The sequence below is a fragment of the Brassica rapa genome, chromosome A05 (assembly GCF_000309985.2).
Source record: "Brassica rapa cultivar Chiifu-401-42 chromosome A05, CAAS_Brap_v3.01, whole genome shotgun sequence".
NCBI classification, from domain to species: Eukaryota; Viridiplantae; Streptophyta; class Magnoliopsida; order Brassicales; family Brassicaceae; genus Brassica; species Brassica rapa.
Genome location: NC_024799.2, coordinates 11,377,592 through 11,449,680, shown reverse-complemented (window position 1 = coordinate 11,449,680; position 72,089 = coordinate 11,377,592). Strand labels below are relative to the sequence as shown.

At 34.6% G+C, this 72,089-nt stretch overlaps 3 protein-coding genes and 2 long non-coding RNA genes across 10 annotated transcripts; 4 read left to right on the top strand and 1 right to left on the bottom strand.

The window, feature by feature from the left end:
- The first annotated feature begins 12,730 nt into the window (after positions 1-12,730).
- On the top strand, positions 12,731-13,470 carry LOC108871931. The gene is made up of 2 exons (XR_004458261.1): positions 12,731-13,035; positions 13,176-13,470. It is a non-coding gene; the product is annotated as an uncharacterized LOC108871931 (long non-coding RNA).
- A 4,027-nt stretch (positions 13,471-17,497) lies between these two features.
- Positions 17,498-21,266, top strand: LOC103868577 (protein DETOXIFICATION 42). 6 transcript variants are annotated; one of them, XM_009146663.3, is made up of 14 exons: positions 17,504-17,864; positions 18,221-18,312; positions 18,457-18,619; positions 18,703-18,824; positions 18,934-19,149; positions 19,255-19,439; positions 19,530-19,665; positions 19,746-19,842; positions 19,924-20,024; positions 20,186-20,286; positions 20,366-20,437; positions 20,518-20,634; positions 20,710-20,927; positions 21,021-21,266. In XM_009146663.3, the coding sequence occupies exons 3-14, from the start codon at positions 18,537-18,539 to the stop codon at positions 21,061-21,063; spliced, it is 1,491 nt and encodes a 496-aa protein (XP_009144911.1). In that variant the 5' UTR covers positions 17,504-17,864; positions 18,221-18,312; positions 18,457-18,536; the 3' UTR covers positions 21,064-21,266. The 6 variants fall into 6 exon arrangements, with proteins under 6 accessions (XP_033147756.1, XP_009144911.1, XP_009144910.1 ...); XM_009146662.3 differs by having other exon boundaries at positions 17,505-17,864; positions 18,275-18,312; positions 20,123-20,286; XM_033291864.1 differs by having other exon boundaries at positions 17,505-17,864; positions 18,262-18,312; positions 20,123-20,286.
- Positions 21,267-42,236: 20,970 nt separating this feature from the next.
- LOC103868576 (cyclin-dependent protein kinase inhibitor SMR9-like) lies at positions 42,237-46,745 on the top strand. The gene has a single exon (XM_009146658.3). The coding sequence runs from the start codon at positions 45,985-45,987 to the stop codon at positions 46,342-46,344; it is 360 nt and encodes a 119-aa protein (XP_009144906.1). The 5' UTR covers positions 42,237-45,984; the 3' UTR covers positions 46,345-46,745.
- An 11,800-nt stretch (positions 46,746-58,545) lies between these two features.
- On the top strand, positions 58,546-61,104 carry LOC117134234. The gene is made up of 2 exons (XR_004458436.1): positions 58,546-60,477; positions 60,594-61,104. It is a non-coding gene; the product is annotated as an uncharacterized LOC117134234 (long non-coding RNA).
- A 1,548-nt stretch (positions 61,105-62,652) lies between these two features.
- LOC117134233 lies at positions 62,653-70,103 on the bottom strand. The gene has a single exon (XM_033292335.1). It carries the CDS (start codon positions 67,968-67,970, stop codon positions 65,922-65,924), a length of 2,049 nt encoding a protein of 682 aa, XP_033148226.1. The 5' UTR covers positions 67,971-70,103; the 3' UTR covers positions 62,653-65,921.
- Between the last annotated feature and the right edge of the window lie 1,986 nt (positions 70,104-72,089).

The window sequence follows — 72,089 nt, the reverse complement described above, 5'->3', positions numbered from 1 at the left end:
CAGTACATGCGGCTTGACATGTCGGAGCACGATGCAACTGAAGCATGATGATCGACATGTGTGTGCTGGTGTAGTGTCTTGCATGCACTCCAGGCATGAATCCTGACATGTGGGAGGAGATGTGTCGTCCTGCATGAAACCCAGGTCATGCAGTAAGCCATGTATGCGCCGTTTGTGGCCGAGCATGTGACCGAAAACATGCGGGCGAACACAAAGTTGCTCGTGTGGCCTCTCCTTACTACCCGCATGTTTTTATTAATACCCAACCCTCTCTTCAGCTTACAGACATCCAGTTTAAGAGTGACGTCATTTCTGAAGACCGATACTCCACCGACAAGACAAGTTTTGTCCAATCAATGATTTTCTGCGATTGTGATGCGAAAACTCTGTCCAAATCAATCCGTCCAAGCCAATCAGTTTTTCTTATGATCAAGTAGAGGTGCTGTCCAGGATTAGTTCAGTTCCACGGGTACTGTTCAGTTAAGGTCATTTTTGGGTTTTGGCGATGTCCTTTCTGATCAACCAGCTACTTATCAGCATAGAACAATGTGATTTGGTTTTGTTTGAATTCCGCTTGGAATTTAGGGCAGTTCTATGAGTTGGTTTTGTTTGATCACGTTATTGCATGATAGAATCCTTAGTACGGGCTAAGCTGAGATGAATGGAATTAAGACTGAGTTAATAACCTTACTAGGACTATGGCTATGATGCATCATGTTTTCTATTCCTGCATGTGGACATGATTGAGTGTAGGTTTCCGTTATCTTTAAAGATAGTTTCGTAGCAGGAGGCTCAACTAACTGGGTAACTGTTTGATTGAGTATATTGCTTGTTAGATATGATTAAATGCTTGCTCATTTAATTAATCTTGTTGATTAAGGTTAGTCATCTCTTTGTAAGGGAGTGATTAACTGGTTGATTTATTTGGTTATGTGTTGTTTTTTATTTGGATAGTAGTACTGAGGGTCCTAAGCCATATAGGCCGGATTACTGGTACTAGTGGTTAGTGTAGTAGAGTCGAGGTCTAGATATGTATTCTAGAATCTAAGTTTTTATACTAGGTTTCAGAATTAGGTTGTGTTTTGTGAGTGAATTCCATATAGCATTGTCGTAACCCGCCTATGCTATGCATGTTTAGGTTAGAGTGTCGAGTTTATTAAAGGGTTATGGAACCCTAGAGTAATTGTAACACCAAAATACGTTGTTACGAGTTAGATTGAGTCGTACTTAATTAAAGTCTTAATATTGTGATTGTGATTGTCGATTGGTTGTTGAGTTGTTTTCATGCAGGTTCCCGTCACTTGAGGTTAGATCATGGCATGAGGTTGGGTCTAACTTAGTAACGGTTTGATTAGATTTTTATTCGGATTATTGAATTGTGATTAATTTCTTAGCTTTAGGTTTGATTGCATGCTAGGGATAGATTAATTGTTATTTTGGATTGTCTGGGTTAGTTTCTAGGTTGTGGGTAGAGGTCGCCAACTCACCGAGTAACATTAGGTTACTCACCCAACTTTGTTGTCCTTTTTGAAGGTAACTTTAGTCTAGGATGACCGGGTAGCTTGGAGCTGGGTTTTCATGCTTTTTGTAAACGGTATTTTAATTTGTGATAGTTTGACTCGATTTGGCATTAGGCCGGATCCAGTCTTGAATTATTTCTTGTATGAATGTTTCTTGAATCAATAAAGTAATTATTTTATATGTGCATTATGAGTACTCTAATAATTGACTAGTCCAGTCTATCACAACCTTAGGTCTTGGTACGGGTTGAAAAGTCTTAGGCCTCGATCTAACATAACCGTTATTTCTTGGTACGGCTTGCAAATCCTTAAGACTTGAGATAGCAGGACGAGTTAGTGGATGAACTGGTCTAAGTCGTGGAGTAAATTTTGTGACTCTGACCGGATCGTCCCTAGCCCGTCATGTAGCGCTTCCGGACCATGGTGTTGGATTGGACGGTCAGTCATGTTATTGGTTGATTGTTGGCTGGCCGGTTGGCTCATTTCATTTATAACCATGGTTGTTTGTTAGACTATTGGTCATGTTCTTGTTTGATTGTTGGCTGGTGGCTCGACCATATGTCTAGGACGGTCCGAGGGTGTTACAGAGGTGGTATCAGACCCATGTGTCATCCTGCATGAGACCCCAGGTCATGCAGTACGCCATGTGTGTGTCATGTGTCGTCACACATGCGACCGGAGGCATGCAGGCAGACATACAGTAGCTCGTGTGGCTTCTCCTTACTGGCCACATATTTCTATAAATACCCAACCCTCCATTCAGTTTTCAGACATCTATTACACACCAAAAGCCACTCCAAAAACATGCCGAGAGAGAGAGAGAGAGAGAGAGAGAGAGATCGTTTTACGAGTGACGTCATTTATGAACATCGATACTCCACCGAGAAGACAAGTTTTTTTTCCAATCGACGTTTCTATACTATTGTGACGCGGAAGATTTGCCCATATTAATCTGTCCAAGACAGTCAGTTTCTATGATGATCAAGCAGAGGTGTTGTCCAGGATTAGTTCAGTTCCACGGGTTCTGTTCAGTTGAGGTAACAGTTGGTTTTTGCCAAATTTTCTCCGATCATCCAGCTGCTTATCAGCATAGAACACTGTGAGTTGGTTATGTTTGAATTCCACTTGAAATTTAAGATAGTTTTCTGAGTTGGTTTTATTTGGTTATAATAGAAAGATCGCGTTATTGCATAATAGAGTCCTTAGAGTTATTTTAATTATGGAACCGGACTCAACTTAGTACGGGTTAAGCTGAGATGAATGGAATTAAAACTGAATTAATAACCTCACTAGGAATAGGGCTAGGATGCATCATTTTTTCAATTATTGTGTGTTGATATGGATGAGCGTAGGTTCCCGCCGTTATCTTTAAAAATAGTTTTGTAGTAGGAGGTCGAACTACCTGGGTAATGGTTTGATTGATTATATTGCTTGTTAGATTTGATTAAATGCTTGCTCGTTTAACTAATCTTGTTTATTGAGGTTAGTCAGCTCTTGGTAAGGGAGTGACTAACTGGTTGATTTATTTTGTTATGTGTTGTTGTTTATTTGGATAGTAGTACTAAGGGTCCTAAGCCATATATACCATATTACTGGTACTAGTGGTTAGTGTAGTAGAGTCGAGAGTCTACATAGGTATTCTGGAATCTAAGTGTTTTGGCTAGGTTCTGGAATTAGGTGTGTTGTGTGAGTGAATGCAATGTAGCATGTTCACAACCCGCCCATTCTAGACATGTTTTGGGGGATTATTGTTTCTTCGACCTCCAGCAGGTTCAGGGAAACCCCTTATGTAGGAATTCATACCGGTTTATAACGATTTATAAATCAACCTATGAATTCATATGCCTAGAATCTCATGCAAATACTGAAATAAATCGAGATCTTAAGATTTTAAATATACCTGGTTATTCGCAGCGGAAAAATGAATGAACCAATTCATGATTTTAAGCACTCCAAACGTCGTGCCTCTACCGGTATCCACACGCACACAAACTAGATCAGATCGGGATGCTAGTGCCGTGGAGATCATATCTCAAATTAGACAAACACTTTCGTCTCTATTGGATTTCTCCATTGCTTGTTTAAGAAGAAACACTTTTCTTCTTTTGATTATGAGAACGTTCTCTGTCTCGTGCGGAGACGTAATGCGGCCAACATCATTATCTCACTTTCAAGCAATATATATATATATATATATATATATATATATATATATATATATATATGTATGTGTGTGTTATGTGACCTAATCTCATTAAACATGATAATGGCTCAAGTCCATTATGTTAATTGACTTAATCATATTAAGACAATTCACATTCAACATATATACTGTAATTATATATATCAAATATATATAATATCTAAACATGAAACTCCAGTTTATGTATTAATCCAATTTTCTTAGGTGTGCGACCCTGTAGGATCATATAAAATTAGTAATGGATTCTCAATCCATAGACTATAAGCGGTTTCTACCAAAACATTATAACCACCCAATTTTATACGATTGTCGAACCTCGACTTACGACTTTAACAAGAGTAAGTACAAATGATTTTAGGACATTCCCAACACCTTATTCACTGGATCAAGAAGACTCATAGGAATGGGTCATGGCCCATGGCTGAGTATTACACGACGGTGTAATGTTGGCAGTGACCTGAATGACTGTGGGTTGTCGTGCGGTGGCCAAAATGACTATGGGCTGCAGTCAGTTGAAATTTCCTTCTTCTGGCATTTGTGGTAAAGAGATAAGATATTACTGATGTTGAGGAGGAACACGACGTCACAAGGGCTCAGGTTAGAGTGTCGAGTTTAGTAAAAGGTAATGAAACTTTAGAGTAAGTGTAACACTGAAATACATTGTTACAAGTTAGATTGAGATGTAGTTAATTAGAGTCTTAATATTGTGATTGTGATTGTCAATTGGTTGTTGACTTGTTTTCATGCAGGTTTTCGTTACTTGAAGTTAAATCCTGGTAGGAGGTCGGGTCTAACTTAGTAACGGTTTGATTAGATGTTTATCAAAGTTATTGAATTGTGATTGATTGCTTAGGTTTAACTTTGATTGCATGCTAAAGCTAAATTGATTGTTATTTTGGGGTTGTATGGGTTAGTTTCTAGGTTGCGGGTAGAGGCCGCCAACTCATTGAATAACATTAGGTTACTCACACACTCCATTGTCCTTTTTGTAGGTAGCTTTAGTCTAGGATAACCGGGTAGCTTAGAGTTGGACGTTAGGACCGCCGGAGTAGATTTTCATGCCTTTTGTAAATGGTATTATAATTTGTGTTGATTTGACTCGATTTGTCATTAGGCCATGCCAGCCTTGAATTATTTAATGTATGAATATTTCTTTAATCAATAACTTAATTATTTTATATGTGCATCATGAATACTCTGTAATTGACTAGTCTGGTCTAACATAACGTTAGGTCTTGGTATGGGTTGAAAAGCCTTAGGTCCTGATCTCTCGGAACCGGTAACTCGTTGTACGGGTTGCAAAGCCTTAAACCTTGAGATAGTGGGGCGATATAGTGGATGAACTGATCAAAGTCGTGGAGTAAGTTTTGTGACTTTGACCAGATCTTCCCTAGCCTGTCACGTAGCGTTTCCAAACCATGATGTTGGGTTGGACAGTCAGTCATATTCTTGTTTGATTATTAGCTGGCCGGTTGGCTCATTTCATCTATAACCATGGGTGTTGGTCGGACTATTGATCGTATTCTTGTTTGATTGTTGGCCGGTGACTCGACCATATGTCTAGGACGGTCTTGGGGTGTTACAAATGGTATCCATCAAAACAATAGGAGCAGCGACTATGGACCATGTACAACTAAGTTCTTGGAGATGCACATTATTGGTCTTGGCAAGGAGGAAATGGGTCAGATTACAAACAAAGTTGTAGAAAGATTCCAAGAACAATATGCCATGAATTGTTATGAAGAATTGGTTGGCAATGTCAAAGTTGCTAACAAGGGCTGAACAAAGTTTCAGTTAGTTTGTGGTCAAATTGTTAACTTAATGTTCTAAGGATTTAGTTATGGTGTTTTATTCTATATATGTAATATAAACTCAATCAGGTTTGTTAACTGTATTATTTTATTATGATTTGTGAACATAATGATACGACATTGTCAATTTCTATGTAAAAGTGCAAGGTGTACTACTATGTAAATGTACTAGGTGTTGAAAACCTTCCATATTATATTACGGTTTGCAAACTTAATGCTACATTATTGTCATTTTCCATGGAAATGTATCACATACAGACGTGTACACCACAAGCATGAATCGACTAACTCATTAATTTGCATTTTGGATATAATTACAAGTTCAAGTTTAATCTTGTTATGGTATAATTTTCATTTTTTTGTTTCTAATATTCGGTGTTTATTGTAGGCATGAGACTTATTATCCGAGATCCGGATTCGATCTGAGATCCGCTCCGGATATGCTCCGAAAATAGGATATCTGGGATGCCCGGATCCGAATCCGGATAGTAAAATTTTGGATCCATCCAAACTGAATCTGGATCTGGATATCTTAATTTTTAGGTCGAATATCTTGATCTGCATTTTAAAACATATTAATTTTTAAATTTCATTAATATTTATATTTGATATATTAATATTTATACATGAATTAATCTTATAATATTATATTTTAGTTTTTACAATATTATAGACATATATAAATATATTTATAAATCTTATATAAATATTTAATTGATGTATTATGTTAAAATATAGTTTTTCTTTAAAAAACATATTATTTTGAATTATTTTTTACGGATCCGAATATCCGCGGATAATAGAATATCGAGACGGATATCTGAAATCCGGATATCTAAAAACCACGAATCCGGATATTAAATCCACGGATCCGACGGATCCGGATCCGGGCACCTTAAATTTCTCGGATATCCGGATCCGTAATTGTATACCAAGTATCTTTTAATAAAATTTCCCATTAAAGAAACAACAATACACCGTACACCGTGTAAAGGAGTACAAAAAGTTATTTTCACAGCTAGATGGATATAGAAAAACAAACTAATGAAAAACATTGGAATCACGAATTTCAAGAAACTCTTTTAAGATAGCAACCTCTTCTGCATTTATTTTTGCCTCTCGGTCAATTCGATTCATCTGATGTTCGAGGACAATTAATCTTTGAATCTAGCGGTCGTGTTCATCAACTTATGTCCTTAGCCTTGTGGTTTCCTGCTCAATAGTTTCAACCCATTCTTTTTATGTTGAGGTTGTCATCCTGCAAATGAGATTGGGCTACAAATGAGATTGGGCTACAAATGAGATTGGGATACAAAAACAACAGATTTTGATTCCGAGTAGAATCCGTCAAATATGAAAATAATCAAACATTTTATCTTCTTACCTCAAAATCTTTGCACATGAAGTCTTTTTTTTCTAAGGTGTGTTTCTACTCTAGAGATCTCTATGATAATGCAGCGATCACATGGAAAACGTGTCGGAATGCTATAGTCAGAGTCGGCTATGGCATATAGCATGTCCATCCACATTTTCCCTTTTTATCGTCTTTGTAGTTGGGATATGTCATAGTAAATAATTCGAAGGAACTTGAGCTTTTAAATAAGAGTTTTTTACATAAATAGACACTTTATGAGTTTTTATTTCACTATAGGACACTTATAACTACTAAGGTAGTTTTTGGTTGTTGTTTTACAGTTATACCCCTAACTAAATTTAACTATACATCATGCCTTCTTTAGTTACCTATCGTTTCCTTATGTCCTATTTTATTTTAAAAATATTTAATTTTTGCAACTGAAGAAAACAACGAACCACATATATTTTAATTTGATCCACTACTTTCTTTCCTTTTTTACTTGAGAAATTTTTTAATTTGGTCAAACCCAAAAAACCGGAGCCGGCTTACAAATCCGGGATGGCAAGCCAGTGTAAATGATGGGAGAAAGACAGAGTTGACAGTAAAACGGGCCTCAGTGACCAAAAAAGCGACGGATAAATGCTTGGCCGAGAAGAGCCATGTCATTTAGTTTTTGACTTTAATCTGATATTTTACACAATATTAGTAAGTTCTAGAGTCAAAAACACAAAAAAGTTGAAGATGGAATGAAGAAAATCAATGGCGGCTCCGATATGTAGTTGCAGAATTCGTTAAAAACCCTAATATGAAGATGACGAGTTTATTACAAAAATGCCACTCATCATTAAAAAATATAAAAATTAAACACACGCTAGGTGGTTGTAAACGCCGATTCGAACCTCTGACTTGTCAGACTGAAGCTAGGCTCAGTACCACTAAACCACACGCACTATATCGCATAAACATAATTATAATTATATCATTTCAAAAATAAAGTCAACACGTTGATATGTACATGTGGATACTTGTGGATATCATATATAAATTAAAGTGTACACGTTGATTTGTACATGTGGATATAATAAAAAGGTATACATATGTACACAGTACATTGAGAATCCCTCTAATTTTTGATTAGGCATCCATATTTATTTGTCTAGATATCTATATTTTATCATGTATGTAAGTATTGAAAAGAGTTTTTAAAACAAGTGCCGGCTCTAGAGGTGCCTTGCACAAGGTCCCTCATTTTTTAGTGTTTTTTTATATTTTAGGACCTTAAAGTTTCGATTTATGAAAAATGGTCTTGGATTTTTTTGGATTGTGCATAGAGTACAATTTGAACTTGAGCCAGACCTGTTTAAACCAATACTTAACATTTAAAGAAGTAAATGAAATGAACAAACACAAATGAGATGTGTAAAACCTGCACACTACTGTACACAACAAGAAGAAAAAAACGTGAAAGAGAAATATGATCATAATCTAAATCGGAGAATCATTTTTCAAGACCGTTTAGGGCATAAAGTGATGAAGTATTTAAATTCAAAACAAACGAAGTGCTTGTTGTGTCGTCATTAGGTATAATGGTATTGTGTTAACCCAAAACATCTCAAGTGTACATGTTGGTAAGTGTACGTGTTGGTAAGTGTACATCTGGTTTAAGTGTACATGTTGGTATAGTGTACATATGGACAAGCGGATAAGCGTACATATGGATACATGTATATCTGGAATAAAATGTTAACAAATTTCTGGAAAATAAGTAGTTACTCTGGATTAGATTAATTTTATAATTAATTGTTTAGGTTTACTTTCTCTAATAGACATGGTCATGGACCTACTAAGTTAAAGAAACTTCGTAGTTTAGTGGAGTATGCTTCGTGTTCTATTAAATATGGCGTTAATTCGAACCCGGGTAAGTGCTTTTTCGCTTATTTTTTTGTTTTTATTTTCATTAATGAACTTGTAATATATTTGTCTTCCTTCACTTAGGATTTTAACTTTGTCTGTGATTTTTAATGGTCGGCGCAGCAGAATTTTGATATAAGTTATCAATTTCTTACAGTTTTTTGTATCATCTATGCATCAAACATATAGATGTGTTACTTAGCAGTCAATTTCTAACATCTAAAATAACCAAAACTATGCGGTAAAAAAAAAAAACAACCAAAACTATATTTTTTTTTACGAATTCGATTTTTTTCACCGACTATGATGAAATCACAACAGTTGGTCACCACCGAACATTCCATTGCCGTTTAATTTTCCGCCTTTAACGCCTTTTAAAACATGGTTTCGTACTCTACTGTCTCCACACAACACTCAGATTCATCTTCTCTAACAAATATGATTGTCTGTTCCCTAATCCAACCTCCAGGAGGTTCAATTTAATTTATGAAAGTCTCGTACTCTAGCACAACCTCAGGTCCATCATGTTCTCATGTATCATACACTCTCGAAGACATTCCACAACAATGGCGGAAGAGGGAGAGAGATGTGAAAAATAAAGTTTTTAATTAAAATAAAGTTTTTAATTAAAAAATAGTTTTACTTAATAACCACATGATTTATCCAACAAATTTTTTAAATAGTTCAGTTAGCTACTAGTTAGATATTAGTTAGATTACAAAGAACAAAATAATAAAAGAGGGGGTAAGGTTGGTTTTTTAGTGGATCCACAAAGGGAAAGGTGTGTTGGAACAAGTGAAAAAGTGTGTTGGTAGCTTAAACTGACATGTGTTGTAAATAATAAGTGTGAAAGTGTCCTATTATGTAAATCTATCTTTAAATAAGGTATTGTCAATGTGACTTTCAATGTTTGAACTAACATTCCAACAAACAAACATTTATTCCGCACCTACCAAATTTTAGATTTTCCCATTATTACTCGAACAACATTCATTTATTTCTCACTTACCATTCTAAAGGTTCTTTTATAAAAAAAAACTAAAGATTTAAAACCTTCATTACTCCTCACAAACCTGCGTTCTTCCTAACCAACCATCATAGTGGTTTCTTTATGAAAATATAGACGTTAGAAAAATATAACCGTTGAACTAAGAGCATCAATATGGCGGTCTCCTAAGTGGAGTTTTTAAGATAATTAGTAATTACAAAAAAAAAGAAAAATTGATGTAAATTGAAGAGGCGTATCCTGATTAAGAGAATTAAGGAACGGTCTCTTAGACGGCTGATCGTGAGACGGTGAGGAATCGAGGGGAGGGGAGATCGGATTGGGATTCGATCGGGGTTATTCAGAGGGAATAAGAGGATGCGACTTGTTCCTTGTAAAGCCTACATGCCCACCTGCTAATGAAATCCTTATGGAACTGCTCGTTATGATTGACGCCTGCCTGTCGTAGAGCATCTCCCAAGACCATCACGGCTGTGATTCCTTTGGCTATGCTCGAGCTGATAGAAAGGCAAGTCCTTTATGCTTGTACTATTAGAATTTGCCTTGGAATCAATCTTCTTCCTACATTGGTAGCTTAGTTATCTGCTTCAAGCTGATTTGAATTTGTCTATTAGTTTCTAGTTGATGGCTAACAGAGTTTTTCATATGACCCTTCTGTTCTGCATTTGCCAAGAAGCTCTCCGATGCTCCTTTAGCGATACTGGACAAAAGACGTCATGGCACTACAAGAAAACAGCGGCATACTGAGGAAAAAAATTGTCGGTATGTCGTCGGAATAACGCTATTTCGACGACATACCGACGAAAAAAATCCTCGAAAATAACTCCTCGGAAATTCATTTTTCCTCGGAAATCCCTCGAAAATTTCCGACGGAATTCCGAGAAAATGAATTTCCGAGGAAATTCCGAGGACCACAAGTTCGTCGGAAAGTCCTCGGAATATTCCGAGGAAGATGTCGTCGGAATATCTCGAGGGATACACTTCCTCGGAATATTTCCAAAATTAAAAAAAATTATATTTTTATTTTTTTTAAATTGAAATTCGAAAATATAAAATTAAAATTGAAATAGAAAACATATTTAAAATATAAAAAAAATAATAAAATAGTTTTTATAAATAAAAAAAATGTTTTATAAATACAAAATTAGTTTTAATAAATATAAATATTTTTATAAATATGAAATCATCTTTTTATAAATACAAAATAGTTTTTATAAATACAAAAAATAATATAATAGTGTTTATAAATCAAAAAAATGTTTTATAAATACAAAATTAGTTTTAATAAATATAAATATTTTTATAGATATGAAATCATATTTTTATAAATACAAAATAGTTTTTATAAATACAAAAAATAATAAAATAGTGTTTATAAATCAAAAAAATGTTTTATAAATACAAAATTAGTTTTAAAGTATGAAATCATCTTTTATAAATCCAAAAATCGAATTTATATACAAAAAACGTTTTGTATATTTAAAAATAGTTTTTATAAATACAAAAATAAAAAATAGTGTTTATAAATCAAAATGTTTTATAAATACAAAATTAGTTTTAATAAAAATAAATATTTTTATAAATATGAAATCATCTTTTATAAATCCAAAAATCAAATTTATATACAAAAAATGTTTTGTAAAATCGAATTTATATAGAAAAAACGTTTTGTAAATACAAAAATAATAAACAATTTATAAAAAAATTCTAAATCAATTCAACACAACCAAATCACAATTCTAAACCTATTACACAACAAATCACAATCCTACCCAATCACCCTAACAAAAATCTATCAAAAAACTTCTAAAATCATCAAATCAACTTAAAAACCTAACAAATAGGACCTAAGAGAGTGGGATAGGGTCCTTACATGATTTGTAAGAGAATGGAGAGGATTCGCCGGAGAGATCGTCGCGAGAGAAGGTGGAGAACGCCGGAAGGAGAGAGAGATCGCCGGAGAGGAAGAAGAGAGAAATGGGGAAGAAGATGCGTTTCGAGTTTATAAAACCTAGGGTCCGACGGATATTTTCCGTCGGAATTCCCTCAGTATTTTCAATTTCAATTTTCGCGAAATATTTGGCGGCTTGTTTGCCCGGTTAAATGAAAATATTCCGAGGAAATTCCGACGGCCACTTAAATATCCGTCGGAATTTCCTCGGAATATTTTCATTAATTCGAGAAAAAAAGAATATCCTGTGCATGTATTTCTATTAATTTATATTGTTCCTCGGAATTTCCTCGGAATATTCTGAGGAAATTCCGAGGAACGCATGTTTGGGGTTTCAAAACATCAATTTTTTTTGCCCTATATCATTTCTTATACAAATGCAATGTATATCATTGAGGAATCTTTGTATAGATGATCATAAACCATGAAATAACAAAATTTCAAAACGAATTGTAAGTATTCCCTTTACCGTTCATTAAAGTGTATAAGTGTTTTTCTTATGTTGTGGGGATTTCATTCATACAATCGGAAAAGTGTTATATAAGTGTTTCACTTAAACAAATTTTTGACTTCATAATCAGTCTAAGACACTTAATAGGGGTTATATAAGTGTTATTCAAACCGCAAAACGTTGTTTTCGGTTTAAAAACTCTACTTCCTCGGAAAAGCTTCGGAATATTCTGAGGAAATTCCGAGGAAAAACAAGTGTTCCTCGGAATTTCCTCGGAATATTCCGAGGCTTTTCCGAGGAAACAGAAACCCTAAAAGCAAAGCCCTGAATCGTCGGAAAAGTCTCGGACTATGCCGAGGAAATTCCGAGGAAATATGATTTCCTCGGTATTTCATCGGTATATTCCGAGGAAATATGATTTCCTCGGTATTTCATCGGTATATTCCGAGGAAATTCCGAGGAAACCCATTTTTCGTCAGAATGTCCGTCAGAATTACGCTGTTTTCTTGTAGTGTGGGCACAATCAGTGTTGCAGAGGTAAAAGAAATAACCTGAGCAGGCAGGAACCTCAAGTGCTCTTGCTCTCCCTGGTATTGTGTTTCATATCACCTGTTTTTCTTTAGTTCAATTTTCTGTTAAGCATTGCATGCAACTGTCTACGAAGGAGAGGTAACGCCATAAAGGAGTCAACTTTTTGTATGTTTTGACTTAAAAGATGTCATTTTTTTTATTTCTCATAGATTGTTGTTTCGTGGTTTGCTAACGAAACCATAGGCACACGCAGTGATGGGGAAGAATGGTTCAGGGAATAGCACATTCTCTAAAGTGAGCATTTCGTCTCTTATCTCAACACTATTGTATTCTCTTGATTCCTCTATGCTGCATAGTATTTGTTCTCTTGCTGTTTGTTTTCTTAGTGAGCATGTTTCTTCTGCTTTCTTTCACAAAAAAAAAAAAAAACAAAGAAAGAGGTAAAGAGTAAGAGAGCACAGAAGGAAGTTTGCAACTCGAGCTCGAGGATGGGTGCGGTTTATAGTTTGTTTGTGAGGGAAGAGGAGATTCTGATGGAGCAGAGGAAGAGGGAGTGTGGTGGTTGTGGGTTTGTGGCGAGGAAGGAGAGAGATGAAGATATTGAGCTCGTTGTGCCTCTTGTTTTCAGCTTATGTACAAAGGTATTATGTTTCATCACTTCATGTCATGATCATCTTATTGCTATGTCTAGGGATCTTATAGTTCTTTAGTTGAGCAGCTTTCATGAAAGTGATAATCCGTAAAGAATTTGATCACCAAAGAAAAGTAGACTTGAGGACTTAGTTGAGCATTAGAATATTAATTTTTTTTTTTTAAAACCCTTAATTAAGAGCCTTGCAATGGAGCACAAAAATGTTTAGGTTTCTTAATGTTGTCTCTTAACTCACTTTTATTACTTAAAAGTATTAAAAAAAAAATAAGAGCCCCTAAATGGATCTTTGGGATAATCATGCTCTAAAATTATGAAAGTAAATAAAATTTAACTGTTGGAAAATGTTACCGTTTTATGAAAATATAGTCGTTACAGATAAGGCTAAAAGGTTTTTGTGTCTAGTTACTCTACAAAGACTTCAACTATTTGTTGTTTATTGTCTGCTTCATTTTTTGAAAATAATTTAATATTTCTTATGACAATTCCTGATCTTCGTGATGAGATTTTATCATAATTATCTTACAAATACTTGATGTAGAAACCGCATGGCTTATGGTCGTTTTCTTAAAGGCTGGAAAGCAATGAGTAAACAGTTGCGCTGAGTAAGTGAAACCTCTGGTTAGTGTGTTGTTACCTACTAACATAAACACAGGGGTAAATGTCGGGAATTCTTCGAAAAGTGTGTAAATGTAGGTAATGTTGATGCGGTATACTCATTTTGGAGACTTGGACGATGTTGTCGCTGTTTCGGAGGCTAATGTTTCGAGCCACACCTAGCCAACCCTAGATTATGGAGTATTTAACATATGCAGTGGAGAAGATATGAAGACGAACTTAGCTTTCCGATAGTTCACACAGATCCAATTTCAACAACTCTGGATCAGATTTGTTCATTGCTGCTTAATCGTGATTAATCCGGTTAAGGAGCAGAGAATCACATTCCTCCTCTATTGTTGATTTTCTCCAGACTTTTTAAAAATGCCTAAAAAAAATCCATACATGTGAATATAAGGACACCTAAAGCCGAGACTCGCTCTCTGAAGGAAAGAAGAAACCAGACTGAGAAGAGAACCACCTTCCATGGTGGTGATAAGGAACTTGCAGATATGAAGAAACAAAAAAAATCCTATAGCAGAACGTCACCAAGGGACATTCTCCAAGACTGGAGAGTGAAATTAGAGCTTAGTTGACTAACAAAGCTTGCTAAACACCCACACATTTCATCTCTAAGAATAAAATGATTCAAACTCCAAACAAAGACCAAAGGTCACAAAAGAGTACAAGCCAATACGAACGGAAATTGCGAACTAAAGAGGTAGATGATATTGTTTATGTCTGTATTGGTCACTGGTCTTAATATGGTTTTGTCCTGTGGCAGGAACACGATTGAAGCACAAGCCTGGAATTATAATGGGAGGGAAGAACTTGGTTCACAATTGTGTCCCGTAAATCTATCAAACGCTAGAGTTGTAACTTGTAAGTAGTAGGCAGTGTGAGCAATCATTCTTTAATTTGATGATGATGATGATGATGATGATAAGCTTATCTTTGTGTAAATGATCATAGGGCGGAATGGTTCGTGTTCAAGGCTCTGAGTTTTGGCATATGGCTGAAGTTCTAAGATTGAAAGCTGAAGACAGGTAAAAAAAACTTCATTTATTCTTCTATCATGCCTCAATCCTGAATTGGTCTTAGTTTGTTTGCGTGTTTCTACATCGTTCGAATGTTTCTTCCATCTATATTATTTGTGTGTGTTGATAGTAAATCAAGGAGCCATCATTATTTAAAAAAAAATGATAAGCGACCAATTATGCATCTTCACTCTTCAGCACGATTAGTAAAAGTAACTTAGACTAAGCCAACATGTTCTGTGATTTAATAAAGCTTTACCTTAGATCTTAGTGTATGTAAGTCAGTAATTGCTTGCACTTATTTCTTATATGCAAGGGTATAACTCTTTAATGGAAAAGGAGGTTTGGTAGAAGGTTGTATACAAAACATAGACAAAACTGGAGTTGATTTTGTCGCACAAGAAGATCGGGAAACGCTTCGCGACGATGTGGAGATGTGGAGATTACGGAAGGTTAGGGCTCGGGAGCTTGGAGTCTCAGTGGACACCTTCTGTATGCTCTGCATTGAGTGATCACAGCATCAGAGCTCTCTCTTGCTCCCGAGCTCACACTCTTTTCCTCACCGGTGATCCTCTCCGTCTTAAATCCCGATTTTATTGGCACAGATTTAGTCGTTTGCAGCTACGATCTTGTTGGTTGGTTGTAGCTGAAAATAATCAGAATTTTGAATTTGAGTGACAGTTGATGGGATTATGCTTATGAGAGAGTGGTTCGGGAATGGGCTTCGAGATGGGTCGAATGGGCTCTGAAAATAGCTTTTTTTTTAACTCAAGCCCAGTCCGGATGACATGGCATCTTGGTTAATTCACAATATTTTGCCCATGTGGCAGGGCTTAGAAATGAGGGATTTAGTCCCTTTTATATAGTAGGATTCTTATATATATTTTGTTGCTATCTGAAAAAAATATTTTTATTATAAAAGTTAAAAAGATACAAAAAATTATAATTAAATATTATTCAAGAAAAAAACATTTATATAAAGATATTTTCTAAACAATTTCTAACATATGAGTGTTTTAAAAATTTTAACACTAGATGTTTAGAACACGGGATTATGCTTATGAGAGAGTGGTTCGGGAATGGGCTTTGAGATGGGTCGAATGGGCTCTGAAAATAGCTTTTTTTTTAACTCAAGCCTAGTCCGGATGACATGGCATCTTGGTTGGTTCACAATATTTTGCCCATGTGGCAGGGCTTAGAAATGAGGGATTTAGTCCCTTTTATATAGTAGGATTCTTATATATATTTTGTTGCTATCTGAAAAAAATATTTTTATTATAAAAGTTAAAAAGATACAAAAAATTATAATTAAATATTATTCAAGAAAAAAACATTTATATAAAGATATTTTCTAAACAATTTCTAACATGAGTGTTTTAAAAAATTTAACACTGGATGTTTAGAACACGGGATTATGCTTATGAGAGAGTGGTTCGGGAATGGGCTTTGAGATGGGTCGAATGGGTTCTGAAAATAGCTTTTTTTTTTTTAACTCAAGACCAGTCCGGATGACATGGCATCTTGGTTGGTTCACAATATTTTGCCCATGTGGCAGGACTTAGAAATGAGGGATTTAGTCCCTTTTATATAGTAGGATTTATAATATACAAATCGGTAAAAGCATAGTAAAAATGAAATTTAGAAGAAGTAAACCACATTTATCTTCATGAAAGTCTTTTTGGCCAATCATGTTGTCCACTATAGCAAAAGCTTCGGAGAATCTTTTTGTCTTCCCATAAATTTTCTTGATCATGTTTGGTATTGTAAACATGTCATAGCGTAAGTTCACTTCTCAGACGCTGAATGTTTGCTATAGTCGTTCACTATCCTAAACAACCTAAATTCTTTCGAAAAAATCCAAATTCAATTGTTTTGAACTTTAATTCAAATATGTGGAGAGTCCAAAATCTGATCCGACTACATTTCATATCCCACGTTAATTTTATTTTTTTCTATATTTAATTTAGATTTTTTGCCTAAATCTTACTATATATTTTGCGAAGTCATGAAAAAAGGTCTACTGTAAGTTATACACATAACTAAGTAAACCCGTGACATATAACCTGTTGGATAGAAAGAGGTACATATGGGAAAGGTCATTTCTGATCAAACACAATCAAGCTAATATCTAATTTATTTTCTAATCTCAAACATCTTAGTACATATCCTGGGAAGGTTTACACAACAAATGTTATTTAAAAAATATTTGTCTCTGTGCTAAAAATATATTATTTTGCAAATATATTTAATTTTGATGTTTGCATATCAATTTATAAATTGTTTTATTAAAGTGTAATTTGTGAAAAATAGAATTAAAAATATGAAATTTTCTAAGGAAATTAAAAACCATTTTAGTATATTGTTTACCATAGCCATTTTATTTGTAAATTATAAATTCTTTACATTTTTTATTGATATTTCCCTATAGGCTAATGCTCCCATTTAAATTGAAATTCTTCTCCAATGTTCAACCTTAAAACACGTTCCACCTCCCATCTAGACCCATCGGCTTCTCTCGACCATTTATTTTCCAAATTCCTTTTTTGTTTTGTTTTATTTTGTTTTGTTTTGTTTTGTTATGGCCAACTCCTTCAAAACTTTATTCTTTGTCAACTTTCTAAGTCTTTGATTGAGATACCATTTCTTCATCTGGTTCGTATTCACTGTGATCTAATTGAAAACCCTTTATCCACGGCACAATCAACTTAGTTTTTGTTCAAAGTCTAGTGTTTACTTATTCCAAACTGCTAGAAAGCAAATGAAAAAGCTGAGGTGCTGAGATTGTTTCGTAAAACGAGAAAAAGATATATTATTGACTTCTCCTGGTTCATATAAAACAGGTGTGTTCTTTTACGTTACATTTCTGTCTTTCTTCGTTAAGAATCACATGTTTAATTCTTACACATTTTGGATTAAAGTTAATTTCCTAAATGTTTTTATTTAATCAGAAAAAAATCATACAAGTTTCATAATTTTATTGGGTAGTTTTCTGTCACTTGACACCAACTTTTTCAAAAGGTAATTGACGTTAACCAAACTTTCAAGAGATAGAAAATTTGTTATAACCAAATTCTTCTTACAATCTCCAGTTTAATATTCTTTACTTTCTTGATTATTACGTGTTTTTTGAATTTTTCTATTTAAAGAGAGAAAAATGTTTAAGTCTTTGATCGAAGCTAATTTGTTCTTGGAACAGAAGTTTGATTTTCTGATTTTTTTTTCTGGAACCCTCTGGAATTCTGGACACAAGGCAAGAATCATCAATCAATTGGAGTTTGAGGTCTAAAGGTAAAGTGTAATGTGTGGTTAAACTTGAAACACCTATTTTCCTGAAAATAAATTGTTTCAAAAAAATATTAAATTGTCTCTTTTATTCTGAGGGGCATATAATGAAAAGTCACCTAACTAACCGAGAATCATTTACTTTGCTAGATTCTGTATACACAAACACACATTCTTTCATGTACTTGTGAACCTCAAAAACACTCAAAAAACTTCAGTAACATCTCTTAATGATGTCTGAAGATGGCTACACCAAAGAAATTCCTTTTGATTTTCCAAGAAACCCTCTTTGCATCTTCCTAAGTGATTTCAGGTAATCATTTTTTCGGTAAAATTTCTGTTTTCTTTTATGTGATCAAGAATAAACTTAAAATTTGATTTTCTTTGATGTATCAGATCAGTTTTTAAATTTGATGAGCTCGGTTTGGAGATAGCAAGAATAGCTTTACCTGCAGCACTTGCATTAACAGCTGATCCTATTGCATCTCTTGTGGACACAGCCTTCATTGGCCAAATTGGTATCAACAACAACCCAAGAAAAAAACAAGTATTGATCATTTTCTTAGTTTTGTTTCAAGATGGAAATCAATTTGGTCTTCGTTTTCTTGTTTTGGTGATGATTTACAGGTCCTGTAGAGCTTGCTGCAGTTGGAGTTTCAATTGCTTTGTTTAACCAAGTTTCAAGAATCGCTATCTTCCCTCTCGTTAGCATCACAACTTCCTTTGTAGCAGAGGAAGATGCTTGTAGTTCTGAGGAAAACACAAACCAAGATTATAAAGAATGTATTGAAACTGGTATTAATAACACAAAGGAGGAAACTCAAGAACTGATTCCTGGAAACAGTACGTATATTTATATATAATTATATATATTGTAACAGCATTACACGTTTGAGTATTTTGATTTCTTGAAGTACTAATCACTAGTTCGTTTGATCTTTCCTTCAGTTTCTACACCAGATGAATCTAAAAACAGTTGCAGTATCTTTAGTGTTAGTGAATCTCCAGTCAAGAAAAGAAACATACCATCAGCTTCTTCTGCTTTAATCATTGGAGCCATTCTTGGCCTTCTTCAGGCTGTGTTTCTTATATCCTCAGCCAAACCTCTCTTGAGTTTCATGGGAGTTAAACATGTAAAGCATCGATCTCTCTGTCTCACTAACTATATATGTGTGGGTTGTATGATTGAAATATTTCAAAAAAAAAATTTCAAATTCTTACAGGATTCTCCAATGTTGGGACCTGCTCAGAGATATTTATCTCTCAGATCACTTGGTGCACCCGCTGTTCTTCTCTCGCTTGCGACACAAGGTGTTTTCCGTGGATTTAAAGACACGACAACTCCATTATACGCAACTGGTAAAACGCCATGTTTTTAATATGGTCTAAGTCCTTGAAACAGAACAAAGCTGATGATCAACTTTTAATCTCTTCCACAGTGATTGGAGATGTCACAAATATAATACTCGACCCTATTTTCATATTCGTTTTTCGTCTAGGCGTTACAGGGGCAGCCACTGCTCATGTTATATCCCAGTGAGTTTAGTTTCACGTTTTGAGTGTTAAAAGTTCTATCTCTTCTCTAATAACTACCGGTTTATATATGTTAATTTTCAGATACCTTATGTGTGGAATACTCTTGTGGAAACTGATGGGTCAAGTCGATATTTTTAAAATGAGTACCAAACATCTTCAGTTCTGTAGATTTATGAAAAATGGTAATTGCAAACTTGCTGTGTGTTTTTCATTGTGTGATCTTTGATAGAATAATATCGTTTTGACTATTGTTTTCGTGTGTGGTTCTTTTTTCGCTTAGGCTTTCTTTTACTGATGAGAGTAGTTGCAGTGACATTTTGTGTAACTCTTTCTGCGTCACTAGCTGCACGAGAAGGACCCACTTCCATGGCAGCTTTCCAAGTTTGCTTGCAGGTTTGGTTAGCAACTTCACTTCTTGCAGATGGGTTCGCTGTAGCTGGCCAGGTTTAACCATTGACCTTTCACTCTATCTTCTTATCCGATAAAGGCGGTTCTACATTTTAACAAATGGGTCTTTTTAAAGGCAATACTTGCGAGTGCGTTTGCCAAAAAGGACTACAAAAGAGCTGCAGCTACTGCTTCACGTGTGTTGCAGGTATACATTCTTATATGAAATAAGCATTTAAAGATTCGGTTTAGAATAAACCGAAAGCTAAAGACTAAATCTTGTGACAGTTGGGACTGGTTCTTGGTTTTCTACTCGCGGTTATACTTGGAACAGGTTTGCATTTCGGAGCAAGACTATTCACTAAAGACGATAAAGTGTTACACCTCATTAGCATAGGACTTCCGGTAATCAATTTCAACTTAATCTTAAACCCTTAACCAAACCAAGATTGTGGCTAAACCGGTTCTTGTTTCCTGAAGTTCGTGGCAGGGACACAACCAATCAATGCCTTAGCGTTTGTATTCGATGGAGTTAACTTTGGAGCATCTGATTTTGGTTATGCTGCAGCTTCATTAGTTATGGTGGCTATAGTTAGCGTTTTGTGTTTGGTCTTACTCTCGGCGACTCATGGGTTTATTGGTCTTTGGTTTGGTCTTACCATTTACATGAGTCTTAGAGCAGCCGTTGGATTCTGGCGGTAAAATATCTCTGAATCTCTCTCTCTGTTTCTTGTAGTGAAAAGGTTAAAACTGTTTTTCTTAATAGCGGAATGCTGTTGGAACTGTGACAGGATTGGGACAGCGACAGGACCTTGGTCTTTTCTCAGAAGATAATTAAAGGGACGTGCATTGTTTTAATTGCTCTTAAACCTTTTCTATAACGAGATTGTAATTGAATAAAATACAAAGAAAATGAATCTGGAGATGCAAATAATTCTATGCGAGTCAGTAATACTCTTGTATGTATTAATGTTGTATCCATAATCCATATCTAAAGGGTTTCGTCCAGATTTATAGATTTTAAAAGTTTTAAGTCTTTTGGGTAAAATGTTACTATAAATGCTATATCATTTTACATTTTTTTTTTGAAGTTACATAATTGAGAGCGAAAACAGAAAACTAATCTTTGATGTATTACTTTATACGAAATAGAGTAATTTCATAATGGAATTGAATTTTACTATAATTCTATTTTATTTAACTAATGAAACAAAGAATAAAAAAAATTCTTATTTTATTTTTGGATTAATCACTTTTTTTTTACTATCAAGTTAAAAATAGAATAAATCGAAAAAAAATTATTCCAAACTTTTTTTTAAAATGAAAAATATAGTAAAATTGGAGATGTTTTAAAACACCACTAATCTGCTATAACAGAAAACCAAATACCAAATCAATGAATCTCTATAGCTTTAAAGCCGCAAGAAACACATACAAATCAATTTTTTAAAAATGGCTAATTAGGCCATAGTCAGAATTGATTAGTCCTTTTATACTTTTGAATCTATAGTCTTATTCCAAAATACATTTGGTTATTTTTACTACGAAATTAGCCCTCTAACTCTCTAGTCTAATTTATAAGTTACATCATAAATTAATAGTTTAACATGTATGTAATATATGTTCTATTACTTATTAAATTAATATTTTGTGTAATATTTAAATATATGTTTAATACATAATTCATTCTATATTACGTAAACAGTAAAAGTAAAAAGATATTAACCCAGATATAATATATTCCATATTTTTATTTGTAATCTATATAATATTTTTAATATATGTATAATATATAATCAATTCTATGTTATTAAATAATAAAAGGTAAAAAGATATTCAACAAAATATAATTAAATTTTGTATTTTAATTTTATAAAAAAAATCTTAATAAACGTAAAACTTATAAAACTGATAAAATTAATAGAAGTACAATATAAAAATATAAAAAATTATTTTTATCATATAAACATCAAACCCTTAAAATACATATATAAGTTTTTTTAAGTATAAATAAAAAAAACATAACAAAACGCGATAACTATAACTTCTTAATTGCATATTAGTAACATAAATATTAATTTATTATATATAGCATAAAAAAATTTAAAAACTCAACTACTAAATTTTATTTTAATTTATGTGTACTAAAAAAATTGGAAAAAACAATTATGGACAAACATAAATAATATCAGTTAAGACTGTTTCCAAGATTTTCTAAGATTTGAAAAATACAATAACCATAAATATAGAATACTTATTCCAAAATAGATGAAAAATCACATAATATAAACAATAGCCTGATTAGAACATACACTACAAGAAAACATGTGTATAATGACAGTATAAGCTGAATTTCGGTCATCGTAAATCGAGGATGAGGTGATGACTGGTTTACGAGGATAGTCAATTTTTTTTGTAAATTCGATGTAAGTTTACGATGAAATTTTCTCCTCGTAAAAGTAGACGTTAGTTTACGAAGAATTTATGATATCATATTGAAATCATTGTAAAAGCGTTTTAAATTAACAAGTGTCATTTGATGGATGTGAGAACCGAAATTCGCACTGTCGATTTCCGTTTAAATAAGAAAACTAGGAAAACCCTAATTTCCCAGAGGACCCGGATATCTGCTAATTACCACACGTCAAGCAATCAGAACACGACAATAACAATGATAAAGTATAAGAAATCGAAAAAGAGAGCAAATAAGATCTTATTCCGAATTTGCGTATGAGCGTTTACAACAAGGTATAAGCCTGGGCTCGAGAGCTGTCGGCGAGATTCCTAGTTCTAGCAACCCTAAGACGGCTAAACCTAATTCAGTCGCAGCTCGAAATAACAAAAACGGAAAAATGCCTAAATTGCTCTAAGTGCTAAGTTTGCTCTGAAAAATTTCTCCGTCATGCTCCTCGCCTAGGACTCCTTATATACTAGCTCCAAGGTCGGTTTACGCTTTTACTCTTCTGCCCTTAAGCCGTCATAGCATAAAAATGGAGATATTCCATTTTTCCCGATCTTCACAATTATCTTCAAAACTTCCGTATTTATCCGCGGAAACTTAACATTTATCCTTCCTTGTGGACCAAGCGTAAACCGTGCTGTGGTTTACGGGCTTTTGGTTAAGAAATCGTAGGATGGGCCTCAAGTCGTGTTTTAGGTCCCTTTGGGCCGTCTTCCGACTCGACACGTTTACTACGAGTTCTTTCGATAAAGAACAAACTTTCCGCGGTTTTTAATTCGCAAAGTTTTGATCGATGATTTAGAATAGCGGAAAACATGGACTGAGCTTGCTACGGTCTTCGGGAGATAGCATTTGAAGGTTTTGACGAGAATGCATGGACTGGTGTCGTATCGATGTTCGGAAGAGCTCGATCGCTACGCAGCGACCGATCTTTGGCCCAAGCCCGGTCGCTACGTAGCGACTGAGCGTTGGCTCGAGCTTGGTCGCTACGTAGCGACCGAGCTTCGGCTCGAGCTCGGTCGCTACGTAACGACCGAGCGGGACGAGCGCTCGGTCGCTACGTAGCGACCGAGCAGGACGAGCGCTTGGTCGCTACGTAGCGACCGAGCTTGGCCGAGCTCGGTTGCTACGTAGCGACCGAGCTTTGGCGTGAGCTCGGTCGCTACGTAGCGACCGAGCAGGACAATTGCTCGGTCGCTACGTAGTGACCGAGCTTTGGCTCAAGCTTGGTCGCTACGTAGCGACCGAGCGGGTCGGATGTTCGGTCGCTTTGTAGCGACCGGCATCGGTTCAGACTTGGTTGCTACGTAGCGACCGGACAGCGTGTATGTGCGGTAGTTACGCAACGACCGAACTTGGTTCGTTTGCTTTTGAATCTTCAAGGATACTTCTTCGTAAAAACTTCGTATTGGTTATTTTTTACGAAAATTATATCTTTGTTTTTACTATCTTTTTCGGAAATATGATCTCCGAGGATTTTCGGGTGGTAATTCTGTCGTGACCGTTTTTGACCTCAACAGTTAGCCCCCCAGCCCGTTTGGACCATGCATCACAGGGTCCTAGCGTGCGGTTAGGCATGTTTAGCAAGTTAGGCGTGTTAGATGGAATTAATATCCGAGAGTCCGAGTTTGAACAGTAAATCCTCATGCCTATAAGAAGGGAGGTAACTTGTTTCTAAATTTTTACTTCATTATCTTCTCAAAGTTTAAGAGTGAAAAGATCCTTTTAATTTTCTCTCTCTATCATTGAGATTTTTCCCTTTCCTCTTTGTTGAGAATGTCTCAAGGGATTTCGAGAAAATGCTCGGCCTACTATCTTCAATCGCGGAACTGTCCGTGACAGATGCGGTGAGGTTGTCCAAGAGATCGAGTTCGTGGCACACTCCGTTGACCCTGCCGAGGCCGACGCATATTGGGTGGCTATGTGCAATGTGGAAGAACCGCCTCTCGAGCCGTGGGTTCCCATGAGGCCTTTTTCGGAAAGGGTCGTTGGGAGACCGAGCAGGTGTACCCTTCCGTTCCTTGGAACCGTACGCAGCTTCTGTCCCAATCCGGAAAACGTGGACTTTCGATTACCCCTCGAGGGGGAGAGGGCTGACGAGCCTCCCGAAGGCTTTTTTACTTTGTACGAGGAGCATCTGATGCGTGCTCGCTTATGGTTTCCCATTCCGTCGGTTATAGTAGAGTTTCTGGACCGTTTGGAAGTTTCGATAAGTCAGATTTCTCCCCGCGGTATAAAGCATCTCGTCGGGTTGCTAGTCTTGGGATATGAGCGAGGCATGGAGCTCACTGCTGATTATCTCGAAGCTTTCCTTACCCTGTCTCGAGTTGGGACCGATCGTCTGTATGGTTTTAGATCGCGTACTCATATGGAAGTCCTGAAGGGATTCTCTCATGGCAGTTGTGGATGGAAGAGTTATTTTTTCTATGTTAGATTGGACCAAGCCTCGGTCGCCGTGGAGTGCCTTCCCTCGTTTAGGCGACTGTGGGGGGGTAGGAGGCAACGTGCTGAATAATCACTCGTTGTTTTTCTTACTTCCCGTTTTTTATTCCATATCTGAACTACGTCCATTTTGCAGTACACAACCCCATTCCTCCTTTTCCGGAAGATTTGTGCATAGTCCGAGACCTTCTCCGTGGTGGTCCGCTGTTTTGGGGTCATTTCTTTCCCGAGAGGGTCCGTACGGCGGTCTAGGCTCATCGATCTCGTTCCAGCTTATCAATTGATAATGATATGGGGGCTTCTTTTGAAGATACCTCCTTGCCCGCTGTCTATGCCACTGGGCAGAGCAGTGGTCGAGGGTCCTGTTTCAGGGAGGTAGTCATTGGATGGACTGATCCTTTGTGTTGATGGTTGAGTTTGATTATCGTTTTATCTGTTTTCGGCCGAGTGTGGCCTTTTGAATTTGAATTTTGCTTAGGCCTAGATGGCCGTATTTGTATTTACCGGGACTGGCCGTTAGTGGCTTTGAATCTCTTACCACTTTACGCGGTTTTATATATATGATGGGTGTTTCATTTTGAGTTTTCCTGAATAGGGACGAAGTAAATATGAGTTGTCGTCTCATATTTAATTATGATTAGACGTTCAATCTGTTAGTTCGTTCGTGATTCTCGTAAAAATTTACCTATCTTTACGATTTTCGGGAACATTGAGATGCGAACGGAGAGACATGGTTTAGGATCTCGTATCTTTTAGATATCATGTCTTGAGATGTTTGAGACCAGAGCGTTGGGTTTAGGGCAAGACCTAGGTTTACTTTCGGTTAAGGTTTGTGCGGTGACTAGCCGGCTATCGTTTTTCCTGTTGCGATTTCTTCCTGACTCGTACCGATTTAAAGTCCGTAATAGGTTCTCGGCTTATATGACTTGTATGGTACGAATCGAGTATCTTCTCATAGTCAACTGGAATTGCTAATCCAAAATTTTGGATTTTTGTTGTAGCGCGCTTTTGTCCTTGTGTTGGACGTTTTTTGAAGATCAAAAGAGTGATCGAATTGCGTTTGTTTAAGACGGCTGGCGTGTTCGTCGGGGCCAATCGATGAACGGGGTGTAAGTTTTTTGGTGGTTGCGTTTGGACAATTTTTTCATATTATCTTCAAATTTTAACTTTGCGACATCTCGCAGTTGTTTCGAGGATTATACGTGTATCTTCAAATGTTTGAAAGATGATAACTTTAAGATGTTTGGGCCGGATGAGGCCGCAGACAAGAGTCTTAATGTTTCTAGGCGTGTCCTGAAAGTTTTTTGTATTTAACTGAAGCGTAAACGTTTTCGATAAAAAGAAGCAACGTAGATTGTAGTAAAAGTTTTTGAAGTTTCTAAAAACTCGATTACAATAATGAAGATTTTTCTAAGTGGGAGTATCCGAGTATACGCACCCACTCCTCCCCCCCCCTTTTTAGAGAGGGGGATAGCTGAACTCGTCTTTTGACGGGCTGCCTACGTACCCCTTTCAAGGATCAAGCCATCTCGTAGTTCTGTTTCATGCCGCGAGTATTTTTACTCGGCGGTAGATGTCGCGATGTCTGCCTTGACCATGTCGATCGTGTATGTGCGGTAGTTACGCGACGACCGAGCTTGGTTTGTTTGCTTTTGAATCATCAAGGATACCTCTTCGTAAAAACTTCGTATTGGTTATTTTTTACGAAAATTATATCTTTGTTTTTACTATCTCTTTTGGAAATATGATAACCGAGGATTTTCGGGTGGTAATTCCGTCGAGACCGTTTTTGACCCCAACAATGGAAATATCTACGAGTTATAAAGTTGGATGTATAGAAACGGATTCTGACAGAAGGGTGACGAAGGAATTTCTCAAAGGTCTAGAGATATTCATGTACCATGCAGGTAATACCCCGATCACACAAAAACCGGTAAGATGTTATGTCTTTGTCGAAAGTGAAAGAATACAAAATTGCCCATAATGAAACTGTATGGAACCATTTAGTAAATATGTGATTTACGCTACATGATCATATTTAGTTTCAACATGGAAAAAGTTATGGAGGAAATTAAGCTAGTAGTAGTAAAATTAATTTTGAGGTTGTTGGCAATATCGAAGAACAGATTCATTTATATAAATAAAATAGTTACCATTAGGAAAAAACACATAGAGTAGATCATGTAGAGTCATGATATAGGTACATTTGCATTTCTAGAAACAATTTCAACAATAACTGATGAAGTTGGTAATGTTGTTGAAGAATATAACTTGGATGCAAAAAAGTTTTTTGAAATGTTAGATGATGCGAATATCCAATCTACGCTGGTTGAAGAGAAGGTATATTTAAATTCTCTATAACAGCTACGATGATGAATACTAAAATTGATCATAATTTATCTTAAATTTGCATTGATGCATGAGATGAGTTGTTTTAAAAAAATTTACTAGAGAATAACCTAATTAATAAACCAATTGACAACATGCATTAAAAACAAGTATTGATAGGTTCACAAAGCGTCTTAACATCAACTTTCACCATCTAAAGACACATTGCTCAGAAGGATTTTTTTAGGCACTTAGACCAATTTTTGCTATGTCTAATGACCCTAAGATCAGTGAACAAAATGAACAAGAAAGTTCAAGCATAGAAAACGTTCTAGGTGAAGAACTCTCATAAATAAATTCCTAATTTATAAACCCTAAACATTCAATTTCTTAAGTTCCATTGAAACCCTAAAATTTATTGTTCAACTATTCATGGATAGAAGTAAAAAGTCAAATCAAGGAAGAAAACATTATTAGAATTAAAGATATATAACAGAAGTTCAAAAATAATATCTAGTCTGCCAAAAAATCAAAACTTAGAAGAAGTCATATACTTTGATAAAAAAAAAAGAAGAAGTCATATACTCCCTTGCTTTTCATATTAAGTGTCATTTTAGGTATACAAATATGTTTCATTATAAGTGTCATTTTACATTTTCAATGCAAATATTAAATAATTTTTCCAGTTTTTACCCTTGGATTTAAGTAATTAATTAATTAATTAAACAAAACAATGTATTAAATAAGGGTAAAACAAAAAAAAATTATTAATTTTCTTAATTTATGTGCAAAAACCTTAAACGGCTCTTATTATGAAACATAAGGAGTATAAAATAAAGTTTGACCTAAAAAAATGGCTCAAAATAGTGTATATATATGTCAAAATACGTCATGGTCGAATTTTAGGCAAGACCAAACCAAAAATAAAGAAAACCAAAAGAGTTATTGTATTTAACTGGTAGATATGCCAACTTTCAATAAAAGGCGTATAACTTTTGAAATAACCGATGGATTGACCTCAAACAAATGACACTGAAAATATAATTCCATTCTCTGTCTTGTATTAAAATTTTAGCTTCATCCATCGGTTGAATTCTTTGCTAAATAACTAACTCACTAGATTTTAACCCGCGCTTTTAAGCGCGGGTTATTTTTCAGTTGATAAAAATATATGATATGAATTAGTATTTTAGTCTTGTTATACATTATTATGTTACAAAATTATATTATATCAAAAAAATATTATTTTTATTTAGTTAGTTAATGTAATTATATTTTTAATCGTTTGATTACTTTTTTCAAAAAGATTATATGGATTGATCAGACTCAGTGCGTCTATTATTTTAAAATAAATTATTTTCAATTAGATGAGAACAATACTTTTATATCAAATTTGGACCCGTCGTCGAACCAGTAAATACTATGACTTGTACATAAGCTGGTTTAGATTTAATGAAAACTCTTTAATTTAAAGCATGCAAACTTTGAAAAAACATGCAATCAAGTGTGACCCGGCATTTGGTTGACATTATAGGAAAAAAACAATCTTCAATAATATTTTGAGAGATGAATGAAACTTCTAATATATTTTTAAATTTATGATTTTTTATTTACTTAAGTGTTTAAAATTTATATTTAATTAGTTGTTTTATATGAAATATTTGGTTTGATATAAATATAGGATATTTTGCAATTCTAGTCAGATTATATATAAATTTTATAAAAGTCAGTCAAGATTATATATACATTGTATATACATTATTTAAACATCATCATCAATTTTCATTAATAATAATTGGGTTTACATGATATGAGTTTGTAGCTGGTAAAATAGGTTAGCACTTATCAATAATGCTTCTTTTAGAATATTACTGAATCTATATGTAAGAAAGAATGACTATATATTGATGTAAATTTGTATAAAAAGAATATTTCAGATGTTATAAATCGTGCTCAAACACTTGTCTACAAACTTATATAAATATATATGTTATGATAAAGGTTGTCTTAGAAACCTATGTTTTATACAACAACATAGAATTCAACAATGACATTTCTATTATTTTGTAGTACTATATTAGAATGCAATATTGGTTTGCGAAATTTTCATAGTCAAAGAATACGATAAAAAAATTCTACGAAAAGTTAATTTGATAAAATAAAAAAAGATCCATTACCGAATTCATAGAGTCTATTTTTTATATTCATAAATATCATTTTATATTCAGTTTCCTAGACAATGAGAAGTAATAAATGATTTCATTAAAAATACTGTATAGTTAGAGAAAAATAAGGGTATGACCAAAAATAATAAATAGGTAATGAATAGGTGCAACAACTTTGTTTAAATATTTTTTTTTTCAGAATGATTCCCTTTTAATAGTATAGATATTTGCAGGTTTTTTAATATTTTTAAAATTTATATTGAATAACAATCTTTGTTATAGGTATATTTTATAAAAATAATTTAACGTAAATATATATAATTATGTTTTAACAAATGATTTGCTAAAGTGTTTTTTTATTAAATTTGATTTTGTAAATATTTAGAATTATATAATGTTAGATGACATGATATAATATGTTGTGTGATATATGCTTTCATTTTAATAATTGATATCTAAATATTATATATCCATCTTTGAGCATAATATATGATGTATATAACGTTATTGAATAACAACAATAACACTGGATGATAATAAGAAAAATAATTAGAGAAGTGTATCATACAAAATGAGAAATAATAATAGGATTTATTTAAAATATTTAAATTATTTATACTTATTGTAGTTAATGGTAGGATAAAAAATAAAGAGTTTTATATAGATGTTAAAAATATTTTTATAATATATTTTTAAAAATATTTTCTTTTAATAATATAAATTTTCAATCGCATCTATAATATATTCTTATCAAACATTATCATAACAATATATTTAGTATATATTGTTACACTAAAGTACACAAAATAATCTCTAACAATATATTTAGAATAAATTGTTAAACTGTATGCAAAATAACTTCCTTTAAAATATAGTCAAAATTATTAGAAGTGTTAGTCAAGGAGAATCTATGATGTATAAGCTGTGTAGATAAATATTTTAGAAAGGTCAACATATTCATTTGAAAAATCACATTTCGATCAACGAAAAAATGATAGAGTGAAGCCTTTGGTCAAAAAATAAATGATAGTGTGTTGCAAAGTTGGTGGTACCAAGGAACAATATAGTTTTGGTATTTAAATTTACCAGTCACGTTTTGGTTATGGATTCATGAGACATGTTTTTGTAAGATGTTACTTTAGTATAATGGAGTTATGTATAATTTTTTGGTGTATCATAGTAAGTTGAGTAATAAATAAGAGCATTGATTATTTTATAGTTAGAGAAATATAAGGTAATTGATTATTGCATAGTTAGAGAAATATAAGGTGAGACCAAAAAAATAGTTAAGTCTAATGAAATGGTCCAACAACTTTTCATAGGTAGATTTTTTAAAACTCCTTGCCTTTTAATAGTATATAGATTTGCATAGTTTTGCTTTTGCATCTTCAATTTCTTTTTTAGCATCCAATTTGATCTTTTTCCAATTAGACCTAAAACTTAAAATCGATAAAGGAGTAAAAGACTTTAAAACTCACATATTTTGACTAGATAAAATACTCAAAACATATGTTAGAAACTAGTAAAAACATCGATATATCAATTCGACTAGGCCGCACCCCACAACCGACTCGTCTCCACGGCCACCAAAGAGCACTTCCTCAAACACTCTGCCCATCATCGTCAAAGAAAGCTGCAAGGAGAGGGGAAACACATGATGATGGTTCTGTAACGAAACAAACCTGACCCCCACGTCTCACTGTTTCACCAAAAAGCCACCACCACGCTATTAGGATAGAGAAATGTAACGATCCGCTTCTATAGAATTCTTTATTTCAAAGGAAATTGATGATCATGTGAAGTTTATTTCTACATTGAGTTTATTTATCATGAAGTTTGAAATGAATAAGCTGGATTTTTAATTGAGTTTCAGACTGTCAATGAGCACTTAAATGCTTCAGACGGGCTAAGTGACGATGGACGATCAGAGGGCATACAAAGAAAAAAACAAAACCGCAAAACCAGTAAAAGGAAGTTTGGCTATCGAACAATGCATGTTTTAAATAAGGTAAGCTTGATTAGTGATCATTGCGGGATTACAAGTATCGTAAAGAATGGATCAGACCATTGATGGTGATCTTTGATTAAACCAAATAAAAATCTAAAAAAAAAAAAAAAAAGATTAAACCAAATAAAAATCTGGCATATTATTTGTCCAATTTGGTGAATAAGTTCAGAAAATCCAATACAGAAACTTTTCAGTTTGTTTCAAAAAAAAAAAAACTTTTTCAGTTTTCATTTTCATTTCGACTTAGAAAACGATTTTAGAGAAAAGGTAGACCAGAAACAAATTGCTAAAGAATATCTGAATAGTTACTAAAACTTAAATTAGTTTTGAAGCCAAGAAGAAGAAAACAAAAAGAGACTATACGGCCTTTGAAAATCGAACTCGCCGTTTGCACAGTGAATCCTATGTTTTGGATCCCATGATATGATCCAGCCTCGATCACTGTATACTTTATTTAGGAAATATAGCCTTTCTTCAACATATCTATGAATATCTGAGCTCCCCCGTATATTTATTTATTTATTTGTAAGAAAATAGAAATCGAAATGTTACCGCTATTTTATAAAAAAATAACTGATATTTAGAATTTTAAGCAATTGCTAAGAGAATCTCTACTAAACCCGAAATGGATTAGTTGGTTAAATAAATAAAAAAGAATAGTATTAGTTGGTGTGTTGAAACCCATGCTTCTATATACTAATACATTGAATTTAAATGCCATCCCATTTGACCCAAAAAAATGCCATCCCACGTGAATTGTTTTTATATTACATCGAAGTCTTGATTGAGTTTTAGTTTGTTTATTCTGCATGTGCTCTGCAGTTCTTGAGGCAAATTATATAAATAAGCTAAATTATATAGGGAAATTTGTTTTTTTAGGCACAAGAATGGTAATTATGTTCCATTAGGTTAATTCATATTATATTCTGTACTATTTTTGCATTTAATGCTTTTTAGTATTTTCAAAAATAAATCAAATAAGTCAAACAAATAGTTTTACAAACTAAAAAAAATTGGAAAAATAGTAACTACTAATGAAATATCCATATGAACTTAGTAGTATCTTTTTTTCATTTTTGAAAATGTTTAAATCATAATTTCAAATTATGTACTACATAAAGTAGAATTGACATTCTCGTTTAACCTATCGCTTTAAAATCTGTAGAAATCACTATATGCAAATTACTATAAATCTAAAACCCTTAGAAATCGAAATTCACAATTTACTATAAATTTAAAAACTTGTAGAAAACAAATTCTACAGATTTATTGTAAATCTAAAACATGTAAAAATCGAAATCAACACATTACTATAAATCTAAAAACATTTATAAATCGACTTCTACATATAAACTGCATTCTACGGATAAAAATAATCAGTTCCGAAAAATGTGGAAAGAAAATATTTGGAAATTTTCAGTTTCCATATATGAAAAAATTGATTTGTCAGAAAAAATAAAAAAAATCATGGGACATAAAGTGTAGGTTTAGTTTTTTTTTTGAGAATTTTTAATGTTTTTATTTATTTTAATTACTTTAATATTTATTATATTTTAATATTTACAATTGTTTTGTTAATTGTAATTTTGAATTTATAATTGAATTTGAAAACGTTATTGCCATTTTGAAAATAATTAGCTTAATGGAATATAAAATATATGAGATTAGTCTAATAGGACATGACTACCATTTTTTTGGCCTAACAAAACAATTTTTCCAATTATATATGCCACCTAATACCTCCAAAGATAGTGTTTTATAACACAAAATATCATAATCATCAAATGTGAGACTCTTGTCTTGTTTCTAGTTAAATAATAGTACATTTTTGTTTAAATGTTTTAATCTGTAGACTGTGTATAATTGAATTAGTTATTGTAAATAGATATGCATGTGATAGTCTGATAGAATCTCTACGTATGAGTAAGGTCGAATTAACGTTTGTTTGGTACAGTAAAATTGAATTAAAGTTTTCACATGCGTTTGAATAAACATGTACTTACAAATAATATTTTTATTTAGCGAAAGAAAAGAATGAATTATTGTGTGTTATCTTTAACCGCGAACTTAAACATGCATTTGGAAAATCAACACAATTAAATAATTTCTTTGGTACTATGATACCCTCTTTTTCGGGAAAAGGGGTTTCTTTTTCGATATAACCACCTTGATTCTATTTGTTTAAATCTTTTACCTTATTATAGGACAGCCAAAAATAATACCTCTAATTTCAAATATCACAATTAGGTATTTCTCAACAAGTACACTTATTCATATGATGACAGATCTATAAATTTTTTTTTGGGTACCGATCAACATTTTAGTACTAGGTGATTTTCCCGTGTTCATGCACGGATACAAATATATATAAAATTAAAATACTATAATAATTGATTGTTATTTATTTTTAATTTTAAATTAATTTATAATTTATATTAAAAATTTATATTAATAATATTATATTACTTTAATTAGATATATGATTTTAGATATGCTATATCTAGGCGGTTTTGTTATTTTTAGAGTTGATTTAGTTATCCTTTGAATATATTAGATTGCATATATTCTCTGAATTAAACTATAACATTGTTTTTTAATATTTTAAAATTATGATTAATTTTCTTATTTTCATTTCCGTTGGTTGTTGTCTTACATATGTAAATATATTTTGAGGAAGATTATGTATGACTTATATATTGTGCTTAGAATGAAATATAAAATAAACTAAGGTGTCTGATTCCAAATTACGTAAATTAATATAACGATAATGTTTTACAGGGTCATGAATATATATAAATTTACAATATAACTAAATTATAACAGTTGGTTAATATTATCTTTTCAATTGTTAATATGTTTTGAGTCATCCTATAATTTACATTTATAAAATAAATTATTATTATAAAATTATATATTATTATTGTAGTTAAATATATAATTTTAGATATAAGTTAGATTAGTCGATTCACTTATGTTGTGAGTATATTGAGTTACATATATTCGTTCAAATTTAAACTGAAGTATAATTATTTTTTATTATAATTAATTAAAATCAAATTTATTTATCAATACTATTAAAAGGGAAGGAGTCCTAAAAAATCTACTTAAAACAAGTCATAGTTAGACCATTTCATTTAAATAAAATTCCTATTATTTCTCATACTACTAACTTTATTATTCTTCATTAAAAGCAAATTAATCATAAAAAATGGTACTAATCTAATCACTACAAGAAAACATCGGGATACTGAGGGAAAAAATCGTCGGTATGTCGTCGGAATAACGCTATTCCGAGGACATACCGACGAAAAAAGTCCTCGGAAATAACTCCTCGGAAATTCATAATTCCTCGGAATTCCGTCGGAATTTTCCGACGGAATTCCGAGGAAACAAAATTCCGAGGATACTCCGAGGACACGAAGTTCGTCGGAAGGTTCCTCGGAAAATACCGAGGGAATTCCGATGGTCCAATCCTCGGAAGTTTCGACGAAATATTCCTCGGAATGTTTATCGGAAAATACCGAGGAACAAATGTTCCTCGGACTTTTCCGAGGAACTTTCTTCCCTCGGAATTTTCCGAGGGAGTGGAGTTTCTCGGAAAATTCCGAGGAACTTTTTCCCTCAGAAAATTCCGAGGAACTTAAAGTTCGTCGGAATTTGCCGAGGGGAGAAAGTTCCTCGGAATTTTCCGAGGAACCCCATTCCCTCGGAATTTTGAAAAAATTTATTTTTTTAAAAAATTTTTTTTTTTTAAAATTAATTTTATTTTTAAAAATTAAAATTTTTAAAATTTAAAATTAAAATTGAATAAAACATAAAATAAAACATAGTAGATAATATTCAAATTTAAATAAAACATTCAGAGTTTTTGGAAAAAAAAAAAAACTACGGGTCTTGAATGTTCGGGAACGTCTCGTTCGGGTACATCCTCTTCATCATCTCCATCATCTGCTCGTTCAGCCTCTTCTGGGTCTCATAGCCCGCCTGTTGAGCTGCCATCTGAGTCTCCAACGCAGATATCCGATCATCCTTGTCCTTCAGCTGAGCCGTAAGAACTTCTGGATCAACATACGCATGTGGTGCAGAAGAAGGAGCAGCCGACCGGGAGCGACGACCCAAACCGACCAAACGTCCCTTTTTCTTTGGAACCGACTGAAATATAAATAACCAAGTTTAGATAATTTAAATTGATGATAAAATAAAAATCAAGAAATAATTAAATTGAACTTTTAAAAAAAAAAAACTTACCGATTCAACGATTTCGTTGATTCGAACCCGAGACAAGTTGGTCGAGGCCGCCGAATCGTCATCATCGGTTTGAAGCTGAGACACTTCGTCATACACCTGAGTTTGGACCAGGTCGACCACGTCCCTCACAAGACCATCATCAATCTGGCCGGTCTTCTTGTTGGTATACGCCCTTTTCATAAGGGCGAGATCATCAACTGGATGGCCTTCATTTTCTTCCGCCTTGAAAAAAAATAAATTAGACAAACATTAGAAATTTGAAAATGCAAAAAAATAAAATTCTGAAACTTAAATAATTGAAGAAAAAGCGGTTGAGCTTACCATGCGATCCGCCAGAGTGGCAATAGATTGAGCACCCAAGTTATGCTTGTAGATGCCCTTTCCTTTACGGTCGCTCCTGCGGTTGTTGGAGTTGGTGGAAGAAGTTTCTTTCGTCTCTTCTTTATCCCAATGCGCACACAACTCCTTCCAGACCGTGTCGTTCATCGACTTTGGGACCTTTTAATTTTAAAAAAAAAAGTTTAATAATTTTAAAAATAGTTTAATAAATTAAAAATTGTTAATAAATTAAAAACTACCTTGTTTACTTCCCACTTCTTCTTCCACTCGTACATCTGCTTCCCATAGTTGTCCATAACTTTATGGACAAAATGGTGATAGATAGAGAGCGTATCATCGGCATTCCAGTTGAATTCTTGCTGAAATAGTTTAAAAATAGTTTTTAAGCACAAAAATATAATAAATATAGAAATTAGTTTAATAATTACAAAAATAAGTTTTAATAATATTTAAAATGTCTAATAAATATAGAAAATAGTTTAATAATTACAAAAAATAGTTTTAATAATATAAAAAATATAATTTAAAAATTAGAATACTTACCGCAAACTGCTGAAACCACAGATGCTGCTTCTCGACAGGGAAGTGAGTGAAAGTCGGATGTCCGCTGTCGAGGGCCGAGTACATCATACGGTTGATCCATGCGCTGATCCCATTCCCGGATCGGTTGAACCTAATAAAAAAATAAATTATTAATAAAAAAATAGTCTGTTTCCGAGTCGTCATCACCAGATGAATCTGAATCTGGATCTTGGTGAAACTCTCCAATCACTGGTTCATCCTCTACGTGAACGGCGGCTTCTTCTCCGAAGTCAGTTAAATCGACTACAAGGCCAACTCCACCTAAATCTTCTGCTGCACTTAAGTTGCCGGATGTGCTTGGTTGTAGTGGGTCTTCCAGCTCAGAACTTCCCTGAACTCGGCCTCTCGGGTTGAGTCTTGTAACAGTAACCCATGGATCATCTCTGTTCCTTACCCGGGGGTACTTGATATAACAAACCTGATCGGCCTGAGAAGCAAGAATGAAAGGATCATAATATTGCAGCTTCCGTCTTGAATTTACTGATGTAACACCAAATGCATCTGTTCTCACACCTCGATCTGGAGTGTTGTCGTGCCAGTCACAATAGAAAACAGTACAGCGCAATCCAACCATGCCCAAATACTTGATTTCCAAAATCTCATTTATGTGTCCGTAGTATACATCATCTCCTGATGCAGAACAAACACCAGCATCGTAAGTCGTACTCGAACGTCTCCTCTTCTGAGTTGTGAATGCATATCCTCGAGTACAAAATCTCGGATATGACTTCACAACAAAGTTTGGTCCAACGACCATCTCGCGTATCCAATCGTCAAATGTTTCACCTCTTGCCAAACCATCACTCACATAAGTAAACATCCATCCACCAAATTCTCTCTGCTTCATTTCTTCTAGTTCGTCCTCTGTGGCGTATCTATATTCGAACCGCTTTTCTGCCATGAAAATCCTTTCATATTGAAGAACATCTTCGCAGTTGGTGAGTAAATATGTTTGCAAATGACTGCGCTCCTGATCAGTAAGTCGACGGTCCTTTGGTTTTCCGCTAAGTCGTCCAACGTCTGTGAAAATGTCTGGAACCTTCCAATGATATGTTGCCCGTTCGCCTCTATCATCATGCCGAGCAGGTCTTCTGTTTTTGGTCTGAACTTCTGCTGGAAAGTAGTACTCGGCAAAGTTTGAAGTTTCTTCATTGATCATCTGTGCGACTATAGACCCTTCCACCCTACTTAAATTTTTCACCATCTTCTTCAAATGGAACATATACCGCTCATACAGATACATCCATCTATACTGCACAGGACCACCAAGTTCCAATTCTCTTACCAGGTGAATAACAAGATGCTCCATAACATCAAAAAATGAGGGAGGAAATATCTTCTCAAGGTTGCACTGAATCACAGCTATGTTAGTCTTCAAATTTTCAATACCTTCAAGAGTCACTGATCTTGTGCATAAATCGCGGAAGAAACCACTTATCCCTGCAATTGCTTCATGAACATTTCGTGGTAATAGTTCCTTGAAGGCAAACGGAAGGAGGCGCTGCATCATTACATGGCAATCATGGCTTTTCAAGCCAGTAAACTTTCCTTCCTTTCTGTCGATACAGTTACGCAAATTAGATGCGTAACCGTCTGGAAATTCCACATCGTTTGAAATCCAATCAAAGAACGCATCCTTTCCCGCTGCATCAAGTCGGTATATGGGAAAAGGAGCCCTACCACTCTCATCAACATGAAGTTCTGAACGATCACATATATCGACTAAATCGAGTCTTGACTTCAAATTATCCTTTGTTTTACCTTGAACATTAAGGATCGTGTTCATGAGATTGTCAAAAAAGTTCTTCTCAATATGCATGACATCTAAATTATGCCTTAGTAGATGATCCTCCCAGTATGGCAGATCCCAAAAAATACTTTTTTTGTGCCAGTTATGTAGGTTTCCAACACCATCTACCGGAAAACGCTCATGTCCACCGACGTCTGGCGTCCTTTCTGCACCAAAATCTCTAAGTTGTGTCTTCAAATCTTTCCCACGAATTTCCGGAGGTGGACTGTCAAACACCCTCTTGTTCTTCGTAAACAAATTCCTACTTCTACGATATGGATGATCTGGTGGTAGAAATCTCCTGTGACAGTCAAACCAACACGTTTTCCTTCCGTGTTTTAGTTGGAAAGCATCAGTGTTATCTTGACAATATGGACATGATAGCCTTCCATGCGTTGTCCATCCAGATAACATACCATATGCTGGAAAATCACTTATTGTCCACATTAGTACTGCCCGCATTTGAAAGTTTTCTTTACACGAAACATCGTATGTTTCAGCACCTTGAGCCCATAGTTGTTGCAACTCATATATTAGTGGCTGAAGAAACACATCAAGTGATCTCTTAGGATTCTCTGGTCCGGGAACGAGAATCGAGAGAAACAAAAACTCTCGTCGCAAGCACAAGTTTGGGGGTAGGTTGTATGGTGTAAGAATGACTGGCCATAGAGAATACTGTCTTCCACTCTTGCCAAACGGGCTGAAACCATCAGTACATAATCCAAGGTAGACATTTCTTCTCTCATACGCAAAGTCGGGATACTTTGATTGGAAATGCTTCCACGCTTTTGCATCTGAAGGATGTCTGATCTCACCATCTGTTGAGTGCTCCGCATGCCATCTCATTGGTTGCGCTGTGCGTTCAGACAGATACAGCCTCTGCAACCTTTCCGTCAAAGGCAAATACCACATCCTTTTATATGGTACTGGAACTCTTCCACTCGTATCTTTATAACGAGGCTTCCCACAAAATTTGCATGAAACCCGCTGTTCATCCGCCCTCCAATAAATCATGCAGTTGTCTCTGCATACATCTATTACCTGATACGATAAACCAAGACCAGCTACGAGTTTCTGAACCTCGTAGTATGAGCCAGGAGCTACATTATCTTCGGGTAGAATACCTTTTACATAATCAGCAATCGCATCCACACAGTCTTCAGCCAAATTATAATCCGTCTTAATGCCCATCAATCTTGTAGCAGATGATAAAGCTGAATGACCATCTCTGCAACCTTCGTACAATGGTTGCTTTCCAGCATCCAACATATCATAAAATCTCCTAGCTTCGGCATTGGGTAAATCTTCCCCTCTAAAATGATCATTTACCATCTGCTCAGTACCTACACCGTAATCTACATCCGTTCTAATTGGATCTTCTAATCTAACCGCTGGCTGAGGTTCGCTAGTACTACCAAGTTCATAATCAGTTTCTCCATGATGATACCAAATTTTGTAACTTCGTGTAAACCCACTCAAATATAAATGAGTCCAAACATCCCATTCTTTAATAACTTTTTTATTTTTACAATTAGAGCAAGGACATCTTAACATACCTGTTTTTGCTTCCGGTTGTCGGTGAACTAACCCCATGAATTCGGTTATACCTTGTTGGTATTCTTCCGTAAGCAATCTCGTGTTCGGATCCAAATGAGGTCGATCGATCCAAGAACGAAAATAATTTGAAGAAGACATGTTTTTTATGAATCAAATTCGTGTGTAAAGAAAGTGAGAGGGAGGATGAAGATATGGTGTGAATGAAGAGGAAGAGGGGTGCTTGTATTTATAGTTGAAATCCTGCCGACGGTCCGAGGAAATTCCGACGGAATTCCGATGCAAACGGCTAGTTCGTCGGAATTTCCTCGGAATTTTTAAAATCCCCCAACGGCTCTCCAACGGCTCTCTAACGTCTATAATATTTCCTCGGAATTCATCGGTTTTTTCCGAGGAACACTAGTTTCCTCGGTATTCCGTCGGAATATTCCGACGAAATGAATTTTCCTCGGAATTCCGTCGGAATATTCCGACGGAATTCCGAGGAAGCAAAATTTTGTGTTTCCTCGGAATTGCCTCGGAAATGCCTCGGTATATTCCGAGGAATTCATTTTCCGTCGGAACGTCCGTCAGAATACCGCTGTTTTCTTGTAGTGAATTATCTACCTATACGTTTACTATATACGCATTATTCCATCATAAATATTTTGACCTAATATTAAATAATGTCCACCCTATATTTATATAGTATATGGTTACTTGTGATTTATTTAATAGATAATACATTCGAAGACTATAAACAAAATATAATATCCATTGTAAAAAATACATTTTTTACAGAGATGAACCATTATTTTATACTAACCTTATTAACTAAACTGATTTCATTAACCATGTTATATATATGAACACTTCAACATTATCATTCACAAACTAAACGATGTTTGTCACAGTTTAATATTCCAAGTTGGTTGTATTATTTTAATACCAAACCAGTTCCTATAAAAATCTATAGATATGATTATGGTCTACATAAAACCGGTTAAATCTTTCCATCTGCTATATTTTCAGAAAATGACTATTTATCTTCGGTTCTGTTAGATATTTAGTCTAACCAATTATAAATCGGTTAGTGATAACTTCTAAAACTTTGAAAACACTTTGTTATTTATTAATACTATATCGATACTTTAAAACATGTTAGCAGTAGAATTGTGTTTTAGAACAAAATCTACTTATTTTAAAACATAATATTATTTTGAAAATAGTTTTGATACTATGTGTTATATTAAACATAGTTATATATATATTTGAAATAAATAATTATATACATAAATTATACTTTTGGTTAACTAAATTATTTATCAACCAAATAAAAATATTCGGGTAATTCAAGTTTTCGTGTTATCCGGTTTATAAATAGTATTTTTAGGATATGTGGTTATTTAAAAATTGAATGTAATTAATATTTTTAAATATATAATTTTATTTAAAAATTCAGGTACTCATTTGGTTCTCGGTTCGGTTTCAATTTTTCGGTCATAGATTTATGATTTGCTATATTATTTATGCAATTCAATTCAATTTTGGTTTTTCAGCTTGGTACGGTTTGGTCCGTGGTTTTGGATAAATATGTTCAAACTTATACACTGTCTTATATAGAAATTCGTTTACAATATATTTAATTACAAAAACAAACCCGCGCTTAGAAAGCGTATGCACGCTTTAATTTATAAAAATTACATTGAATTTATAAGTATAATATCTAAACCAATAATTTTCAATTTTTTATTGGTTTAAGTATAATATCTAAACCAATAATATCTAAACCAATAAAAAGGAAGAATTTTTAATAAATCTACTTAAAAAGGTTGTTTGGACCTTTTCATTAACTAATAATATTTTGGTCTTACTTTGATTTGGACAAACAATATGTTACCATATATTTCTCATTTATTCAATTCCTTTTTTTTTTGAACACTTATTCAATTCCTTTATTATTCAAATCTCACTCCTAAATTCTAATCATTAGTATTACTATATTTACTATTTTGATTTTTAATCATAAAAGTATTGAAACTAATATTTTATATCATCACTTTTATCATATAATATATGATTTAAAGCAAGAGAAGTTACACGATATATATGTGTACATTCTAACTTCCTCTTTCCTTTATAATAAAGTAAGCATATCATATATAAACTTTTCCACTAAAATCTCATATCATATACTAAACTTTCAATCATTTATAGTTTGGTAGAAATTTTCACATTTAAAAATGAGTTTTCTGAATAGTCATGTTACCTTAAAAAAAAGTAGAAATTCATTGGTTCTGTTAAAGCCAACCCGACTTCACGATATCAGTATTGATTATTCACCATTTTGAAAATTATTGGTTTAGATATTATACTTGGTTTGTCAAAATAGAGGCATTAATAAAAATTACAAAAATAAACCCGCGCTTAGAAGCGCGGGTCAAAATCTAGTTTATTGTTTAAATGTGCATGTAGTTTCATAATATCTATCAAATTATATGTTGAATTTTGAAAAATAATATATCATAAAATAAAGCGATGATCAATATAAAGTTATATACATAAGTATATAATACATTTTTTGAAGTTCATGAACACATATCAATATTTACAATAATTAAAATATTTTATAAATTTTAAATAATTTTATGCTTTAGATTTATTAAATGGTAAACTAAAATTTATTTTAAATAATTTTAAAATGAGATTCAGATTTGCTTTGATATTTTAATTATAGTCATATTAAGTTCCAAAAACATAAAAACATAAAATTTAGAAGCAAATTTAATATTATGAAAATAAATATTTTAATAATGATAAAATATAATATGCCTACCTCATTAAAGTATATAGTGTTATGTTATTTTAAAATATTTTTTAATTATTTCATCAAAAGATATTTTTTGTTAAGTCTTTTTATTTTTTTTGATATCTCTTAAAAATAAGCAGTTTAAAAAATTGTGTGATTGTATTTTAAAAATTATCTTATATACGTAAAATATAATTTATAGATTTTTTACTGTAATTGAAAGATATTATAGTCAACTAAATATATGAAAAGTAAACAAAAAATTTCAATAATACTAATTATAAACTATTTTTAGTCAACTAAACATATATTAGTTTATGTTACTTAATTATTTTATGTAATCATCTAAGAAAATATATATATATATAAATTATTTCTATTACTTTGAAAATATATATTTTTGTATTGTTTAAAACTATGTTTTAAAAAAACAATATTTTTTTCTGATATCAAGATTATGTGTGTGAATCTTGTTTTATGAAATCACATTATATGCAAATATCTATTTTCATCTAAGAAAAAATAGATATAAAGAAATATCTTATTACTTCAAAAGTATATTTTATGTTATTAAAAATATGTTTAAATGGAATTTTTCTCCTTTGTTAACTTTCCTTTTTATTGAAATAATATTATATATACATATATTTTCGTTTTTAAATTTGTTTTTAAACTTTATAAATGTTTCTTTTTATTATATAAGTTATTTGGAAAATTATAAAAAGGAACTAAATAAAAAAATTCAATAATACTATTTAAATGTTATATTTTTAATTCATTAAGAGTATAAGTGTAGCCAACTATCGTGAGAGTTAACGTGAGCGCGACACATAAAAAAATAACTTTTAAATAATATTATATAGATTATGAACCAAAATCTTCTTATATATTTCTTTTTTTTTAAAGAAAGCTTCTTATTTACCTGATCATAACTACTAACTAGATTTTGACCCGCGCTTTTAAAGCGCGGGATTTGTCTCTCTTACAAATACTTTATTTTATAACTTATAAATTTATATTATAGCATAGTAATAATCTTACAATTACGTTTCATGTGTACACAATGTGTTTTGGGTAGATGTGTAAAATTTGAATACCACGAGTTTTTTTAACTCACCATATTGAATCAAGAAAAATTAGGTAAAATAATCAACAAAGAAACTATATGTTACTAAGAAGGTGCTATTGGATAGATTATTTATACACTTCTAAAGATTTAGGTTTTATAGTGATTCTGGTGTTATTCAATTAAAACTCTTCAAGACTATGTTAAAATTTAATGTTATTAGTTTATGATTTTGCAATAGATACTTAAAAGTTTTTAAGAGTCTCGAGCAGTGTTTTGATGTCTGACCCGGACCCGTGGTCAAATTGATAAACCCGGTGACTCAGTAAATAATCCAGTTTGGGTTTTAGAAAATATCCATTATTTAAAAATTTGATAACATCATTAAAAATCCTTAAATTCGGTAACCTGACAACCGTTGAACCACCGGCTGAACCAGCAAGTGATTTTACTTTTTTTTTTTTTTAAAGTTTCGATTATTAAAATCTATGTTTTATTTCCAAACTTGCATTGAACTTTCTGATTTTATCATATAACATCGATTAAACTATTTTGTTTATGATTTTTAGATTTTGGTGAAGATTTCACTATACCACCTAAAATAATAAATTGAAAGATGATATTTTATGTGTTTTGGTATTGGTTTTCTTTTTTTTTTCTTATCGAAAATCCTAAAGCTTTACTTTTCATTTATTTTAGATTTAAAATTTATTTTTACTATTCATAGACATTAAAAGTTTATGAATTTAAGTATTGTTATATTTTCTATTATACTATTTTAAGTATTCTACAGTGACTGAATTTGATAGGTATATTTCTGAAATCCTGTTTTGTTTAAGTGTAGATACTTTGAAGATTAGCTTGCATATACGTGTAAAAGGGTACAATTTTTGATATCTAAGCATTAATGTGGTAAATATTATACAAATCCAATAATATTTTAAAGTTTTGAAGTCGCGTATTTGTAGGTCATACGGTATCATGAGTTTGGATTTAGTAACAGGGAATTTTTTTCTTTTTTTTTTAACAGGGAAATTTGGTTGTAAAATGATATTTTGCATAAAAATCTCGACTGCTTTTATATTAATACATATTGTATAGCACTATCATGTTATTAAAACATATTCTATAGCCCTATCATATGATCTTATAATACTTAAACGAACCCTAAAATGATATTTAGAATGTTCATAAACAACAGTCTTGTTAATGTATATTAATAGTAATTTGTTGAAAGTATACACGAAAATTATTATAGGGCAAATGTTTTAAACCGGTAGGTATTGTGTTGACAGTAAAAAATATATGTTTGCTATCTTAACTAACTACGCTGGAAGAGAAATGAAATTTAAAAATAAGTAGTTATTGGAATTAAATAGATTTAGTGAAAAATAAATATAATTAAATAACATAGGTTTTAAATAAAGCAGTGACACTGTTTTAATAATATTGATATGGTTTGTCTAAATCAAAGTAAGACCAAAATATTATTTATTAATGAAAGGGTCCAAACAACATTTTTTAAGTAGATTTATTTAAACTCCTTCCCTTTTAATAGTATTGATATGCTAGTATAAAGAATTAAAAACATGTAAAATATTATGATAAGCTGTAAGTTTTGATAAAACGTCCATTTAACCGATGAGATCATTCTAAACCACTACTTGTATTATTTACTATTATAGTTTTATGAATATTTAAGTAAAGTAAAGCGTACCCATTTCACACTACATTAGTGACTTGCTTGCATTGATCCTCTACCATAAAGAAATCCTTTGTCTTTAGTTTTCCAAATACTTAGCAATCTCTCCTCTTCTTTTCCTTGCCTTTTTCTTTCTTGGCTTTTTCTTCTCTCCTGATAGAAACTTTTTCCAGTCAAAATTTAAGAGCTTTAAAGTAAAACTTCCACTAAGGTTTATACATATACTGAGCCACACATTTTCTCTTCTCGTTCCCTCTTCTCTTCTATCTAGGTTTGGTCTAAAATGGCGTCAAAAGGAAAGACACCAGTAAGAAGAACAACTCCAAGAAGAAGAAAAACAATCAAGAATTCATCTTCTCCATATAGTATCAATAGTGACGTCACTTCAACGTTATCATCTACTTCCATATCTTCAACCGCTACGTCAACGTCGCCGATTTCATCCCATGGATGTTGTACGCCGAAGTCTACGAAGTCAAGAATACCGGAGATGCTGACGTGTCCGCCTGCGCCGAAGAAGCAAAGGGTTGCCCAAAACTCTGCTTTGAGGAGGAGACAAATCACTTTCTTTGCTCCTCCAGAGATAGAGCTCTTATTTGTTTTGGCACTTGGTAATAATCATGGTCAACAAATCGACAAATAAAGTTAAGTTTTAATTATCGTTTTGTGGCTCTTCTCATGGTATGATCAATCTCAAGCTTCTAGTTTGATTCAATAATACAATGATTGAAGATGTATTATAGAGAGTGTAGTGTGATGTTTTTACCTTTTTTTTTCTTATCTTGCTTTAAATTTCCCCTCTTTGGCTCTTTTTGTTTTTAGTATTTGGATAATTTTGAATTAGGTAGGCTTGAATTTGTGGTAGGGTATAATATAACTAATCAAATGCCCTATCTCTTTTTTTTTTTTTTATAGTTATTGTGAATTAGGTAGGTTTGAATATGTGTATTCAGATGATTGCTAACATTTCAGGCTTGTTGGCTTTGCAGTTTTGTTTGTATTTTGGTTTGAGTTAATTACGAACGAGTTGGTTATTGTTTTACATACTTTATTGGTTTTGCTTACCAAAAACAAATCCACTAAAAGTACTTATGGCAGATATTTCCTTTCTATTAAAGTTTATGTAAAAAAAGTCATGAAATGGTGTGTTACCAACACAAAAAGTCATCAAATGATATACCATTTTCATGAGAATGATTACTGATAGCTCACATTTAAATTTTTTGATCCTAGTTCAAATCTGTAAAATTCTAAAGAAAATAAAAATTTTAGTATAGCAAAATAAAGTGGATTGAGGATACTATGCTTACAAAATTTTTTGGATATAATCCAAAGTTAGTAAAACAATTCAACTATTCCGTTGTTGGATTTATAGTTTATAAATGTTGAAAAATTAAGTGTTTCAAAAAAAGTGTTGAAAATTTACTGTGCGAGTCTATTTGGAAATTGTAGAAATTACCTTATTTTTTATGTTTTATAAAGAGTGTCATTCAGACATGTTGTTTTTATTATAAAAAAAATATCATTTTAAAATTTTAATACAATTTATATTTATGTTAAGTTTGATATCCCCTAGACAATATTTGTGAAGTGATTTTGTCATATGTTCTCTCTACAATCAATTTCACAAAACAAATATGACATGGCTACTGAAATTGATGACATGTCTTATAGCTTAATATGACATGGACAATTGTTTTTAATATTAATTTATACTTTTGGTAAACTTTCTAAAATATGGTAATAACTTATATATTACATTTAATGTCAATTTATATTTTTGGAAATTTTTTTAGAATATGAGAATAACTCATAAATCATCATTAAAATAAATATATTCATATATGGCATTATAAATTTCAAAATATAATTTAATTATATATTTTTAAATTATACAATTTTATTACTAAAATTTTAAAAAATGTATTCAATTTTTTTTAGAAAATTATAAAAATTTAATCATAAAATCATTAGTTTCTTATATATCTACAAATTTTATAAATATTGTTTAATTTTAATTTTTGGTAATTATGCAACTTTTACAAATTTATTTAATATATATAATTAAAATAAATAGATATAAAAATCTTTCTAAGATTATAATTTCAAATATATACATGCATATTCTTAAATATAATTTTTATGTTTAATTAAATAAAATTTATATTAAAATATTGATATGAAAAAGAAAATTTACAATATTAATAAAATTTTATTTTAAAATATAATTTATATTTATTTGTTAAAAAATATTCTAAATTTTTTTTACTGCACATGGTGCAGGAAGACACCTAGTTAGTTACAAATACATTGATTTTATAAATAATTTTATTTATTTTAAATATTATTCGTTAAATATATGTAAGTAATAAAAATAAAATTTCATCATTGAGCGATTTGCATAATTGTATGAAACGGATTTTGATGATTATTATTTTTTATTTGTATGAAACGGATTGATGGAGTACTAATTTACACTGTAATTGTAAACAAAGATAAATTTTGGTTAGTAAAAAAGAAAGAAATAAGGGATATGTTTAAGACATGGCCAATGTACGGAACAGACGATAACATACATCTTCGAAGGGAATCCAATGGAAGGACTCGTGCGACTTTCTTCATCATTTTCGTCATTTTCACTTTCTTCCTCCCGGTTCCTCTTTAAGAACAAAATTAATTATTATTTTTTGACCAACTAAGACCATCATTATCGCTACGTCTGTATTTTGGGTTTCTTAATTTGTTTTTTCTTTGATTTTAAAAAAAAATTAAAAAAGGAACCAATCGCGAGCCGTCACGTGTTGGTAGGATCCACAAACAGTACAAAAATCTCACCAAAATCGATCCTTAATTCCTCTCCTCTATCACTGTTTTTAACTAAAAATATGGGGTCCACCACCTAAAAACCCTTCTACTTACCAACGATAATTGTGCTCTAAGAGGTATATTGATTTAAAGGCTCGGGTTCAATCAAGTGATTAGCTAAGCAGGTTTTTGCTAAATAGTCATCCGGCCCATTACATTGGCGAAAAACAAATGAAAAGCAACAAGAAATAAATGGTGAATCGGTGGAGAAGGCGAGAGGGTCGATGTAATGACCCTCAAGAGCAGATAAAATTTTGGTCGAAAAAATTCTTTAAGATCAGTTTGAAGATTGATCGATCAGAATTTAAATAAAAATCGACACGGTGAATTAATCTCGACGGGGCTGTCTTTTGGTCAAAAAACCATCTCTTGATAGTTCTGTCGAGTGTTAATTATTATTGTCGATTTTTATTCATGCTGGGCGAGTTTATTCAGAGCAGGACGAGATTCGAATGATGAAAAATATTTAGTCGAAACAGTCCGAAAAATATCTACAAAACTCTGAAAGTTATTTCTGAACAGTCACATGTTTTGCACCTTCTAGCCTACTTGCTTCCTCAGTAATTAGGTCACATGACCTGCACCTACTTGCTTGCCTGCTTGCTCATTAGAAGTCACATGCTGGTCACAAGCTACTTACTTCAGCTGCTTGTAGCTTTCTTCATGGAAGGGAAATGTTCAGCTACTTGTGCTGCTTGGTGTGCTGAAGCATGTCACCAGCTGTCTAACCTCAGCTTTGTCTTTTGTGGGAGTAAACCCTTATCTGAAGCAACTCCTTATGATATAAAATACCCTCTTCTCTCCTCTGGACGTCCTGTTACTGCAAGAAAATCCAGAGAAAAATTCAGAGAGAAAGAGAGAAATAAGAGAGAAAAATCTGTGAGAAAAATTAGTTGAAAAATTCAGAAAAAAATCAGGGAAGAGAAGTGAGCTTGGACGATCCTTTCTTACCATCTTGTGACTTTAATCAGTGAGTATTTATGTGGTAAAGAGTTGGAGATTTGGTGTCCTGAAGTTGAGAATCACCCATGTTCTTCAGCCTTTGATTTTAATCGGTAAAGATGTAAGTTGTTGTGTGGATCAGTTTTATGTGAGCATTTCTGTTGGATTGACTGCGGTTCAGCTTTGTTCTGATTGAGGCCGACCTTTTCTTGATGTGGTACTGATCAGGTTTGGCGTGGCTTCATCTTAAAGTGGAATATCAGTTGGGTTCAGACAGTGTTTGATTTAAACCGGTAAACGGTTTTGCCTTTTGATCCAGATCAGTTTAGATTGTAACCAGCTGGCTGAGTTGTTGTTCTTCCTCTCTGGATTAATTTCTTAATCCCTTGTGTGGATTTATATTAGTTCAGTTCATGGTCCCCTAGCATCTACACAACTTAGCTGAAATGATTTATGTTTGAACCGAACTGAAGCTGCCTTGAACTTGCCTTAGTAGTTGTCCTGAATCTTGAACTGTGGGGTTAAACCGGACTGATTAACCTTTGTTCCAACCGTTCTGTTATTGGTACAGATGGTCAAAGATAGTGTTCGGATCAGCCGGATCCTTGTGGTGGTTTTAAATCGAGAATATTCCAGAAGCTGAGTGTGATTAGCTTGAACTCGAGTATAGTCTTCCTTAGCCAATCTCATAGAATCAAAGGTGAGTCTAGATAGATGATTGATGAGTAGTGAATGAATATTTCTTGATTGAACGTACTGATTATAGATGATTGATAGGCTTTGTCTCTTGATCAATATTGAATTGGTAAGGTGTTTACTTAGTGTAAACACTTATTAAGTATGGAAGTATTAATCATGTGAAGTCTTATTATAAACATGTCTTCCAAAATATTCCCGTATGAATGATGATTACCGTGAATTGGTCCTGCGATATGGAACAAGGTCACGAAGACACGATGATGGGGTCGCACCCTGGAGACCGTGTAACTGCATGCAGCGTTAGATGTTCAATTTTTGAATATCTGATGGCGACGATGGTGATACTAACTCGCTAGACTCGTTTAGCCTTTGTGGTTTCTCGGGTCTGGTATATATATATATATATATATATATATGATTATATGAATGATATGAGAGACGGGAATAGGAAGTGAGGTATATAATTAGATTCACAATTATGGAAGAATAGTCCTTATATATAAATATCCAGATATGAAATATATTTCCACTGCATACAAATGAAGTTGATTGCTTGAGATATTATTAATATATGTTGGGGTGCGGGACTAGGCTCACCGAGTAAACTAGTTACTCATGACTCATTTGTGATGCAGGTAACCAATAGGCGGGAAACCTTACTTTAGGACGGGTTGGAACAACATTAGCCAGCGGTAGTTTTATTATCCTTGCAAAGTTATTTTGATATATCTTATGTATAAGATTTGTAGACCGAAAACCTCGAGGTTAATTTTATAACAAATTTTTTAAGATGCTTTTGAATTATATATAAACAATGTTTTTAAAGTACGGGTTCCATATGATATTAGTCCTTGTCCGGACGAACTAACTATCGGGTATTGCTTTTTCGGGTTGAAAAGCCTAGAGTGATATCGGATAGGAGCGTTGGTGTTCTTTGGTTGTTGGTCCAAGGCGATCAGAAGTATTCTGAGAACCTCGGATCGACCATCGAGGAACATCAACCGTGTCATTTCCGGTCAACTACGATCGGGGGTGTCACAAAGGTGGTATCAGAGCATGGTTATACGATGCTTGAATGGGACTTGTTTCAAACGTTTTTCGAGTCAAAATGAGTCGCAAGGATAATTAGGATGTGCTGGCTGGTTCCTTCATCTTAAGATAAATAGTCATGGGTAGTTACCTTACTGTTATCTTTCATACGAGATGCATCAAGACAAGCTAGACGGAGTGGAGTGTACTTACCAATTTTGATCCTGTCAAGATCGAGATTCCTACAGTCATGATTGAGCTTTCTACCGTCATGATTCGGTTTGTTATCGTCATGTTTTGGTTCAATCCGGTCATGCTTCAGTCCATTATCATCATGCTCGGGTGAGCTAACGACGTGCTCGGGTTTGCTACCATCATGCTCAGAGTTGGTATCATCATGCGTTCATGCAGTTCCTACAATTTCTAGTGTGGATATCAATATTCAAAGATAATATGAGAGAGAGTTGACACATCAATTACATCTTCGGCCCGTGTTTTATTGAAGTCAAAGTTGACGTTGTTGGTGATGATCCGGTTCAGAATATCCGACTTCATATGACTTATTCTTTCGGCTGCTCATTTCAGTCCAGCTTATGCCCAAACGTACCAGAACCAAAGACGTACAAGCCTGATTGATTCAGCACTTGTTTCAAGCTTAACGTTGGTGGCGGAGATAGTTCAGCAGTAGTACAAGATGATGGACGCACCAGCACCATTCCGTTGCAACAAGACATCTCGAAGTTTGTGAAAAAGATAAAGAAGTTGGGACAACACCGACAAGTACTAAACCATTCGATGTAGATTTTGTATAGTGGAAGATTTTGAATGCAACACTAGGAGCAGAACAACTAACATGGCCCATTGTTCAGAAGATTGCAAGAAGGATATGGAACCATACATCATCAAGAATGATACAGTAAGTTGGTGAGTAAGCGTCAAGCATCATTTGGGAAATATTAGTCCAAGTTAGGCGGATTTCTTTCAAGAGTTCAAGATGGAGTGTTTTCTACCCAAAACATGGGACCGATATGATGTTCGCACAGTGAGATGTTTCCGCCAAGATTTCGAAGTCAATTTAATATGATTCATCCATTATGATTTGGAGGATGAGCTAAAGATCATGAAGATGTACTATTGTGACTTAGCCATTAACCTCAGAGTAACCCAAACTATAAAACTTAAGAGCTATGAGGAGTTGGTGGAGGATCACATGAATTCTATAGAAGCCGTTTTTACTGAAGAAGTTTACCAAGTCATGCAGATTATTTAACTATCAACCTATTCAGATAGAAGGTCAGTTTCAAGTAATGAATCAAGAAAGTCGATGGAGATAATTTTTGTTGGACGTTTCATCAGATCAAGACCGAGGACCCTGAGTTGTTTTGGTTTTGGCTAGCAAGGAGAGTAAGGTGATGATTGTTCAAGTATATAAAATCCTCGATCGCTTACGTCATTCGCGCTTCGGTGGTGCCAGTAATGAGTACATAGGTTATCCTACCATGGCCCATGAAGTTACCCGATCTTTTTACCTATACCTAGGGTACCGCTTGTTAAACTTGTTTGCTTTCCTTACCATTAGTCACTAGCTAAGTGTTTGGCTATTTGGGTAGAGCCTACACTTTATAGTTGCCTGGACCGTCAAAACCTCTAAAAAGGTCCAATCACAGGTTTGCTTCTTATCCCATTACGTGTTGTGTGCATTTTAAAAATTTATGAATGATTAAATAAATAAGTGAACGAGTGATCAAGGTGTCGTATGAGACCTTGCCTATGGACGGAATTTTCTGCCCATATTGTGTTTGATGCGGGAACAACACATAGATGTAGTTCTCGGGTAGTGTCATTGTTTTAGGAAGGATTCACTTTAGTGAATTCAGGTACACTGTTCTTATTCGTGGAAGTACTGACTGCCATTTAGAGTTATGGTATGCCTTCGTATCCCATCCCCATTCCTAAGTACTTCCACTAGAGCGGTTTGTTTCTATCTAGAGTGAGATTGGCTATCTAGTTATCGAGCTCAATTAGGATGTTGTTGAGGAAGGAAGTTTTTGGAAGAAGACTAGTTGCCAATGGCCTACAATGGTATTCTACCAAGTGTTGGAGCATCGTTCGTATCAGTCTTGGGAGTTGAAGACCTTTTGGGAAAAGGTGAAGATGTGTATTCCATTATCTTGATCAGTAGGAAAAGAGAAGATGACAAGGATCAGAATATAGTGAACAATCAGATAGCTAGATAATTTGAAGTTATGCTTAAGGAATTGGAAGAGTTGTTGCTATCTAGAAGTAAGCTGTTCAATATTCTTGTTGAACCTGGATTCGCTGCCATAGCCTAGGGATTTCACCAAGTGGTACTTGCCGAGTTCTAGTAGTAGTCAAAAGATTATGAAGAGCATCTCAGATAGATCAGAAGTGTAAAGAATACTGTAAGTGAAATTATTCTTGGAATGGGTGAGTGTGTTTATTTGAGAGTAGCACCCCTGGTCCGAATCATGTTGGCGTGATTGATCATGCATGTTCTTGTTTGATTGTTGCACGGTTAATCAAGTTAACATTGACCAGACTGGAGATGTTACATTCACGTATGGCACATCACCTCATGTTCCAAATTTCATGTTGCTGCTATGGGGGAAAGCCAGATAGAAAAGGTTGAGAAGTGATAGTCTACAGATACAAAATTGTTAGAAAAAGTATGCTGACCGCAGTTGACAAGAGTTGTGCAGAGTAAAGAATTTGGTTATCTTGAAAGTGGCTGCTCAGAAATGAAAAGATTGGTTGGGCGAATCAAGGGATCGACCATGAGTTGATTTGATATGGGAAGATTAAGATAAGGTAAGAGCTAATATCCAGAACTCCTTTCAGAGACTGTTCAATAAAGAGTGTACAGCTACGTTTTCAGAATTCGGGGACGAATTTTTTTGAGGGGGGAAGAATGTAATAATCCTCAAGAGCAGATAGAATTTTGGTCGAGAAAATTCTTTAAGATCAGTTTGAAGATTGATCGATCAGAATTTAAATAAAAATCGACACGGTGAATTAGTCTCGACGGGGCTGTCTTTTGGTCGAAAAACCATCTCTTGATGGTTCTGGTCGAGTGTTAATTATTATTGTCGATTTTTATTCATGATGGGCGAGTTTATTCAGAGCAGGACGAGATTCGAATGATGAAAAATATTTAGTCGAAACAGTCCGAAAAATAACGACAAAACTCTGAAAGTTATTTCTGAACAGTCACATGCTTTGCACCTTCTAACCTACTTGCTTCCTCAGTAATTACGTCACATGACCTGCACCTACTTGCTTGCCTGCTTGCTCATTAGAAGTCACATGCTGGTCACAAGCTACTTGCTTCAGATGCTTGTAGCTTTCTTCATGGAAGCGAAATATTCAGCTGCTTGTGCTGCTTGGTGTGCTGAAGCATGTCACCAGCTGTCTAACGTCTTTTGTGGGAGTAAACCCTCATCTGAAGCAACTCCTTATGATATAAAATACCCTCTTCTCTCCTCTGGACGTCCTGTTACTGCAAGAAAAACCAGAGAAAAATTCAGAGAGAAAGAGAGAAATAAGAGAGAAAATCTGTGAGAAAAATTAGTTGAAAAATTCAGAAAAAAATCAGGGAAGAGAAGTGAGCTTGGACGACCCTTTCTTACCATCTTGTGACTTTAATCAGTGAGTATTTATGTGGTAAAGAGTTGGAGATTTGGTGTCCTGAAGTTGAGAATCACCCATCTTCTTCAGCCTTTGATATTAATCGGTAAAGATGTAAGTTGTTGTGTAGATCAGTTTTATGTGAGCATTTCTGTTGGATTGACTGCGGTTCAGCTTTGTTCTGATTGATTCCGACCTTTTCTTGATGTGGTACTGATCAGGTTTGCCGTGGCTTCATCTTAAAGTGGAATATCAGTTGGGTTCAGACAGTGTTTGATTTGAACCGGTAAACTGTTTTGCCTTTTGATCCAGATCAGTTTAGATTGTAACCAGCTGGCTGAGTTGTTGTTCTTCCTCTCTGGATTAATTTCTTAATCCCTTTTGTGGATTTATATTAGTTCAGTTCATGGTCCCCTAGCATCTAGACAACTTAGCTGAAATGATTTATGTTTGAACCGAACTGAAGCTGCCTTGAACTTGCCTTAGTAGTTGTCCTGAATCTTGAACTGTGGGGTTGAACCGGACTGATTAACCTTTGTTCCAACCGTTCTGTTATTGGTACAGATGGTCAAGGATAGTGTTCGGATCAGCCGGATCCTTGTGGTGGTTTTAAATCGAGAATATTCCAGAAGCTGAGTGTGATTAGCTTGAGCTCGAGTATAGTCTTCCTTAGCCAATCTCATGGAATCAAAGGTGAGTCTAGATAGATGATTGATGAGTAGTGAATGAATATTGATTGATGAGTAGTGAATGAATATTTATTGATTGAACGTACTGATTGTAGATGATTGATAGGCTTTGTCTCTTGATCAATATTGAATTGGTACTTAGTGTAAACACTTATTAAATATTTATGAATGATCATAGAGGTTTATTCCAAGCCTTAGTACTTGTTCTCAAGTACTAATACATATGTATAGTATTAAATATAATTAAGTATGGAAGTATTAATCATGTGAAGTCTTATTATAAACATGTCTTCCAAAATATTTCCGTATGAATGATGATTACCGTGAATTGGTCCAGCGATATGGAACAAGGTCACGAAGACACGATGATGGGGTCGTACCCTGGAGACCGTGTAACTGCATGCAGCGTTAGATGTTCAATTTTTGAATATCTGATGGCGACGATGGTGATGCTAACTCGCTAGACTCGTTTAGCCTTTGTGGTTTCTCGGGTCTGGTATATATATATATATTTATGATTATATGAATGATATGAGAGACGGGAATAGGAAGTGAGGTATATGATTAGATTCACAATGATGGAAGGATAGTCCTTATATATAAATATCCAGATATGAAATATATTTCCACTGCATACAAATGAAGTTGATTGCTTGAGATATTATTAATATATGTTGGGGTGCGGGACTAGGCTCACTGAGTAAACTAGTTATTCATGACTCATTTGTGATGCAGGTAACCAATAGGCGGGAAATCTTACTTTAGGACGGGATGGAACAGCATTAGCCAGCGGTAGTTTTATTATCCTTGCAAAGTCATTTTGATATATCTTATGTATAAGATTTATAGACCGAAAACCTCGAGGTTAATTTTATAACAAATTTTTTAAGATGCTTTTGAATGATATATAAAGAATGTTTTTAAAGTACGGGTTCCATATGATATTAGTCCTTGTCCGGACGAACTAACTATCGGGTATTGCTTTTTCGGGTTGAAAAGCCTAGAGTGATATCGGATAGGAGCGTTGGTGTTCTTTGGTTGTTGGTCTAAGGCGATCAGAAGTATTCTGAGAACCTCGGATCGACCATCGAGGAACATCAACCGTGTCATTTCCGGTCAACTACGATCGGGGGTGTCACAGTCGATGTCTGATAAAACTTCGTAGAGCTCTACTGTTCTTCGTCTCTGGGTGATGGTTCGAACAAGCCCTTGAGAATCTGAACAAAGCCAGATGTGTGTGTAGTTGCATGAAGCAGCATGAAGGAGTGCAATTCTGATGGCGAGGGCGTTGCCATGATGGCGGAGGAGACTCTATCTTGTGCTAGAGATCCGCGATCTAATTCCTGATGTTTGGTAAAAATCCAAGCCAATCCTAAAAACTTTGAATCCGATCTCAAGGCAGCATCAGTATTACAATAGATTGTAGAAAGTGAACATGATCCTTGTTCCGGTCTATAGGGACTGGTAGTGGCAACTTGGGGGCAATGTAAGCTGGGCTTGTTTCCATTCTTTGATGACTAAGATCGCTTTGAGGATAGTGTCTTGAGGAGTAGTGGTTCGAGATAATAATTTCAAGTTATAACAAATTTATAGAGTAAAATCCTTTATATATTAATGGAAAATTACCACAAATAGCACATTCATAGTACCCCTTTTCATGTTTATACTAACCATTTATATCCTCACTTTTAATGAAGGGTAAAAGACAATTACACCCTTAGGATTAACTAATCTAGACTTAGGGTTTAGAGTTGAGGGGTGGGATAGGGTTTTTGAAATGTGAAATTTAGGATTCTAATAAATATATAAATAAACACTTAAAAAATATATAAATATTTTTAAAAATAGTTTCAAACATAATTTTCGTTTTTCAAAAAGAAATTTGAAAAAAAAATAAAAAAACAATTTGAAAAAAAAAAGTTTCAATTTTTTTTTTAAAGTTAGAATTTGTAAAAGTATAATTCGAAAACATAAAAAAAAATTTACTTTTTTTTAATTTAATTTTATTTATTTTATTAGTTTTTAATTTTTTTTATTTAAATAATGATTTACTATTTATAATAACAAGGGCATAAGAGTCTTTTGCCACTTAATGAAGAAGATATTTTTGAAAATGTTTTTTTTTGTAGTGGTAAAAATGAAAAGTGGTACCATGAAAGTGGTAAACATGTAATTTCCCCTATATTAATCATGGAGTATTACAATATGTTTTCGTAGCCACGTGTTATCACGAGAATGATTCTTAGAATTATTAGAAAAATAAGTTGGTACATATAAACGTATAATATGCTTTTTATTAAACTAACTATCAAATAATTAATAGTGTACAAAAGAATATTTCTTCTTTCCTTAAATAAAAACTACAGAATTACCTAATATGGTTAACATATATATGACAATTAATGATTATATACATATTTGATAATAAAAAAAAATTTATAACCTCTCTCTTTTTTGTTTAATTTTATACTATTAAAAGAAATTAAATAATCACATTAAGCATATATAAAAAACAACAGATTTTTTTCTTATATGTTATATTTTGAATTTTTAAAAACGACTATAAATTACTAAAAATAGTAAAAGTCCCAAATTAAAATTTTTGTGATCAATGCTTTAAGTTTTTATTTGTTCAAACAAGATACAAATGATTATATATCATAGGGGTGGGCATTCGGATACACGTTCGGGTTTGTATCGGATATTTCAGTATAAAAGTATAGAACTCGTTTGGGTATTTCTATACTTCGAGTCGGGTTCGGGTATTTTATGTTCGGGTTCGGATATTTTGGGTCGGGTTCAGATATTTAAATTTTGAAGGAAAAATAATTAAATTATTCATTGTTTAAGTTTTTTGTATTTAAAATATATTAACTTAACTTTTTTTTTAATTTTTAAAAGATTAAACTATTAATAGGTTGGGAGATAAAACTTTAAAAATAGAAAGACACTAATTTACTTATTGTTTTGAAATTTTAGATGCAACTTTTGTTAATGCAAGAAACAAGAACTTGATATGTATTTTAAGTGAGTAGCAAATGATTTTGTTCATAATTATATGTATATTATCTAATTTTGAGCAATAATCATTAATATAAATATTTTGAATAAAATGAGAAAAAAATAGAAATATAGAGTTAAATATACTTGTGTTTGGTTATCTTCGGATATCCATTCGGGTTCGGATATTACCCATTCGGATTCAGATATTACCTTAACTGGTGAAATAAATAATTTGTTTTATTGTTCTAATTAGATAATTTTTAGACCGAGCTATGTGAATATATACTAGACAAACATTTATATTTTGAGTATACACTTATATTCTATAAGTACTTGATATATTAGATTTAAACACTAACCTGTTAATATAGTTTACCGGTAATTTTTTTTAAATTTTGATTCTTAGATATGTATATGGAGTGAAACTAATTTTTACAATGTCTAGTCTATTTTTTTAATCGACACCTATGTAATTCACTAAATTCATAAAAGAAGTTAAAAAAAAAAAACTTAACTCATATCAATGAAACAAAGACGAGTACAAAGCACAATTCTATAGGTGTAGAAAATAAAATCACTTAAGGAGAGTCCATAATAAACAAATCGAGAGCAGAAAACCTAATCCCCTTTCGTCTTTATACAATCGATGTTGCCTATTTGGTTTTGGTGATTTATGTCAGCCGTAAAAAATAATTTCCTTTTGTGCATATGAAGTCTTAAAAATAATTAAAATGTGATGTACTATGTTAACTTTTCAACAACGATGATATATTTAAGAGACCAACATTTGTATTCATCATTTTATAATCGATAAAGATTGTAGAATTGCAAAATATTTAAATTATTAATAAACAAACATTATTATAAGAATTCACTACGCAGATGCGTACTGATTATCATCTAGTGTATATATATAGTAGGTGAGAAAACGACAACAAAAGCTATGATAGTATTGTACTATATTTAGTTAAATAATTCGTTTCTCATTATGGCATTATGTATTTCTTTTCGATTTATTGCATATCAGACTTCAATAATCAACATTATCATGAGGCAGTTTCAAGACTCCTAAGAGTGTCCATCTAAGCACTTTGTGGGTCCCACCCAAATATTGGTTTGGTTTGGTCTTTTAATTCATGTCGTTTGGCTTGATAATTAATTTTGTATCGTATAAGTTTGGTTCTCTGCGTTTGGTTTTATGTTTAGGCCCTTGGGTTTATGAATTTGGTATCAGCCCCAAAAAGGAATGTAATGTTATGTAACCAAATTCTGCGTTTTATCTTTGAGTAGGTTAGGGTTTCTTTGTGATCGTTCTTTCTACACTTCAACCTAGCCATCTCCACTTACATCAGTCTGCAAACACAAAGATTTCTTACTCAACTCTTCACCTCTCCTAACGTTCAATGTATTCCTCTTAATTTCTCACCAATAAATGTCCCAATAACAATGTGACCTCTCCGTTTCCTTCCTTAAGACCTATAAATTGGAGAAGATTGAGAATGTGATGAATCTTGTCAATCAATCACTTTCAGTTAATCTTCTATATCAAGCATACAAAGATCCTCTGCTAACGCCTTCCTCCAATGCTGTGAAGAGGCAGATGATTAACTATATGCTTCAGGACGATGAAAAGCATCAGAAGGCACAAACTTTTTAAAAACCCAACAAGATTCTATTATTTACTCTTTAATATGTCTTATTTTTTCTTTATTTCTGATTATATTTTGCGGTGGTGGCTCTGACTTGCCGCAATTGACTCTTTGGTCACCATTCACCTCCGGTTACAGCCCTCCTATCGGCCCTTCCCGAGAACCATCACCGCGGTGGAGACAAAACCTGTTATGATTCCTTTTCAATAAAAAAAAGCTTTAGTCGATGAGCAGATCTGATCTGTTCAAGCTAATGTGAGCTCATGTTTTATCAGTTGATAATTACTAAGATTTTTTTTTAGTTGTTCGTTATAGATATATAATACGACGGTTTATAAAATAATAGCTCCATGTTCATTTTGTGTATATAGTTCCAGAAGATCAAAAGGAGAAAGACAAGCAACGAAATGATGATGGATGGATTACAAAGGAATAAGCTACTGTTGGGGCTGGATTTACATTTTCTCTCAAAGTTCATTAAGACAATAAATTATACTCATTTTGTTAGGAAACCCTAGACATTTTTCTTCTATAAATAAAGAGCTACCTCCTTATTAGAAATGATCTTCTCTTCTCCATTTTGGACTTAGAACACTTCTTACAAATGGTTTATGGATTCATAGATTTAACTTACACTAGAAACCATTCTTGTAATACAATCTTTGATCAATAAACTCTTTTTGATGTTCATTCTCATTTGATTCTTTCAAAATTTCTCCTAAACCTCAAGAATCTAATCATTATCTTTAGATTTTTTATTGTATGATTACAACAAACATCATCAGCACAAACACCATTTTTGGATCAAACAGTTGGCCCTAGAAGAAGGGGGACAAGGAGAACTATCTTCAAAGCATATCGAACTTGGGAGAATCCAGATCTCTCTCGCGGTTACTCGGTACTGATCGCTCTCTCGTGGTTACTCGTCACATATAGCTCTCGCGGTCACTCGTCTCGGAAAGCTCTCTCGCAGTTATTCGGCGCAGGTCGTTCTCTCGCAGTCGCTCGGATCGATCTCTCCTGGTCAATCGACTCGCGGTTACTCAGCTCGGATCGCTCTCTCGCGGTTACTCGGCACGGATCGCTCTCTCGTCATGGATAGCTCTCTCGCAGTTACTCGGCACAGATCGTTCTATCGCAGTCTCTCAGATCGATCTCTAGCGGTCGCTCGACTCGCTCTCTTGCGGTTACTCGAAACTGATCGCTCTCTTGCAGTTACTCGGCACAGATCGTTCTCTCGAAGTCGCTCGGATCGATCTCTCGCGGTCGCTCGACTCGCTCTCTTGCGGTTACTCGGCACAGATCGCTCTCTCGCGGTTACTCTTCTTGGATAGCTCTCTCACAGTTATTTGGCGCAGATCGTTCTCTTGCAGTCGCTCGGATCGATCTCTCGCGGTCACTCGACTCGCTCTCTTGCGGTTACTTGGCACATATCGCTCTCTCACAATTACTCGGCTCGGATCGCTCTCTCGCAGTCACTCGGATTGCTCGCAAGTCTCGAGCATGACGTGATACCGCGAAGACACATCCACCCGTGGCTATGTGATTGTGATGGTTCGTTCATGGCGGTACGTTCGTGAAGATGTCTATGGCGACTTGTCTTTGGCAGTTTGTCGATTGACGCTTCATCCATGACAACTTGCTCCGGTGGTTTAGAACACTGTCCTCACAGATCGTTCGCACAACCATCCCGGAGTAAGAAGTATGTTGATGACAGCTCACCCGAGACGGTCCGTCTATGACAATTCATTTATGGCAACCTAACCATAACGGCCCGTTCATGACAATCGTCTGCGACATGGGTATGTGCCTAGTTCATTGTCTCATAAACCCTATTCGTAAAATTCGCAGAGATCGATTTCGTCTCTCTCTCTCTACGAACCTGGGGGGCTTATTGTTGGGAGTGGATTTGCATCCTCCCTCAAAGCCCATTAAGACAATGAATTAGACCCGCTTTGTTAGGAAACCTTAAATATCTTTCTTATATAAATAAAGAGCTACCTCCTTATTAGAAAGGATCTTCTCTTCTCCATTTTGGACTTAGAACATTTCTTACAAATGGTTTATGGATTCTTAGATTTAATTTACACTAGAAACCATTCTTGTAATACAATATTGATCAATAAACTCTTTTTGATGTTCATTTCTCATTTGATTCTTTTAAAATTTCTCCTAAACTTCAAGAATCTAATCATTATCCTTAAATTCTTTATTGTATGATTCCAACAAACATCACCAGCACAAACACCGTTTTTGGATCAAACAGCTACCACAACCAACAGAGACCAAAGTCAGCCATGAAGGCGGTGTTCGTTGACGGGTGGGGTGGAACTATAGTGTTATTGCCAGGCAGTCATGGTACTGCTGTGGGTTCAGGCAAGAAATTAGATTAGAGCCAGCCAATAGTTTCATATTAATTTAGCACTATTACTTTTTTTTTACATATCAAATCCATTATAAGTTTATGTTTGATTTTTTTAAACGAGATGTGGTTTTAAAGAAGGTTATGTGTTATAATGGACAACAGATAAAATAAAGAGATATGATTGTATATATACTTTGAGATTCCTGCAAGGTTTGGTCTCGGTGTCTGCGGTTTCGTGTTTGGTCTCGGTGGTGTAGTATTCGGGTTCTCTTGCTGGGCCTTCTTTCGATTCTATCTAAACCGGTTCTAGGTTGAGTTCGTGCAAGGTTTGGTTCCTGCGTGAAGCTCTTGGAGCTTATTTGCATCCAGCCTCTGGTACGTCACATTTAGTTCATTTTTGTTACTTGATTATGTGTGCATTTTTTTAAAACATCTCCCAACTCTGGAACGTATGTCGTAGTGTGTTTGTTTGCGCGGAAAGTCAACTCCATTAAAAAAAAATTGATAGCGTGTGTGGAGCCAAAAGTCATCATTGCAAGTAATTTGCAACCCACATTAATTCTAAATTAGTTGGATGTCCTCATTTGTTTTCCTTATCATTTTTAATATATAACAACATCACACCAGCTTACATACCAACCAAATGTCTGACTGCAGGTTGGCTATTTGGCGCAGCGTATCAACGGTAACTCAGCTCAAATCTAAAGATTTAGGTTAAATCTTTAGAGACCTGACTTCTTGAATCGAAGAACTTAATCAAATTCGATACAAGGCTCTCGTATTGACGACATAATCGAATCAATGCAAGGCTTTAGAGAAACTCTAGTTTATTATCTTTCAAAAACTACTTATCAAAGCCAACTTACAATCCCTTATATAGGATCCTAGAGACGGTTTATAATAACCTAACTCTGTTAAAAATAGAAAATCTAATAAAAGGAATTCATAACTAGAAAAGGAAATCTTCTAAAAACCGAAATAGAAAAACAGTTGCTTGGTGGTGAAGGTATCATGATGCTGCATCAGGTCCCCCGGGGTGAGAAAGATTCGACCTCGAATCAGGAACCGGATCTGGTGGAGCATAGCGAGAGAGATAACGAACATTGAATACATCCGAGGTAGTGATATGAGCTGGAAGTTGCAGACGATATACATTATCATTAATACGCTCCAGGACTGTGAGAGGACCTATTTTCTTTGCCTTGAGTTTGTTATAAGCATGAGCTGGCATACGGTCCTTAGTGAGAAACGCCCAAACTTGATCACCAACTTCAAATAGGACACGGCGACGATGAGAATCAGACGCTGCTTTGTACTTTGACGAGGAGGACTGAAGATTGGTGATAACCTGCGCATGAACTTGATGAATATTGTCGACAAAATCAGCAGCGACTCCATGAAGACGGGTATGGTCTGGAAGAGTAGTTAAATCCAAAGGATCACGAGGAAGAAGACCATAAACGACCTGAAATGGACTGAAACCTGAACTTCGATTGAGTGCATGATTATGAGCAAACTCTGCTTGAGGAAGTTTTGAATCCCACGATTTAATGGAATCACCAACAAGACATCGTAGCAAGTTACCCAACGATCTATTGGTCACCTCTGTTTGACCGTCCGTTTGGGGATGATAAGCCGAACTCATGTCGAGACAAGATCTTACTTTTTTTTTTTCAAAAAAAAAAAAGAGATGGTGCCGAGAAGCTTCCAAAGAGATCGCCAGAAGTGACCCAAGAAGCGTGAATCACGGTCTGAGACAATAGAAGTAGGCAACCCATGAAGTCTATTGAGTGTCGCAACTTGAACTGCATCCGTCGTTTTTTTACAGGGAACAAAGTGCACCATTTTTGAGAATCGATCCACGACAACAAAGATTGAATCAAACCCTTTTTGTGTACGAGGAAGACCCATGACGAAATCCATACTGATGTCAGTCCACGGTTGCGTTGGTATAGGTAACGGCATGTAGAGACCAGCGTTTGTAGCATGTCCTTTCGATGTTTGACAGGTCGTGCATCTCTCCACAAAACGCTCAACATCGCGTCTTAGAGCCGGCCAGAAATATGACGCAGAGATCAAATGCAATGTTCTGTCGCGTCCTATATGACCCTCATTATGTGTTTCAGCGATTAGTTGAAGACGGAGGCTACAATCCGGAACGCAGAGACGGTCGCCACGAAAAAGAAACCCATCATGAAGAGTGAAATCGCGTGATACGCCATTCTGAACATCAAGAAGAATCCGACCAAAATATTCATCAGACTCGTATAAGTAAGAAAAAGCTGCAAAGCCGGGAACTGAAACATGAAGAACACCCAGCAAAGAACGACGTCGGCTTAGTGCGTCAGCCACTCGATTGGAGATACCCGACGTGTGTTTGATAACAAAAGTAAACTGTTGTAAATAAGACACCCACGAGGCATGACGAGCCGAGACGAGACCTTATCTTGACTACTCAAGTGTTTTAACGCATCGTGATCTGTATAGAGAACGAATTCTTTATGAAAAAGATAATGTCTCCAGTGCTTGATTGCTTGAACCACGGCACAAAACTCCACATCATAAGTACTATAACGTAAACGAGCTCCTGCCAGTTTTTCACTGAAGAAGGCGATAGGCCGGTTTCGCTGACTCAATACAGCACTGATTCCCAACTTAGAAGCATCACAATGGAGTTCAAAGACCTGGGTAAAATCAGGTAGAGCAAGTATAGGAGCTGAAATCAACTTTGATTTGATAATCTCAAACGCGGTGGCTGCGGCGGGAGTCCATGCGAAGACACCATCCCGTCGAATACAATCCGTGAGAGGCGCCATTAAGCTGCTAAACTGTGGCACAAATCTTCGATAAAAAGATGCTAGACCATGGAAGCTTCGTGTCTCAGACAATGTAGATGGAGTTGGCCACGTTTTAATTGCATCCACTTTACTAGGATCCACAGCGAGTCCTTCTGCGGAAACAATGTAGCCGAGAAAGTGGACTTTAGGAGAGCCGAACTCACACTTCTTCATCGTCGCATAGAATTGATCACGACGAAGGATAAGAAGGACTGCTTCCAAGTGTTCTAGATGCTCGGCTAATGACTTACTGAATATCAGAATATCATCAAAGTAAACCACCACAAATTTACCAATAAACGGCCGAAGAGACTGATTCAAAACCCGCATGAAGGTACTAGGGGCATTGGAAAGCCCGAAAGGCATAACAAGCCATTCAAACAGCCCTTCTCTGGTTTTGAATGCTGTCTTCCACTCATCACCCGGTTGAATACGGATTTGATGGTATCCACTGCGAAGTTCGAGTTTAGAAAAGGTTGTTGCAGCACCAATTTGGTCTAATAGATCATCAAGACGTGGTATTGGAAATCGATAGCGGACTGTAATCTTATTGATAGCACGGCTATCGACACACATTCTCCATGATCCATCTTTTTTGGTATGAGCAAAGCTGGAACTGCACACGGACTCAAACTCTCGCGCAAGTATCCTTTCGTGATGAGATCCTCAACTTGTCGTCGTAGTTCTTCATGCTCACTTGGACTCATACGGTAATGAGCTCGATTAGGTAGGATAGCATCTGGAACTAGATCAATACGGTGTTGAATATCTCTTAGAGGAGGAAGGCCAGTTGGTAACTCGTCGGGGAAGACGTCCTGAAACTTGGTCAACAGACCTTTAAAGCTATCCGGAATTTGTGGTAAAGATGTGTTGACTGGTGAGTTCAGCAGGATCAGAACACGTCCCTCTTCTCGCATCTCTTGCTCAAAAGGTTTGCGTTGGAGAATAAGGACTGGTGAGGACAGTAAACTCTGCTTCTCAGGTAAAGAGGGTTGCAGTGTGAAGTTTTTATCGTTGAAACGGAAGCTATAGGTATTGTGATAACCATCGTGTTTTACTCGATGATCAAATAGCCAAGGGCGTCCTAAGAGAAGATGACAAGCGTCCATCGGTGCTACATCACAATAAATTTGATCCTGGAATGTGCCACCAACTGAATATGATATGAGAGCACGTCGAGTAATGGTCAAGTCTGTCTTCTTGTCTAGCCATGCGAGTTTATATGGATATGGATGAAGTTCTGTTGTCAGATTGAGTTTGTTGACAACGTCCTCTGCCACTACGTTTTCACTACTTCCCGAGTCAATAATAAATTTGCAAACCTTGCCGGCAATAGTACACTTCGAGTGGAACAGGTTATGGCGTTGTGGATTGTCATCAATATGGCGTGGAGCAAGGCAAACACGTCGCATCATCAAACAAGGACCAGTATCTGCGATCAGGTCCTCTGTTTCTTCTAGATTTTCTGCAATTTCCTCATCATAAATAACCTCTACGTCCTTGCCAGCGGCATCAAGAAGAAGTCCCCTGCGATTTCTTTTCGGACAATTGGCTTGTCGATGACCAATCTCTCCGCAAGCGAAACATCGTAGTGAAGATGGTCGAGTTGTTGTCTTATCCGTTAAAGGCACGAGGGCAGTTTCAGTTTGTTGAGGAAGCGAATCATCGGCTAAATTTGTAGACTGCTGTTGCTGAACAGGTCGGGTAGTACGAGACGCAGACCAAGAGTAATTGCTTTTAGTTTGAGATTCAATGGTGAGTGCCTGTTGGTGAGCTTCTGATAAGGTCAGTGGATTAAACAAGTTGATAGTGTGCTGGATCTGTTGACGCAGGCCGGCAGTGAATCGAGCAGCCAACTGTCGTTCTGAATCTTGAATATCAACTCTTGTAAGCAGCAAAAAAAATTCTTGGGAATATTCAGCAACTGAACGAGTTCCTTGACGAATATGATGTAGTCGTTGGAACATTAGCTGATCATAGTTGTAAGGCAAGAATGTCTTTTTAAGTTTTGATTTAAGCTTATCCCATGACATGATCTTGGGTTTTCCAAGACGGGCTCGTGTAGTTTTTAGTTGTATCCACCATGCTGCTGCTCTGTTGCGGAATCGCATTGTTAACAACGGAACACAACGTTCCATTGGTGCTCTCTTGAATTCAAGAATTTCTTCAACTGTGACTATCCAATCGAGAAGTTCTTCGGCGGATGAGTTGCCATGGAACTCTGGAATCTCTGTTTTGAATCCTGTTTCCCATGGAACAACAGCTGCTGCACCGCGAATGTTATCTTGACCGAGTACACGGTCGTTGAGAGGAGTGAAGGGGTTCACATGTTCTGCTGCTGCGGCGGCAAATAGGTTTGCTTCGTCATCGTCTTCTGCATCGTTGTTGCTCGCACGTTCAACATTATCGCGAACTGGTGGTTGTTGTTGAACATTAAGGTTGTGGAGGGCGGCGGCGATAGTTTGCATCTGAGCCTGAAGCTCAGCGATTGCATCACGGGTGATTTCTGCTTCGGTTCGAACAGGTGCTCGTCGAGGTCTTGCCATGGTGAATGGAAAAAATTTTCGAGGAGCGTAGCAAAGCTCTGATACCAACCTGGCGCAGCGTATCAACGGTAACTCAGCTCAAATCTAAAGATTTAGGTTAAATCTTTAGAGACCTGACTTCTTGAATCGAAGAACTTAATCAAATTCGATACAAGGCTCTCGTATTGACGACAGAATCGAATCAATGCAAGGCTTTAGAGAAACTCTAGTTTATTATCTTTCAAAAACTACTTATCAAAGCCAACTTACAATCCCTTATATAGGATCCTAGAGACGGTTTATAATAACCAAACTCTGTTAAAAATAGAAAATCTAATAAAAGGAATTCATAACTAGAAAAGGAAATCCTCTAAAAACCGAAATAGAAAAACAGTTGCTTGGTGGTGAAGGTATCATGATGCTGCATCACTATTACTCAATGTAAGCTCCTAAACACACTCCTACTTTGACCATGAAAGCCTGTCCAGCTAGAGTTCAACGAGTAAGAGGCTTCAAACTGGAGATTTTGGAATAAGTTTGATCTAAATAGCGTCCTTAACTTCGTGGCACACTACTCGCCGCAGGTCTTGTGAAGGTGGCATAGGTTGCTACTAAAATTCTTCCAAATATGGAGGTGTTCAGTTAATAGAGTCATCACACTGGTTGAATTCTCCGCCACAAATTCGTTTTCTTACTTTTTTTACATTGCATTAGCTCCCAGCTTTGTTTCGATTGTCACTGTTGCATTGCATAGCTATTGAAATTTTAAAAGAATTTCAAGACCTGGGACTAAAGTAATAAAAGAGAGGAACGTAAACTCTAAAACAGACACGAATTTCAGTGCATATTCTGTTTCAAGATAGTTTGAGGAGAAATGTAAGTTTCGAGAAATTTTAATTTAAATTTCAGTTCTCTTTTGTTCATTAGTTAGGTCCTTTGACAAATCCTCTTCACTACCATTTACGTTACATCATTTAAGAAATAACTAAATTTTGAATTCCGTTTTGAAATTGCAAGATTTATTTTCTTTTAAATATTCTACTAAAAAAATTATCAATTATAAATTATGTGTTTTAATTTTTTATAGTCTAATATAGGATTTGAGAATAATATCCACATTCAAAACTGATCCGAAATCGATCCAAAAATCAGGATATCGAATGTGATAGGATCCAGCCTAAATATCCGAACGGGTCCATTTTTCAAAACTCAAAAATTGATACGAATCCAACCCGTACCGGGAATTGAATGGATATTTGTACATAACCGAACATATATATATATATGTGTTATAATTATACTTAATAATATTAATACCTAATATTAAAATTATAAATCAAATATATTATTTATTTGATAGACCATATATTTTACCCATTTTTAATCATGTTCTATAAGTGTTTTAAAGTGTTTTAAGATACAATTATTATGTTTTGGAGTCTATTTAGAGTATTTACAGGTTCAGGGACGTTTAAGAGAAATATGGTGATTTTGGAGTCTTTTAGAGCCTTTGGAGGTGCAAAGTTGCACAGACGCGTCAGATGTTTAGCTATGGATGGAGACCTTCCGACCGTTAGATTGAGCCCATACTTTGACACAAGATAGATATTTGAGTTAGATTTCCAATGCCACCGGTCTCAGGTCAATCAGCATCCTATAGCAGAAGTTATGCCCGTTTTACTAAAGCGTGGTCAGTCTGTCTCGCGAGAGGAAGCTGCCGAGAAGAGGAAGCCGCGTCGATCGATGCAGCACTCTGCACGTCGATCGATGGAGATTCCAGATCGTGGGCCTTGTATATTTTAAGCCCAGAAGTAACCACAAAATTACCAGAATGCCCTTGGACGACCAGAAACCCTATTTATGTTATTTTAAGCCATTGTTAACGGCTACGCTTTCTACGCTTTCTACACACTTTCATTTCCATTGTTTCTCTGAGGAGAGAAAGGAGGAAATCCTATCAGAGTCCTCCTGGAACTCCATTGGTTTTATTGATCTGTTTCATTTGGGTTTATATCTATTTATCTATGATTTATATTTTAATTTCTGAGTAGATCCACCTGTTAGGTTTAGGGTTCAGATAGGTTTGTGGGATTAGCCCCAAACTATAGATCTGCTTTGTTGTGATATTCATGATATATCTATACTTATTGCTTGTTCTAGAGTAATTAACTAGAATATTGATCATAGGATTGCATACACAAGCATCCTTTATATCCCATCTTGACATCTATCTATCATATTAGGATTGCTAGAGAGGGCTAACCGCCAATTTAGTATCTTAATAGGGCATTTCATACTCGCGCATAGGCCTGGCTAGAACCCGTCGATCGATGTCCTCAACTGACTATCGGTCGACGTAGGCAAAGGTGTATCGGTCGATGTCCCAATAGGACCATCGATCGACACTCTTTCGTGTCAACATACTAACCGTTGAGACACGAGATCTAGCTTGTTAACCAGTGAAACATGCGATAGCTGATCACTGAGTTAAGCGGTTGAGCTCTAACATATCATGCATGCAACAAATAGGTACCTATAGGAATTATAATCTCAAACACCTGAATATAGAAACCCTAGATCTATCAACCATCCTTCCATCAAACAACCCTTGCCAAGATGAACAATTATCTTGTTCATCTTGTTTACTGCTTTCTAGTTTACTATATTTATTTTACTGCTTTAAAACCTATTAGCCTAGCTTAATCATATAACTATTAGATCCAATCGGTTCCCTAGCTCATTGTGGATTCGAACCCTAAGTACTATAACTCGACCTCTTTTTATGAGAGTAACACTCTTTAGGGTAATTTGAGTGATATCAAATTTGGCGCCGTTGCCGGGGAGTTTTGATCGCCTTTAGATCTTGTTTAGTTAGATTTAGTCTAGGTTTTGTTGCTGTTCGAAAAACTCATAAAATTTTCATAGAAATCGACGATGACTAGCTAGCATCGATCGACAGAGCATCAAGAGTATCGATCGCCACTTAACTGTGTTGGTCAATATTCACATCAAAGTTAGGTATATTATTCTTCCTTGTTAAATATTGTCCTTATGATTTATTCTCCCACCAATCTTAGGCTGAATAACATTGGTCACAATGTTATTTAAGTCTGGGGGAGGTTATATTAATATTAGGTTTTAGTTAGATGTTTAGAATAGGGACCCAAGTAAACGATTGCCATGATATCGACCGACGAGATCAAGTCGATATCGATCGACATTGCTACATCTTCCACGACCGATTACAACACGTTTACATCGATCGACATCCATTTCGGTCAGGTATATCATTCTAACTTGTTAAATTGAGTACTTAGGATTTATCTACCGACTGGATATACACTGGTCACAGCGTTATCTAAGTCTGGGGGAGGTTCTACTGATACTGTGTTTTAGTTATGGAAAAAAGAAAAATAGATCCGAGTAGACGATTGCTCAGCGCATCGACCGGTGACACCAGCTCGATATCGATCGACAGCGCTTCATATCCAACAATCGATTGTCTCTTCATTGTGTCGAATGATTGCTCTAGCCATCGACCGATGAGACTATGTCACTATCGATCGACAACACTTCATCAGCAACGATCGATTGTCACTTCATTGTATCGATCGATACTGAGCAGGTTATCGTTCTTACTTGTTAAATTTTGTACTTCTGCTTTATGATTTTCACCTTACCACCGACTGTGTTACACTGGGGACAGTGTAATTTAAGTCTGGGGGGATTACTAATGTTTATCTACCTTTATGAGTCTTATTTAAAATATTTTCAAATCTGTTTTTATTGAATCAAGAAGGGGATAATGAACTTATTAGATTCATGCTTGTTATCTAACCACTCTTTAGCACCATTCTAGACTTACTGATTGCAGATAGTACTAAAGATACTAAAGTGGATCAACCTGTCAACTATGTTCACACTTGCTAAGATTGTTTGAAGGAACCGAAGCTGACCTCCAACCTAATTTGAATTAACTGCTTGTCTTGGGGCTTGGTATACACTGGATCGGATTCCTCCTTCAGGTCTGAAAGGTAAAAGTCTGAGTGATTTTGGTTTCCTTATCTCCTCCCTTTGGCATCTTAATAAAATAAAATAAAAGTTTGAGATGATTTCTTGCGGTTTAGAGGGGTAGGTACA

What these genes read in the sequence shown, in the direction of transcription:
- LOC103868577 (XM_009146662.3), top strand. Translation starts at nt 18,537, where the DNA reads ATGATGTCTGAAGATGGCTACACCAAAGAAATTCCTTTTGATTTTCCA. An exon ending in AGCCTTCATTGGCCAAATTG is followed by an intron (nt 18,825 to 18,933) that starts GTATCAACAACA and finishes GATGATTTACAG; the next exon opens with GTCCTGTAGAGCTTGCTGCA. An exon ending in CTGTAGATTTATGAAAAATG is followed by an intron (nt 20,025 to 20,122) that starts GTAATTGCAAAC and finishes TTTTTCGCTTAG; the next exon opens with GCTTTCTTTTACTGATGAGA.
- LOC117134233 (XM_033292335.1), bottom strand. Translation starts at nt 67,970, where the DNA reads ATGGCAAGACCTCGACGAGCACCTGTTCGAACCGAAGCAGAAATCACC.
- LOC103868576 (XM_009146658.3), top strand. Translation starts at nt 45,985, where the DNA reads ATGGCGTCAAAAGGAAAGACACCAGTAAGAAGAACAACTCCAAGAAGA.